This window comes from Dicentrarchus labrax, unplaced genomic scaffold (assembly GCF_905237075.1).
Source record: "Dicentrarchus labrax unplaced genomic scaffold, dlabrax2021, whole genome shotgun sequence".
Taxonomy (NCBI): domain Eukaryota; kingdom Metazoa; phylum Chordata; class Actinopteri; family Moronidae; genus Dicentrarchus; species Dicentrarchus labrax.
The window spans coordinates 14010457-14082545 of NW_026136706.1; the positions used below are offsets into that span (position 1 = coordinate 14010457).

Sequence of the window (72089 nt, forward strand, 5' to 3'; positions counted from 1 at the left end):
GGGAGGGAGAGGGGGATAATCAACCCCCTGGATGTGCCTTTTCTTCTCGCTCGAGACCAGAGTAAAAATCCAGCACTTAATTGTTGAGAGGACCTGAAGTTCCAGAGCGCTGGCATTGAAAAGCAGCTTTAATTAGACATGGTTTGAGGCCAGCATCTCAGTGGGGGTCAGATCTACTGCCACAGGAGGCACACACCCACACACACACATACACAGAATAATGTACAGTACCTGTCTTCAAATGTGTAGAGCCAGCCTAGGGATTCAACTGAGACATTTCTGATGTATGCTTGCAATCTCTTGAGTAATTTTTATTGATTTGCAGGGAGGAAGTGGCTCTAACAAGCTTCTCCTATGTGATAATCTCCTTTTAGCGACGCAAGCAGTGATTAGAAGGAGGGGCCCTGCTGCTTTCAGCAGTAATTGTATAGTAATCAATCATCAATCTCCAGGAGCTGTTCCAAAACACACTCCTGTTCGGTTGCTATTTTTGACCACAGTGACAACTAATAAGGTCTCGCTTCAGCTGGGGAAAGAAAAACCAACAAACACCAGAACAATATTTCCATTTGCTTTTTAAGTGTACCTATTATGTAAACCTATGATAACCCACTGAGCGTTCAGTTTGTGATTAAATGCTGCTGCTTCTTTTACAGTTATTCATAAACAGCTGTAATGTCCGTTGATTACCACAAGATGATGACAATCTCATATGTCCCTTGGAGGCTCCATATTTTGACCCAGTTGCTGTACCCCATGGAATCACTGGTTTAAAGATGTTGCTCATCCACCACATGGTTTCACATTGCATGCCAAGCATGAAGGGAGCCTGTTAGTTCTTCAACATCCAGTGAGCATGCCTCAGATCATGTTAAAACCTAATCGTTGCAGGGAAAAAAATCACAGTCTCATGTCTTTCATGCGAAGAGGATTGTTTGTTTGAAATTCAAAAATCAATATTGTTGCAGGAAAATAAGATTAAAGAGACTTTTTAAGCGAGGATGTCGTACATTTGTGGCGGGAAATAGAAGAACAAATCCATCAAAGTCAACATCAAAGCGGAGGTGCTTTTCCCTGCTCTGTCCCTGATTGTAGAGATTATAAAGGAAGATGGAAAATTAGGGAAGATTGTCTGAAGTGATTGGCTGATCTTCTTGGAGAATGACCTCAAGTGCTATCCTGGCTGATTCAGAGAGGAGGACAAATGCATCTTGTGTCCTACATTGGTCTGATTAGATTAATAAATCAATCCCATCCCCACTCGCCCATCAGGTTTTGCCAGGGCTATTTTTACAAAATGGGTTACAGAAGATCAGAAAATAATTTCTTATCATTGACTCACAGCACTTTGACATGAGCATATAGAGCACGCTGATCAATGATGGTAATGGAAGAAGGTGTTTCATTGTGAATAAGCAGTCGTTTGTTTTCTAAGGGTTGTCGCTGAAAAACCTTTTTACTTTGTAGAAGCAAAATGTGCAGCTTTTCCAAATCCGGTCAGGGTTAGATAAGAACTCATCTGCATATGTCCCAATTTAGTGCACTGTGTTACACATCAGCTGCCTCCTGGTGTGTGACAAGAACAAGCCCGGACCGTAACCTCTTTCTTGTATTTAACTGTCAGTGACAAAGCCTATGTGTTGAGCAGAATTAAAAACATGTTTCTATGGGGTGGAAATCTTTGAATGATGGCTCAGATACGGGTTTCCATGGACATCACAATTACCTTTACATCACATGCTATTTTGTATTTGTCTCTGTGATTGTTACTGATCCTGAAATTAAGTTTGTTGAGACTGTTTGATACACATGAAAAATACCAAGATTTGAAAATGGAAATAAAGTGCATGTGACAATAATCAATTTCTGTCACTAGGTTTCTAACAAACATTTTCCCACTGTATCACTTAATACCCTCATAAATGTTTTTTATAGTTCCTCCACTCCAGTGTTTTTCTTCTCGTTCCTATAGAGGGATGTTTGAGCTTCACTCTGCAGGATGATATATGTGCAGAGTTTGACAGTAGGAGGATGTTTTCACATTCATTTGCTGAAAGTGGAAAGTTTATCTGTGCTCATTAAAAATCTGATTTTAAGGGGCGGGGCCTACCAGCATGATTTGTGACATCACAAATAGTTTAGAAGTCAGTCCTGGTCCAGTTTGTAAGTGTGATATAGAAACCTGAAGCCACCAGTGCACAAACACTGATAATGGACTTTACAGTGACGTAGGAGACATCTTGTGTCCAGCAGGAACATTTTAGAAATAAACAAAATTTGCATATTTAGCTGCTGGGGTTTTAAATGAGGTAGAGGGAGTAGATGACTTTTTAACGATTTTAATGTGGAAATTATACTTTTTTTGTGGAAAATCAGACACATTATTGTTCCAAGCAGACTATTGTATATATGTCTTAATACATGTGGGGATCGTTAATCAACTTACATTTTTGGTTATTTCCCATGAGAGATTTCTGTTTCTCTTTTCTTTCTCTGTGCTCTTCTTGAAGTGGACGTGACTTAGTCAGGAAGCGGTGTCGTCACTTACTTACTGTGCACCAATCAGGATTCATCAACGTTTGAATGAGAATCTGATGCAGCTGCAGGATTGTTTGGTCCCTGTCAATCAAATGTAATCAAACCAGTCCTAATGAAGCAAATAAGCTGATATTTTGACTCTTAAACTCTTGATAAATAACAGCTAAAGGTGTTTTTGTTTTTCAACTCTGATTGTTACATATTCAGTCATGAATATTTAATGATTTAGAGAAGAACTTTGATTTGAAGTTACTTTAAAACTCAAGAACACCAGATAGGATTGCAAACAGACTGTGTCATCAAGCAACCCACTGCATCCTGAACTTAATTGCTTTTTCTACATACAGGACAGACACTTTGACAAGAGTTGTGGGAAAAAACTTGTTTCAATGTATATCTGTGAAATACAGCAATTAAAAATGTCTAGCTCATGGTGCTGGTTGGCTGTTGGCCAGTCCAAACTAATAGCCTTATTTTTGCTCTGCAAATATGTGAATAGCCTTCTCCTCCTAATGAGGGCCAGAATACATGGTGGATGACCCGTGTCCCCCTGCACTCATTATAAAAGCATAGAGTCCTGCAGAGGCTGTAGCTAATGTTCACCTGGCAATTATGACTGCCTGGTGACTGATGGGGAAATCTTTTCCTGTCTGTCCCCCCTCAGGAGGACTGGATCAAAGAGCCTCACAGACAACACTTGGAGGCACATCAACATTGCACTGAGTTGCCACGCAATTGTTCATTTGGAAACAGTTATGTCAGGCCATAGTGCTGTTTTTAGAAGCTACAGTAGGGCATGCTGGGCTCAGACTGGACATGGAATATGATGCGGTAAACCACAGGGAGCTACAGGATAATAGGAGGTAGATTTCGCCTGGAACCAGACTGACTCGACAACATATTGATCCATGTAAGCGCAGACAATGGATCCAAAAATGGTTTAAAACAGCTACCTATTTACAGTGTATTTTGGCACATAATAGATCAACAGATGCTGCATGACACGACTGCAGAGTGTACAAAAAAGATCTGTTTCATATTCAGATGAGATTGTGTGTGATGCTATACACTATGCAAGTCTTGTGGGTGACTTGATTCAGAAGTAAGGAGGTTCAATTTGAGGGCTTGTTCGTGTATTTATCTACTTATATTTACTCTTTCTGGGATGAAAATGATGAAAATTGAATTGATCCATAAACTGCTTGTTGCTGATACACCAATGCCTCCAGCTAAAACTGGTTGCCCTGTGAATTTCAAAGCTGCATTCATCAGTGGTTTCTTGATTAAGTATTAATTGTTCTTTTAGCGGGGAGAAATATTGCCAGAACACGCTGATTTAGTACAACATGGTGATACTGAGTGAAGCGAGAGGGGGCGCAGAGAGGTAAATTATATGTGAGAGAGGTGGTGGTATGTTGTTCATCCTGCCTGCCTCATGTGTGTTTGAGAGACGACGTGTGAGCCTGGGTAACTATGGTGTGGGTGTATTCCTCTGTGGCCATGATCTCGGTAATAATATGATGAGTGAATTCTGAGTAGCGCATCCTGGTTGCAGCTCTTTGTCCCCCTGAGATCTAATACAGTTTACTGTGAGTGTCAGCAGCTTTCCTGCAGAACTTGTTACTCTGTTGAGGTCTCTTGTGTGAAGCATTCGCGGAATAAAGTGGGTGCAGTCACCCATGGGATGGAAGTGGGGTCATCAGTGGCTGTTATCACAGGTGACCCAGAAAAACAAACAGCAAACAAGGTGCATTTGTAAAAGTCCACCACAGATGGGAGGACATTTCCTTGAATTGTAGATATATTATAGAGAAAATTAGGTGGACAATGGAAATATATTTGTTCAACATTAACACAGAGATAAATGTACAAAATACTGTTGTTTTCTGTTCCTGTTTTTATCATAGCTAGAATGTATCATTATATCAACCAATTTGGCAATATTACAGAGCCAGGGGCCTGTTGTTAGAGGCTAAAATGTGGCGTACAGTGTTGATTATTTGAAAGTCATCATGACATCTTGGCTGCAGCTTCACATATTTGATCACTTGAAAAAAAAAAAAAAAAACTGTCAAATCAGGCAAACCCTCTTCCCTCCTCCTCCAAATTGTCTGTCTTTGTAGTACCACTAGGCAACAGTCAGTGCATCACTGGAAACGTGGAAGTGCGCAGGAGCCGCGCAGGGAAATCGAAGGCAAAGAAGGATCTAAGCAGCCAAAAGAGCATCTGGTGAATCTCTGTCGCTGAACCATGAGAATCCAGTCGACATTTGTCTGAGAGAGTGGAATAGGTGCCCGAAAAGAGCCTGGTAATCAGCGTCGATGCGCGCAGCCAAAAATGACGACAGTGGGACAGTGATTCTCTTCTTCCAGCTCGTCATTTTTTACAGTCATATGCTTGGATGCAATTCATCTCCTATGTATACAGATCACAAAGGAAGGACTGGAAGCCGAATAATCTCCAACACAGCCGCAAGTGCGCACAGAGACGTTTCCTGGAAACCGTTTCCAGCGACTAATTACGCAGAGATATTGGTGTTTTATGGGCCGTTAAAGGATTTTGAACTTTCGCATGAAAACTTACTCTGCGAGTACATTTTTGAACAGGTCGATATAGCCCCAACCTTCACGGGCGATGAGTAATCCACGACGCAGCAACTGATAAACCTGTAAAACCTGGAGTGCGGCTGGCGCGTTTGGATACCTTATCCTGTGCGTCTCTTATTTTTTATTTTTTCATGTGGCTTCTATCTTCGGGGTTTGTAAACTACTCGTACATCATTGATATTTCATGGCTGTAGAGTGTAGCAACAGTGGTGTGTGGCGAAAGAGGACGGTACAAGACTAACCGGGGCGAAGACAGCGCACTTTTATCGCCTTATTTCCAAACAGGAGACATTGCGCACAGGCATTGACGACTGCAGCAACTACAACCCAGACTTTTTTTTTTTTTTCAATCATTGAATCCTTTGTTATTTCTTTCGCTGCTGTCATCGTAGTATGTCTGCACTTCGAAAGAAATTTGGGGACGATTATCAGGTAGTGACCACCTCATCTAGCGGGTCTGGATTCAATCAGCCTCCCCCAGAGAAAAAGAAGAAGAGGCAGCGGTTCGTGGACAAGAACGGGCGATGTAACGTCCAGCATGGGAACCTGGGTGGTGAAACCAGCAGATACCTCTCAGACTTATTCACAACACTCGTAGATTTGAAATGGCGCTGGAATCTATTTATTTTCATCCTCACCTACACAGTCGCTTGGCTCTTCATGGCCTCTATGTGGTGGTGCATCGCATACATCAGAGGGGACCTCAACAGAGCCCACAATGACAAGTACACTCCATGTGTGGCCAATGTCTATAACTTTCCCTCAGCCTTTCTCTTCTTCATAGAGACCGAGGCCACTATAGGATATGGTTACAGATACATCACAGACAAATGCCCCGAGGGGATCATTCTCTTTCTTTTCCAGTCGATCCTCGGATCGATCGTCGATGCCTTTTTGATCGGCTGCATGTTCATCAAGATGTCTCAGCCCAAGAAAAGGGCAGAGACTTTGATGTTCAGTGAACATGCGGTTATTTCTATGCGAGATGGGAAACTAACTCTCATGTTCAGGGTCGGCAACCTGCGTAACAGCCATATGGTCTCTGCACAGATCCGCTGCAAATTGCTGAAAGTAAGTGATGCTACTTTAAAAAAAAAAAAAAGGAGGCGTCCAGTATATTTATCCCATTGTTTATCATGGCTCAGTCCTTGTTTTTAATCTTTTTTAGGAAACTGATACTGAAAGGCCTACACACTGACATTTAAGCCTACTCCTAACTGTGCATGAAGCCACGATGCCTTTAATAGACAAAGCTTCATTCTCACTTCCAAACCTGCCACTACACTGATGCAAATAAAGAAATTAGGCCAATAAGTAACCACATTAGTAATCAGCAGAAAACTACATATTTTGCACAATTGATGGAGGAGTTTGTCAAGAGGCCTTCAGCACAACATCACACCTTGACTAGAACTTCTTGTTTTTAGTGAGACAAAGTGACAAAGTGGTAGTGTGCTTCAACTTGGCATAAGTGTGCTGCTGTTCCTAATTAACTCAACATTATCTATGGATGTTGTCTAGTAAACCTAAAAAAAAACTTCTGATAATACACAGTACAGCAATATAGTGATAGTACAGGCAATTAAAAGTATAAACTCAGTACATTTTACCAAAGCCGCAATGCAACTATATCTATCTTAGTGAATTATTTAAACTGTTTTAAGCATTGTACTTGCTTCTAGTTTCCATGTCCTAACACAGCAGACAAAGGCAACAATATGGAGACTTTTCAAACATGTGATTTTATTCAGTTGAATTGCAATAAATTAAATGCTGAGTTGGATATTCTTGCTGTACAGATGGATCTTTAGATATCATGAAAAAAATATATAGTAATTGTTCTGATAGACAGATGACGTGTTGCTTTGATTGCATGTAAAATCTGAAAACAAAAGTCTCTTGATGAGCGATAGATAAGTCTGCCTTACCCCTTCCTTTCCCCACCAAACAATGTCTCTGTCTCTTCCTGTACACTTCCTTAGTCTCGCCAGACACCCGAAGGCGAGTTTCTTCCGCTGGATCAGTTGGAGTTGGACGTGGGTTTCAGCACCGGGGCAGACCAACTCTTTCTCGTCTCACCACTCACGATCTGCCATGTGATTGACACCAAAAGCCCCTTCTACGAACTCTCCCAGAGGTCCATGCAAACAGAGCAGTTTGAAATTGTGGTGATACTAGAAGGAATAGTGGAGACCACAGGTGAGTAACCACAAACATGTTTACAGGCCTACAGCTGAAAACGAGAGCCTGGAGCTCGTGTCAATGCATGTTGTGGCCGTAGGCTGAATGTACAGTAGCTGAGGACGTTGTATTGTTTTTCTGTAACAAATCTTATGAATAATATTGAGCTCTTTCATAGGTGTTGACAGCTGGTATCCAAATAGACTCACTATTGAGCTCTTGATTGCATTTTATTGATTTTTGTTTCTGTGGCAAACATGCAGAGAAGCTAGTAATAGCAGTGGTTAGTATTTAAACATCATAGATGATTGATTTTGTGTTGCAGGCATTAAGCGAACCATTTATTAATCTATGCATTAAAACACCTTCTGGGTTAAGGGAAGCAGAGCCAAGTTTCAAGCTAAATATGAACGTTGAACACTCTCAAACTCCGGCGGGTCAACGTTAGGCTTTATACATTTTCTTTTTCTCATCTGAAACAAATTGCATTCCTCCGCCTTTGTGCCCGTACAGCACCTACCTTGTGGCTGCTGTTCTCAGAGGGGATAATAACTTGCTTTCTAAGGTCCCTTTGGAATTAGGGAATTCCATTTCCACAAGATGAGTAATGCCCCAAGTAAAATTCTTCCACTGTGGTCATTTTAAATTCAACCGTTTATTTGACACAGCTGATATAGTGTGGGGAGAGCTCCTTCAGTGCTATAGAGGGAACAGTTGTAATGGGTTATTTCAGAGAAAACAGCATATGGAGATGTGACAGAGAGGCTTGCAGGCTGACACTGCAGACAGCAATTAGGAGAGATATTCAGTTCCTAGTAGATCGTTTTAATAGTTATTTAATTCAGTTGCATTAAAGTCTTTTTGCAGTTGAGCTCTACCTGATTCTTCAGTTTATGACATGGTTTACATGGATGTTAGTGTATGGAGTATCGGTACAGTCTGGGTACAGCGTTAGATATGTCTCACAACATTTGGTCTGCTCTGTGTTTGAACGGCTGATTCTCTCAGTTACAGCTGCTTGTTTTGTTTCTTCTTCCTTTCAGTTAATTATGTATTAATTTAGTTTAAAACACATTAAACACGGTGTTGGTGTAAAAATCTAAATCTCAAGTTTTTTTATGAGAGTAATTGTAATGTGCAAGTAATTAACCTGACACGTGAAAAAGGATTACTTTGATTTTATATGAAAATATTCAATGTCGCGATGTGATTGAATTATCATTAGCAAGCATTTATAGTATTACAGCAACTGTCACAGAAGCATGTGTCATCACATTGTCTTCACTTATAATAGTCACAATCTCAGTTTTAATTAAACTGGCCTGGCTTGTTGTGCTCACGGCTTTACTTCACAGAAATCTCTGCATCGAGGAGCAGTTGTGGTTGTGTGAAGTTGGTGGAAGGGCTGATGTAGAAACAATCTATGGTTAAAAATTTATGTACAGTGAAAGTCTAAATCCTCAGACGCTTTCATTTCTGGCCAATGTAACTCTGTTTCCATGGCAACCTCTCCTTGAGTATTCAGGATTGCAGCACTGCACCTAAACTTAGGTTTTTTATTCCTATGGTATAGGAATCATAACACAATTTCAGTAATAAACCAGGCAAACATGTGATGGCGAACATGAAATGAAATTGCTTTGTTGACAACATCACTTGGTATTAAGGAGGATCTCTCCTGAAATATGAAAAAGCACACGGAGGCGTTACTGTACTATGATGGTGGTTGCCAGAACAGGTGATACAGCAGAGAGAAAGAATAAAATGAAATATTTATGAGGGTTGTTGTTTACTAGCGAGGAAGCTGCCCAACTCCCCACATCTATGTTGGTTGTTGTTTTTTTTTGTTGTTGTTATGTGTGAAAAACCACTGTCTGGAACACAAGTTAAAATACTCACCGCTGCAGATTAAAGCTACACAATGTGTCTTTGTCCTTCTTACTAGATAATAACAGACACAGCAGTGTATCCTTTTTGACATAGTAACCTCGCCAGAGATCACACAAAAATATTCTGGACTGACTGAAGTTATGCACAACAAAATAAAAAAGGAGTATATTTTGCTTTAACCTCCGACAACCTGTATTGTATAAAAAGGCATGAGCTGTCCCTCGTGCCTTTTGAAGCGGAGCCCAATGCATTTTTGATCACCAACTCAGTATGATGCATGTTCCAAATGAGACATGTAGGATGTCTGGTAGCAGCATATTTTCTTCTGGTGTAATGCCAGTTGTGGCTTTGTGGTATCGAGTTGGTTTTCTAACACGGCTGCGGAAAAATGTTGTGCTGCAGAGGATAAATTGGCATTACATCACGTTGCAATTAAACGTATTTTACATGCTGTCTGACTGCTTGCCCTGAAAAACTAGCTAACCGTGGGGGAGACAAACAAGGAGCCTTTAGAAATGAGGAGAACAACAGGAATATTGTCTGACACAATAACAATCCCCCCAACAAGTATCTTCAGAGTTACTACAGTGTCATTGGCTACAGAGCTAATATGCATGGCAGGCTCTGTGTGAGCGCTTTAGCCCCCTGTTACTTTGTTAATGTGAATCTCACAGCACAGTCACACCAAGTGGAGTTACTTCTGCATTATTTGTCCATTGCAGGTGTTTAAAAAACAGAAGAGGATTTTAATTCAGCTCGAGTTAATAACAAGTAATGACTGCAGGCAGCTGATATAGGATGTCTGTATATAGTGCTAATACTAATTAATCATAAATACCATGTAAACAAGTTATTGAAATGTTGTTATTATGTTGAGCGATAAGTGCAGAGTCCGCAGTGCAGTAACATCTGCTCAGCTGTGACATGGTCTGCTGGACAAACAGCTCACAGTTTCTGTTCTGTTATCTCAGTGTTGTTTCTTTGAATTGTTATATGATATCCATATATATGCAGTTATGCTTTATGTGCTACTTATTTGCAACAGCCATAATGTTTTATGAGAAATATAATACTGCCCAAACTATGTATTTTATCAACATAATGAAAAGTTGGGGTTAAACAAACTCACAGGATGTTAATTGAGACCATATTTCATTTGTGTATTCTATAGTGTTTGCTCTTGCAATACAATATCAGTTTTTAGCAACTAAAACATCATTAAACTTTTTATGGTTATGTATGTATCACTGTGAAAATATGCGATATATATATACCAAAGTGCTTTTGTTGCCTAAACATGACCACGGACTACGAGTACCATATGGTAAAAATCTCGCACCCTTAGAAAAACATGTTTCCAACTCAGAATATACTGTACACAGTAAATGTACATTTTAGGACACAGAGCGGATGTGTATTAAGCCAATATCAGCTAAAACTATTGCACATCACACTGATGTTTTCACTTATGTTGCCTAATTAAACCTCTCATCAGAACTGTGCATGCGTGTATAAATTTGTTCGTTCTGTAGAGCCGTTCGGGGTGGGACAACTTATCCTATCATTCTTATTGGTCCCTAGAGTTTGGTGACATGATTTGATTTCCATCATAGTTCCACCCAACTTCAACTGTCTAGTGGACATATCGGAATGAAAACACCTGTGTGGGTGCATTTTGACTCGTCATAGTTGGAAAAGCACAGGTGTTAATAATGTCCTTAACAAACTCCCACTGTCCCAGTAACGAATGCATGAATGTTGTGCAAAATTTAACCAATTCAAAAAATTGGCAAAATGAAATAAAAACTAGAGACCATTTTGTGATGGGATCACACCAGCCATGATGCCGGTCAACATGTTTTTGCTCTGGTCCATGAGTACTCAGTAGCCATTACTACATTATTATGAGTACTCATGGATGGGACCACAGTCATCTTTGAACTCTGTCTTCATTTTATTTCAGCTACACACCTTATCTTACAATGAATGTTATGATGCTACTGCATTTAAAAAATCTGTCCACAGACATATAAACACCTGGCAAAGCACTCAAAACCACTTCTGTAGCAGTTCCTGCTACATTAGCTATCTCCAGAATGACACACACACACACACACACACAAGAGAGACTCAAAAGGTGAAAACAATACTAGCCCTGCTGTCGCAGATGGTAATAAATGTGTGTTTCCATCCACTACTGTTTTGTGAATGTTCATTGGGATAAACAGCCTGGTGGCGCTAATTTTCTAGTCCGGTGCCATCAAACCATTGTAGAAGAAATGGGTGCAACGAGATGACATAATTAAGTAACAGTCAAAGTTAAAGTGGTGGAAAACACGGTGGTAGCTTCAGTGGACGTTTAATGCTTGCACATGCACATCCTGTTTGTCATTTATTTGCTTCGTTTTTTTGTTTCCATCACACACATTTTTTTTTTATTGATACACCAGCTTTTCCACCTCAGAGAAAGAGAGAAAAGCGTTTTTGCTTTATTTTTGAATTGAAAATGCACATAAAAAACAGGTGGATGATAACATACTTAATGTCACAGCAAGCCAAAAAGCACAATACCAGGACCCTGAACCTGAAGCAGCTAAACTGAATTCAGCCATCATCAGTTTTAATTATTTACACCTGTGCGTTCATTACTGTGACATCTCAAAATGTCTTCTGTCAAATAAGGCCTTCTCTCAAATGTATCATGAACTTGTGATTAAAAAAGGTGAAATAACATTCTATTAATAGCACTGCAGGAACATTTTCACTGTAACACTACAGAGCAGATGATGACCTGAGTTATTGAGAACTACTACATCAGTCTTAAAATATATCAGAACTTTAGATAAGTGTCCCATTAACACCAGTGATGCTGTTCAACACTTTAAAGGCTTAAATACAAAGCCAGAGGCAATCTGTTCATTAGCTGATTCTTGAGGACCTAAAATAAACTGTAGCTGCCAGTAAGAGACGTTTAGGTTCCCCCAACCATGAAACTAATCAGTGTATTGCAACTAAATTCATTTAATGATTTTCAGTGTTTGGTTTATACAGGATGCAGTTACACCCCAACACTCCTGTCTGAATGCTGCAGCTCCTGTATGCTGAAGATTGAATGTGTATTTCTGTAATTTAAGACCAGGCAGTTTTCAGATTAGAGAAATAATAACTGACAAAGATAAACAAGCTGATGATTTACTGCATGTGGAAACTCATTTTCATTACAGAACACAAAGAGGTCTGTCAGCGCATTAGTTTATCCCTGACATTTTGTATAGTGTGTTTGGGGTCTAACATGGTGGCAAAACAGTGTTTAGATCTTCACAAGCTCTGCAAAGTGTTTTTAAATTCACTCATCTGCTATGAAAAGCAATGATTCATAAACTGTATCATCAGCATAAACCTTCTTTTCCTTTTCAGACTGATGTGACTTTCATGCAAATGTGTGGTGTGTGATCATTACACTTGCCGTGAAATTCATAAAATGCTGCAAATAAGTCATATTTAGAAATGTTTTTTTTAGAAAAACTGCCACGGCTTTTTTGGGTTCATATGCATAAAATTTACTTCATGTTAAACTCAGTTATTTTAGTGTTTATGTGAATGCTTGTAGTTGTTTGCTCAGAGAGTTCTCAGTTAGACTTTATTTCACTCTTCTGGTGACGCAGCACATTGGTACTGCAGGCAAACGCTGAACTACCCCATAATCTGCAAGTTTTTAAATGATTTTACACTGAATGTGTGTGTTGTACATGAAACGCAGCATCACATTGTGTCTCTTGATTTGGTTATGAGGCAAGTAATGGCAAAAAGAGCGCTCTCTCTTGTCTTCGAAAAAGTCGTGCGTTGATTTTGATTGTTTTCAACGATTTCTGTCAGCCCCCTCATACTGCTACAAGGCTTTCCTATGATTCACTGCTATAGAATAAAAAATAGAATATCCCAGCTATCTGCTCGTTTTAAAATGTGTGTGGGTGGCAGGGGGTTAGTTGAGTATAGACTGGACCAACTGGTAATGTTTATTCATGTGTGTTTGTTTGCATAAATGCAGTATGTGACTGAAGAAGCTTTGAATAATGAATCGCATACCTGTATGCTCAATATTTGATTGTACAAATCATCTCTGTATTACTCTCTATAACTCTATTTTTTAAATGTTTACATAGATTAATCTTTAAGATTTATGATCCGATATATTAATTCTTAATAAAAAGGCATTAAAAAGACTCTCAACTCATTAGATAAATAAAAAATCAATTACCTGACCTTTGTTGTGGATAAAATTATTTTGTTATATAATAGTATCATCATGGCTTCAATTAAGTTATTGCTGTTGTGCGACAAATATACATAAAGTGTATACTTAGAAAATGAAATTAAGAGCAATAATTGCTGTGATGCAGACTCCGTCTAGTAGTAAAGCCAGGCAGCATAATTAATTGGAAACATCTATTGCCACTGATTAGCTGAGCAGCCAATGTCATGGCCCGATCTGTGTTTTATCATCAGCAGCAGTAATTGAAATGAAAATGGAGAGCTTTCTCTTGCACCGGAGGCCTAATAGTTTCAATCATATGAGTAAGAGGCTGTAGCCCCGGAGGTCCGAGGTCGCCTGGCGTCAGGAGCTCCAGAACTGAGGTAAACACTGGCAACCCCAGATATGAGCCAGCTGTGAAAGACTGTGCCATCCTCTGGATAAACTGACCATAATTCATTCTAAATCATTACACTGAGAGTGCGTCCTCTCCTCCTGGTGTCATGCTCCCTGCCACATCCCTGCGGGGTCAAAGGGTTAAAGTGGCTTCTGTGGGGACGTTAAAGCTGCACATCAGGTGAGAGCAGGAGTTTCCAATTAAAACTAATGTGCTCAGGGTGAGAACTCAGGAGAGAAGTGGCTGTCCCTGCTGAGTTCCACCTGCGATAAGCCACGTGTTGGATACCTTACAGCTCTCTTGTTAAAAAGTATTCCATGCTTTTGGTTCATTTGACTTTATTAACAATGCATTTTCCATCTACCTGGCTTAAATATTTCAGCAGATTTGCAGTGTCACAAAGAGATGTAGTGATACATAAAGTCTGGATCTGAATACAATAATATACTGATACACCCTCTAATCTTTATTTAAAAAGCATAGACATTATGTTATTACTATTTATCATGTTCATCAAAATTACAAAGATTTTACCAGTGCTGGAATTTAAACTTTACTAAAAGGTCTAGTGTGTAGGATTTAGTGGCATCTAGCAGTGTAGTTACAGATCGCAACTCCCTCGCTTCACCCTGCCCTTCCAGGTACGAAGGAGAAACTACGGTAGCTGCGAAATGCATGAAAAACACGAAGGGCTGCATCTAGAGCCAGTGTTTCTGTCTGTCAGTGTTTTTTCATTATAAAGTAACAACAAAACAACAATTCCTATTATCAGGTGTTTATACACAAAAACATACCTATGAATATTGTATTCCATTTCTACCAATAAATCTGGTCTGTCTTTGTATTACCATAAACAGATATATAGGTAGTGCCGTCACTACAATCTCAGTGTCTTTTCCCTGAGAAACGTTAAATCTAATTGGATTTTTTATTAAATCTGTATTTCTTAGTGTTTCATGTGTAAAATAAATGAACAATTAAGAATGTAAGTATTATTTTGTGAGCTTTAACGTGTGACACATTTAGTTTAATTAGCCCAGTAATAGTTTGTCCTGTCTAGCTAGCACTAGCACAGTAATATCCAAACTATTATTACTATCTACTACAATCGGCTTAGCTAATAATACACAGATGAAGTAAGTAAGAGTTCCCAGTTGAGAGCATAAAGATTCCCATAGTTTCAATTCCATAGTTTGACCTGAAATTTGCTAGATTATGGGATTTACAGACACTGAAGCTGCAGTAACTGCAGACAAAGCTCTGAGAAACTGAGGGAGAGTGCAGTGACTGCATTTATTGCTGTTTGCTTTGGTTCTTGGTTGGAGTTTTTTTAAGATATTCTTATAAATATTATATCATGGTACTTTTATTTGAATAAAGAATCTGAATACATCTTCCACCATTAGGTTTTACACGTCAGGATTGTATTTTTTCTAAAAGTAGCATGAGAAAAAAACTTTTTACAGGATGTGGTACATACGTATGCAAGGATGGACGAAATACCATGAAGATCTATACAATCTAACGCAACCTATTACAACAGCCCTATAATGTTCATGAGACAGAATTTTAGAGAGATGTTGGTTCATCATCTGAGTGTTGATTGTCTTGATGATGTTGGACTGCAGGGGTGGCTGTGGCTCAGAGGAAGAGTGGGTCATTTTCTAATTAGAAGGTTGTTGGTTCGATCCGCGGCTCCTGCTGCCACATGTCGAAGTATCCTTTAGCAAGATACTGAACGATGCGGAGCATCGGTGTGTGAATGTGTATGAATCCATTATTTTTTGTTCGATGGACTCTGCCATCGCTGAGTGGTGAAAGGGTGAATGTGGCATGTAGTGTAAAAGCGCTTTGAGTGGTCGAAGACTAGAACATATATACGCTATACAAGTACAGGTCCATTTACCATTTGCCATTGTGTTGCACGGCATTGTGAGTCTGCACTATATACTATGGGCAGGGGTTATATTTACAATTTAATTCAGTTCATTACAACAACAACACACTCTCAAAATCACCATAAAGATTAGTCAATGCCTCACACAATCTAAATATTAGCCCAGAGATTTGTCGCCATGTTTGATTACATTGTAAAGGTGTTCATGATATTTTGTCCACCCCCTGTATATTGCTACTCATTCTGCTCTGCACGAATGCAGCCTGCTTTAGCTTGCATGTTGTATTGAATCACACTGAAATTAGCATTACTAATTTTAGATAAACAAACAAGTGTATTCTTGGAACACATCTATGAGATTTACCTCTTATGGTTGTACATACAATAATTGCACTGGGGATGAACTCCACATAATGGGCATTGCAGCGAACCAGCTATGACATCCTAGATTCATTATCCCTTTTAGATGAACTGTGCTGGCTTCCCGAGGGGGAGCACGGTAATTGTGTCTTTAGGGATTTGTCAAGTCCCTGCTGGATGGCAATAAATCACTGGTAGAGGAGGTGTGGCGGCAGGCCTGGGATGAACTCGTGTGAAGAAAGCACGAGAAATGTATTCCCCAACAATGCCTCTGCCTGCTCGTCATGCCGTGAACAGTTTGAAGATAATTGACCAGGTCTCAGTTGCCTTTGTCTCAAAGGAGGCACATGCCATGCAGTTGTGAGAAGGACACTTTTTTTCATAATTAACAACACAAACTGTAGACCTCAATATTAACCCCTGTCCAGATGGAGGATGGACACCCAGGGCAAAGTGTCACATGTCCATAATTGAGATACTATTGTGGCTCCACTTGTTTAAGAGGTTAGGAGGAAGGTGGCGATGCACTTGCAGTGCTGGTCACTGGCAGCATTGATTGCCGGAGGTACAACCGTCCCTAAAGTGCAGGTGAATCAATCCTGTGGCCTAAATGTAGTGCACATGTACATGTTGTCTTCTAGCAAGACACTCCTCTGGGATGCACCTTAATGTTTTTGTCACCCAGACATACTCGGGTTTACTGGGATAATCTGCTCTCGAGCTCAAGTGACAAACTTGAAAAAAACAATGAGGACGCCGTCTTAGCAGCATGTTACTTCTCTTTAGCACATCTAAGTCTGAGATCTCTTAAGGCTTAAAAACTCTCTTTTGTCTCCCCCCTTTCAGCTGTAACTCCTCTTCATGACTTAAGTAGATTTAATAGCCGAGATCAATATAAGATTACGGCTCTCACTTAGTCTGTTTTATGGAAGGAAAATGGTTTCCTGATCATTTCTGCACTCAATATATAATGAAGAAAAAATTGTTTATCCTGGTTGGTGTTAACACATGCCCAGTGTGACCAATATTGGTTGTTTGGCCTAAAGGAAATCCATCGATTTTGCTTAACTAGTTCCCTTTACAGCAGTATTCAGAATTGCCTTCAGTTGGTAATATGTGCTCTCCTGGCTGTGTTAATGGCCTACAGCCATATGTTCCTGTAGCCTGCCTGACACCCCACCTTGTGTGGAGATGGTTGGCAGCCCCTGGTCCTATTGCCTTCCCTTCCTTCCCTTTCCAAAAGCCTCCACACTCAAGCAATTGCCTCAGCATCCAGCAGGCTCTCCCCTCCCCCACAGCAGTGCAATTCTCCTGCCTTTTCCCTCCATCAGCTTCCTCCTTGTTCTCATTGCTCAGCCGATGCTGTATGGGTGGAATAAACCTCAGAGCTGCAAACAACTGGAAGCCACCCTCACAAATGGATCACACACTAAAACAGTATTTAACAGAGGGAGGGGACTTATTTCCCTCTTTGAAAAGTCAAACTGTGAAAAACAGGTCACTGAATGCTTGTGCATTTTTCTAGACTTTACCACTCAATGGTGGTCACCATAGAAACAGATGATCAGACGGGCCCCAATTGCTGTGTCTGTATCAAAAAGATAGTTTTTATTCTTTTATAGGTACAATTTGTTCTATCCTTTGTAACATTTCATTGAAAATAATACATCCTTGTGAAAAGCCTACCAAGAACCATATTATTCAGACCTGAGAATTGAACTTTCCACTCTTCAATAAACACACTGCCCAGCTCCTCTTCTTCAGCTCCCATTACCATATTTAGCTCAGCAGCTTAATATGACGTAACACACATCCTAAAAGAAGACAAAGGGGAATTCTGCTTGCTGTTTTGCAAATAAATGAGGAACAGGATAATTGCCTGGAGTTAATTGTTGTCCCTCACAATCCAGCGATGTAGCAAAGGCATTTTGTGGATAGCCTTGGCCGGAGCAAGTGCCCAACAATGACATCAGGATGAATCTTGGACGGTGTTGTGTGGTGGTGCTCTGTGTGTGCGCTGTCCAGGGTCTCGTGCTTGTTTTTGCTAGCATTTTTCTCATACATAACACTTGAGCTGTTTCCACAGCCGTGATAGACTGTCAGGGGACTTTGCTGACAGCACTGCACTGCTGAGTGCGTTTGACTGTGCGTGCGTGTGTGTGTGTGTGTGTGTGTGTGTGTGTGTGTGTGTGTGTGTGTGTGTGTGTGTGGCCATTTGAGTGACTGAGTGAAAGAGAGAGCCAGACAGAAAGAGAGAGAGAGAGAGAGAGGTTATTTGTGATTTTGTCACAAAATAGGAGGTTGCGGAGAACTCTTCCACACCCACCTTCCCTTTTTCAGTGACTTGCATTGTGAGAGTTCATCTAGAGAAGTCATTTGAATAAACCTTCATTTTCACATAGCAGTCAATTTTGAGTGTCATTTGCTTGGTGCCTGTGGGTTGTTGAATCATATAATAGCTCAAATTTTTTTTTCCCCCCCTCAAAAATCCAGATTGAGACTCTGCCCAAATGGTTTGACAGGGCTGCAATAAATAGATCTCTGCTCTCAGGTCTGCTCCTTGACTTTACTCTGTCCTCAGTGTGTCAAGTGCGGATTTGCAGCTGAGAATGTGACTGAGCCAGGCACCAAACGGATATGATCCTCTGGCTTCTACAACCTGGATGAGCTTCTTTGAGACGGCCGAGTCTGTGAATACCACTTAGGTTGTTTTTTTTTCCTCGACTACTATCAAGAAACACTGGCAGGCTGCCTCTGAGTTTACAGTGCTTTTCTATTCCAGCCCCCAAAGAACCCATTTTATCTTTGCTGTCACTCTGCTGAGTCTGCAGCTGCTTCACTTTGTTAGACCAGAGAAGCAGCCAGCTCTGTGTTATCAAGGAAAAGTGCATTTATTTAGAGTCTCAAGCTGAGATGGCTTTTGGGCATCTAAATCTCAAAGTTTATTCTCAACACTTCCTCTTTTCTTTTTTTCAGCCCATAATAGAATCAGGTGAGAGCCTGTGAAATATTGCATATACTATACAGTGCAGATCGAGCACCTGTAATCTCCAGACAGACATCCCATCTCAGTGCTGTATAGTCATTGCCAAAATACTTAATTTTTTGAAATTCCATTTGATTTTCTTATTTGGATTATGCCTGGAGATTCAAAAACATGGTTATTGCTGAGATGGCAGAAAAACATGTAAAACAAATGCAAACATTGATGCAGAAAATGTTTGCACTTGGATTTTCTATATTCTTTCACCTCTGAAATTTACTTTAATGAGATGCATTTTTTTCATATCTGTCTTGAATTTGTGGATTCAGCAAAGGATTATTCTAATGCCGCTCATGCTGTCACATGGATATTGCATACAGTATGAGAGCAGTAAATTGCCTGGTGAACTTAAGCAATGAGGGACTTCTGAAGGGATTTCACACTTGTGTAAGATTGGCCAGTCAGAAAAGATCATATATCTCAAAACCTGTGTACAGTAGGCAGAGTTGGAGATGTCATAGAACAGAGTTGGTATGTAACAATATTTGAAATGTCTAAGATCATTTTTCATATCAAGTTTGGTATAATTTTCTTTTTTGCCCTTTATAAAAAACTGTGTCAAAACAGTATGCAAAAAGTCAAGACATTTTTTTGTTCATAATTTGATTGTAATTGTTACTTCCACCTTTAGATTTCAATTAATTTGTATACAATCAAAAACAAATGTGATAATAATGAAATGTTGATATTCAGGTGAAATAAGGAACCCTAATCCAGAGACAAAAAGACAAGGCTTTTACCTGAGGAGCAAAAATATGATACAGCAGAAAGAACACAATGTAATAATTGGTGTTTTTTGCTATTTGGTGCTCCCTGTTTCAGAGTGCAGTTCACTTATATACTACTGTCATAAATACAACTTTTCTAACACAGCCAAACATCAAGCAAGTGCAACAACACAAGGCATCAATACTAGCCAGCTAATACCTACTAGTCCAACAACAAGAAGGTCAGCAGCCTTTTCTTTCTCAAATCTCTCGCCAAAGACTAAAAGCCAGTCCTAGATTTACTCTTGGCCGCCGTCCTCTTGCTTGACCATTGTCTTTTTTCTCTTTTTTAGTTCCGTCAACGTCCTCTTCAGGTCTCTTTGCCCAGTTATAGTACATTTCCTACTCGCCTGGATACAGTTTAGTTTATTAGGATCCCAATTAGCTACAGCACTGCAGCAGCTATTCTTCCTGGGGTCCGGTCTGCTGTAATGATGCTTTAATCTTAAATGAAAAAGTAACAACTACAGTATGTGACAGCTGGACACGAACAAAGTGGCTGAGATTGAAGCAAGCCACACAGCACAACAGTTGGTGTTTGTGCTCCCAGGTCTTCAAATACTGATGCTTTGGGTTGCCAAAGTGTTGTCAAAGTGTTGGTATTTGACAACCTGGGAATGCGACTGTCTGTTATTTATTGTAGTATTAATTTATGTTTTTGACCATTTGGCAGCAAGCTGTAAACACAACAGTAACGTATTTATACCTCATAAAGTTGTTATAGCGAATGTGTTAGTTGGCTAATTATATCTCCAGCAGACATGGAGCAACATTAATGCTCATTCAAAGTCGTGTTTCTGGCCACCTGGGGAATACAGGTCCACTATTAACACTCTTTTTAGCTCTGTTAAGGTCTAAAGGCCTCCACTTAAAGAATTATCTTTAGCCGTTTAATATTTCCACTATGTTCACCAGCTAGTCACTAACTTTGTCTCTCTGCTGATTGGTGATGGGCAGGCTGGGTTATCAGAACTTTTTTGTTCCTGCTGCTGCTGTAAGTGACGCTAAGAGCAGTGAGAGTGAATCAGACCAGTGAAGTTGTGGGACGTAAAAAAAAAAAAAAAAAGCAATGACCCAAAAGACGCTCAAACGCTCTATAGAGCTGAGTGGAAGTTGAGAGTCAGTAATTTTGTGTGGGTTTCTCACAACAAGCGACCTCTTAACCATTAGAAATAGTCATTTTGTTAATTTGGAATATAAATTTATTGATAAGTTCAGCGTTGAGTATTTTTTTTAATGCAGGACCGAAGTAATCATCCATCCATTGTGAAATATCTACTTTTAATTAAATTAAATTCAATTGTATTTGTGTATATTGCCAAATCATAACAAACCTTATCTCAAGACACTTTTCAAATAGAGCATCCTTGTAAAATTATTTACAGAAACGCAACAGTTCCCACCATGAGCGAGCACTTGGCGACAGTGGCAAGGAAAAACGTCCTTTTTAGAAGCAGAAACCTTGAGCAGACCTCGAGCTGGTCTCTGGCACTTCTTCCACAACTTCTGTTGAATGATTAGTTTAAAACATAGGGTAATTTGCAGAATTATTCTTAGATTGTTTTTTTTTCTGTTGTCAAATATACTTAAATACTAAAGCACAACGATTTATCAGATTTTTCTTTTTTAAATATATATTTGTTGGGGCTTTTTTATCGCCTTTAATGGATAGTGACAGATGTACAGTGACAGGAAAGAAGGGAGTGAGAGAGAGGGGACACCAGACAGCAAAGGGCCGCAGGTCAGAGTTGAACCCCTGGCCACTGCAGCAAGGACGCAGCCGTGGTACACTGGGCGGCAGCTCCACCAGGTTAGCTACTAGGGCGCCCCTCGATCTATCAGATCTGACCACGAAACATATGTAACGCCTCTGGTAAAACAACCAGATGGTACAGAGTCTCTGACTGTGCTGTGCTTTATTTAGAAGGGCCACTCCATTGAGGATTTTAAATGTATTGGTATTGGCTTATACTGAGTCACAGAAGGAGAACAGATAACCATTTACTGAAATTAGTAGTGTAATGGATCCACAGAGTTACAAATTTCTCTCCTAACGGGTTGAATGAGGAATTGTTTCTTCATCGATCCCAAAGAGGTTTTTTTCCTACTGGTTCCTTCTGCCCCCATCTTTCCCCCAGTGGAGATAATGTGGTTTAACTGTATTTACTTTTGTTCATGAATCTGATCATGTGTTGATTTGCTTTTATTGTTTTCAGTCTAGTTAGGGCTGCAACAGAAGATTATTTAATCATCAATCAATCGGACTCTCTGTGAACCAATTTTTATAATGTCAGAAAAAGCTAAAAACATCCCGAGCCCGGGGTAAAGCATTCAAATCAATTTTTCTCTTCTACAACAAAGAGTCCATAATCCAAAAATGTTTAACTTACTATCATATAAAAAAAAGAGAAGCATACATTTTGACACATTTGAAAAACTTTCTAGTGATTAGTCAATCATCAAAGTTGTTGTACATCTCAAGTTTTGATTAATTGACTAATACTTTTGGGTCTTATTCCTGTGTGTCATATTTTAAGTTTGTAAATACCATTGTTATGTTTTTGAACTTTTGGTATGTGTGTGTATCATGGCTGAGAGCCAGTAATTTTGTAAGGCAAGGGAAAACAAAGATTTCAAGATATTTTTAAGTTTTCAGATAAACTAAAGGATTAATTGTTGAATATATTGTGCTATGTCTAAGGCCAATACAGCCATTGATTTAAGCTCAGAAACAAAGTTTTAAAGTTATAATAATATTTCCACATTACAGTACTTATTATCGCAAATGTTTCCAACAATGTTCAAACAGAGAACACTGGATTTTTTTTGTTCAGTTAATGGTACGTTTCAATGGTAGCCTGTCAATAGATTCATATCCCCTTTGCACATGTGTCATAAAGCTGTCATAAATAGACATTTTATCAAGTTTTAAGCCACATTTTTAAGCAAAACTTTTGAGATCCTAGTCATTTTTAGCTATATATATATCTTGAATGAAGGATTTTAGTCATCAGACTGGGCTGACGTTAGCAGCAGCTCAACCCACAGCCACTCCAGGACGTCCTTTCTACGATGAACAGTATCAGAGAAAGTAGAATAATTAACCTAAATGATTTTTAATGTAAAACCTTGTCCATGTCCATTTGTTTTGGAGAGGAGAAGACCTCGGCACCTGGTAAAAACCTCCAGAATGTCTGGATCTTAAGTTATCAGAGAAACAAGCTGAACTAATGTTAGTCGCTCATGGAAGAGAGAAATACTGTCTGACTGCCACCAGCTTATACTCTTGCCACCAGATCAGGTGAGCTGAATCTCCCTGATGACCCAGAGGCCAGCTAAGAGTGTTGCCACACCTGAAAAACATCTTAGGGCTTCGGTCATATATACACAAAATCACAACATTTGTAAATATTCACCTCCCCTCTATTCTATGCGAGCAAAGGAGCAAAACAAACTCCTTAGCTTATGATGGCAAAGCAGATTCGCATCTTAGCTTCATGTGGAGTTCAACATTGGTGAACTTTGAAGCGAAGTCGCAGCCTCAATCAGTAGCAATTATGTGTGTGTGGTTGACCTCTTAAATGGACTACAAATCAGCAAACTGAAGCACATCCTCCACTGCCCACATTTTGCCTCAGCAGGATAGAGATATACGATATACACAGAACAGCAATGATATACACTGTATTGAAAGAACCAGGTGTCAGGCATCTTGGTGGTCATGTGGTTAAAGATGCACACAGTGTAACCACAACAATCCTGGTATGAGTTGGCGACCTTTGCTACATGTCACCACCCCCTTTCTCTTCCTGTCTCTCTTTATATTATGTTGAATAAAGGAAAAAACATACAACATCAATAAAAAAGCCAGGTGTACCTAGTTGCAGTGCAAAAAAACATACCCAAAATTATTTAATCGAATCGAATCGAATCTAATAAACAAGCTAATAAATAAATTAAGTTGATGTTAACTAATTAGCCTAACTGGTATTCTGAGGTGTTTCTTACTAATGTGATGTCCTACTGTTGCATGTTCCCCGCAGAAAACAACAGCAGAGATAGGACAAGATTTTTGTTTTGTTTTCTTCCCTGCAGCATGTGTTTATGACACACGTTTGTATGATAAAGAATGTAATGTCATGAAGATGACACGGACATAAACCACTACAATATACTAAGAGTGATAGATGAAAGGGGAAGAGAAAATGGCTCTATGCTTTAATGAAGATGACATTTGTAATATGTGTTCCAGCCTTCACTGATGAGAAGTCACCAAAATATATGATTTACCCAAACCACCAAAACAAAGGCACTTTGAGCTGGGGTTTAGTGTTGCAAAAGGTCATGTTTCAGTGACAGTAAAACCATTTTGGTCTGACTCTGGAGTCATATGGATGATTTGACCCTCTCCACAATGGAAAATCCATTTTCAGCAGATGGAGTGTTTGTTATTTTTGTCGTGATCTAAGAGAGAGACTTTAGTGTTGTGTTGTCACTGTTACTTTTGACAAAACTCAGCAATGAAAAGGTTTATGACTGTCGCATGCACACATTCCTACAGTTTTGTTTCCATAGAAACACTGAGTCCCGGGCAGGCGTATATTTTAGAGTTACATAAGCTTTTACCAGTAATACGAAATACACACCGACATGGGTACGTGACTGGATTGCTATTTTTAGGAATTATATTGAATAATTGCAGCAAATTTCAAAATCAGGTTTTAGTTTTTCACATTAGTGCTATTTTTAGCTGTTTAACTGTACTCTGCTATCATCTTGAGGTCTCTGTCTAACATATTCTTCCACATAGCGTGTGTATTTCCATCACAAATCGGACTATGTCGTGGCCTCAGTGAAAGTCGAGGCACACAGTTCATTACCGTTGCAGTGTCTGTTAATGCCATGCGCCATATGAGTGTGGGTGTTTCAGAACAGCTGGTCTTTAGCAACACAATTGTACATACTATGTGATGCAACCCTATCTATAATTATACATGGCACAGGCACCAAGCCTTGAATAATGTATGGAAATTAAATGTATATTAATGATCATGATTAAGTCTAGTGCCATTGTTTTGTTTTGAAGAAGGGTAGCTGATTAGACCATCCACGTTCGTGAGACTTTTTTTTTTTGTGGGTTGAGTGGCTTTAGAGGAAGGGAATCAGGTTCAGTCCCCGTCCTGCAGGGTTTAGGGGTTTCCAGAGAGGTCTTACAGTAACTCATACACCATCTGCAGGGACAATCGAGCATTATTAATAGATGTAACATGAAGCTATTTGTGTCTTGTGTATTACTGTAACAACCTTTTGCTTTAGGCGCAACCTTCTTTTCTTATCACGCACCAGCAAAGTCGCTATTGATGTTGCAGCCCTGTATTTACTGTATGGATGTCCAGTTAACGTCGCCGCATCGACTGTACTATTCAATAAAGCAGGCACGACTGACTTCTGGTGGTGATTAGCTGTTCAAAAACCAAAAGCAACAGCAGCAAAAAACGTTTTACACCTCAGTTTTTCTCAGAATCAGTATATATAAGCCTGCGGATGATCAAATGGTGACTATGTTTTGACTGGAGGCAGCTTAAAAGGCTCACAATGCAATAAGACTTCCATTCACACTTAACTCTCAATCGCTTTGGCCCCAAAGTTCTCATTAGCTTTGCCTACTTTATTCACTGCAGCTCACTTCCATATGCCTAAAGGCTCCGGGACTCTGAAGCAATAGTGCAGAAGTAATGCTTTGAATACCCCAAACGCATTTGATGTTCAGTCTCTTGCACATCTGCGATTGTGTACAGAGCTGTTATCAGTGAATTATTTTATGACCTTGGGAATCGTGTGGAATCACAGATGTCTCTAGTTTCGGTGAGGACATCCTCACAATCAGCAGCAGTGTCTCACTGTGAATGAGTGCTTCGTCTTAGTTTGGACCCAACTGCTGCTAGAGCAATATTAAGCTGGTAATTAAAACATGTGATAATAACCTACTGCAGTTGCTGATTTCCTAATGGATTTCAACAAGCCTTAACATGTGTGCCCCCAGCCATTCCTCTATGCTTAAATAAGGGATTTTTGGGCTGATATAACCAATCTTGTGTTTTGTTTAAGTTGTAAACCTAATTATAGATTTTCTATACTCACTTTCAGTGAGAAATTAAAGTTGTTTTTTAGGATAATGCTAACCATAATAAGAGGGATAGGGCTTTCCTGTAAGCAGTGTGGTTTGATACACGCACAGGCAGCTATGATAGCAGCTGCTGAATAATGGTGATGAGTAATCACTAATAAGCATCCAATAATTTTGCATGGAAAAAAGTTGTTGATCATTAATTCAAACCACATGATTTTGCTAATTGCATTAATTTGTTTCTGAGGATGTGAGGGGAGATTTTAAGCAGGGATTTAATTCACAGTCCCCTTTGAGGGAAAATGTATTCAAAGTGTATCATAATCTTCTATCTTGTGCTGAATTTGCAGAGCGTAGTTACGCGTACACACACAAGCGCAGAACATGCGAAATAGGATATTTTCTTTTAATTTGTAATCTCCAAATGACAGAATTTAATGCTTTTAACTAAGTTGTCACACTCATTTAGGCTTTTCTCAAGCTGAACAATGTTATGTAACAGATTCTTCATGTTACGTTTTGTCTTTTGGATTAAATTGGATTCCCTTTAAAAGCTCCAAAGAATTTTTTAGTGTGAGCTAGACCTCCTGAAGCCTTTGCCTGCAGCCTATAGTCCTGTGGGTTTGCCTCTCCAGCAATTTGATTATCTTAATCCTCTATCTTTTGTAGCTACTAGCTAAGCTTAGAGTGTGGACTGAACTGTTAAGTAGCACAAGAGGTGATGTGGGGAAGACCTGAGCTGTTTTTTCTACTAACCAAAACAAGTATCCTGCCTCTCAAAGCCTTACCTTTTCCCATATATAATGTTATGCATTGTCTTATTCTTAATATGATATGAACATTATATTCATATCAAGTTTACTTTGTGAATTAAAATTGCATTGCCCCTTTCTAATTAACAGTAATTTCAGAATGAATTGTATTTTATATTTGTATTTATTTTGTAGTTGGTAACACACATCAAATCTCTTCACACAGTCAGCACAATGGAAGTTAATGTGGACAATGTTTGACACAAAATGACCACGTGTTTTAAACTCAACCACCACCAAAACTATGTGTATTTACAGTCCATTTTGCACATGTTTACATACTATTATAAAAACTGTTATGCTCAGCGCCTAAGATAACACACCATTACTGTAAATTAAGCTACAATTTCTTACATTCTGTTACAACTACATACTAGATACTACTATATACTCACAATATAAAAAGAAATATGAAAAATAAAAATTCATTAACTCCTAATTAGAACATACTTAAGTAAGCATCTGTGTTCATTCCTTGATGATCTCTATGAACGACTTGAGGTGTGGCAGAATCCATAACATTATGTAATTGTATGGGACAATATGGCATTCCACCGTTCTCTTCCAGTCACAGAGTGGTTTACAGCCTATCCCAGTGTCACTTTTCCTTCCACCTTACTCTCCATTCCTTAACCCCATATAGAGGAATTCTTTTCTTCATGAAGATGGAAAATATATGACCACCAATCACATGATCAGATGTCCCTCTTGGATTCAATGAGTGCTGGATGTCTGGGCGATTGTGAGGAATCAGACTAGATTATTTGCCAGTTGTATTGCAGAGGATTTAAGGTGTGATGTGGATGAGGAATTGTGGCCAAATTCAGAAGACAGGGTTAGCACTGTTGTATTTATATACCTGTAGCTATCCTATACAAGTATGTATAGTTTTGTATTGCATTACCGTAGTTTTCTGTAAATTGTATTATTCTATGGCAGAAAAAAGGCCTACTTAAGTGTACTGCAGCATTTCTGATTAATTTCTGCTCATATACTGTAAGGTAGCACAATCCCATCTAGACAGATAAATGGATAGATAGATAGTTGGATGTTGTGCTGACAAAAATGAACTCAGTATGGAGAATTGTGTGTTGTATAAAACTGTAAATAATTAGCCACTATAAAACACACACACACACACACACACACACACACACACACACACACACACACACACACACAGCAAATAACTCAGCTGTGCTTTTAATTATTTTTCATGTTAGACTGGAAATTGCTCATAAACATCGCATTTGAAAACCAAAAAATCAATTAAGCTTTTATTTAGGCAGCTGGCTCTGTAATACAGTAAGTGCTTATTTATTGAGGCACTTTTATTTGTTTGCTTTGTGATCTGAAAATGGCAAGAGTCCTCGTGAATACCGTATTGTTGATTCTTATGGAACGGTGCCAAACATATAATTAAATCAGGACTCTGTTGTTTAATACTAGTCTTGAAACATTTCATCCTAAAATGTTGTGTGGAGCTGTAGCAGGACAATGACACATAATATGTCATAGTTTTTTAAGACTCAACATTAATTTGTACAAACAAACCTGTCAATTCATCCAGTCTTTTTCTGTATGTTTATTTTCTCTTTGACAGGGATGACCTGCCAAGCGAGGACGTCATACACTGAGGATGAGGTTCTTTGGGGACACCGCTTCTTCCCGGTAATCTCCTTGGAGGAAGGCTTCTTCAAGGTGGACTACTCTCAGTTCCACGCCACATTCGAGGTGCCCACCACTCCATACAGCGTGAAGGAGCAGGAAGAGGCTCTGCTTCTCTCCTCACCCCTCATGGCTCCGTCCCTGTGCAACAGCGGGGAGAAGAACAGCTCTTTGGACTGCCTGGAGAGCCTGGAGGACAATGACAGCACCACCAAGCTGCCCACCAAGCTCCAGAAGATCACAGGGCGGGAAGGCCTGCCCAAGAAGCTACTAAGGATGAGCTCCACTACTTCAGAGATGACTTACAGCTTTGGAGACCTGCCCATGAAGCTGCAGCGAATCAGCTCTGTTCCCGGTGTCTCTGATGATAAACAGGCTGGTAAGGCCTCCAAGATCAACACAGAGCCCATGAGTAAGTCAGTGGCGGACTTACCTCCCAAGCTGCAGCGACTGGCTGGGGGAGGAGGGGGCAGGATGGACGGACACCTGCCACCTAAACTCAGAAAGATGAATTCAGATCGCTTTACATAAAGCAGGCAACATATTTTATCTTATGCCATCCACCTTTATTTCCCTACCTGAAGTCCTGGTACTATTCCTAATTTATTAATGGACAATATTCTTATATTAAAAGAAATGTAGAATATGTGCACAAATACCTTATATAAAGTAGGGTGATGGAATTGAGCACATTTGTCCCTGGATGTAAGTGTACATGCTATGACGAAAGACCTCTGATATTTTTTTTAGGATGATGTACAATTAGCACAATCTGGCATGTAAGAAACAGCGCATGTAGAACAGAATCTCAATAATTTCTGGCATGACATTTATTGATATATTATTTTACAAAAACAATTTCATTAGTGAATTTACTGACAGTGAAAAATTGCACAAAGCCATATGATTTACCACGTGGAAAACCTACATTACATGGTTCTAATTTGTGGTGACAAAAGGCACATACATTTGTTTTGAGTTGGTTGCTTTTGTTGTTTAATGTAAAATTGTGGCAATGTTATGTTGATTGCATGCTCCTCTTATTGACTTAGCTATACAAAGGTAATAGACAAAGATGTTTAGCCTTAACTATATTACCTTGTTTCCATTTTCATATTTGTTCACAGCTGGATTTTTGGTATTTCATATATAGACTATTTTACCATGTGCGATTTTATGAATTTATTAGTTGATCAAACTCAAAGTATGTTGCTAGATGATGCATATTTCACATTTGAAAATGCATTATTGGCATCAATGACCCATCTGAACTGGGCACAATGCTACGCAATTTTCACTCGCTTATTAAAGTAACACTTAAGTTGAAAGAGTCAATACTTGTACTTGATAAGCACAAAGCAATCATTATATAATCCCCAGTGATTTTAGAGAGCATTTATGGGCATTTTTGTCATTAATTAACTGCTTAGAGCAGTAGTTCAGTACTGTGCAATCACTTTGTTCCATTATATAACAATTATCAACTTAATCTACTGTAGGCCTGTGTGGTCATACAAAACACTCCATTAGAATTTCAACTTAGGTGTTACTGGTTAGATTTAGATGTGGGCCTATAAGGAAATCATAACCTTTGTCTTAAGGGCCCATAATCTCCCTCCTCTGTGATGAAAGCAATAATATTATAATGACTATAATCTTTATATAGCCACAGGGTCTACCACAGCCCCATATTCATTCTGTTTACTGAATCCATGCCATGAAATCTGGTTTTCTCTAAATGCATCAAAGACATTGTATGATACCCAATCTCTTCAGGAATAAAGATCTAACATAACTGTTTAACATCTTGTTACTTTGACTAGATGTAATGCATGCTTTACCTGTTCAAATCAATTCAATTTTTATTACATACTTCTTACAGGGGGTGGTCAAAATGATGGAAGGCCAACAACACACTTACCTCACTGTAAAGAGCTGTGATGGGCCTGTGTGGATGCATCTACCATTGAATAATAAGTCTCATCATCGCCTAAAGCTAAGCATATTCAAATCACTGTGCACATATCAATTTTGACTGTTCAGCTTAAAAGAATTGATTGGCATGTGAGAAACACACTTTCTTGCAGAGAGTTTGGTGAGGAGTTTGATACCGCTCTCATGTATGGTAAAAATATGTTGCTATGGCCAATAGCTGGTTAGCTTAGCCTAAAAGACTGGAGCCAGCTAGCCTGGCTCTGCCCATAAGTGAAAAAAAGTCCACCTACCAGCAACTCTAAAGCTCACTAATTAATACTTTATATTGTGTGTACATTTTTACTCTTTGTTTTTTTTAGATGTAATGTGTTAGTAAGGCTAGCTGTACCCCCCTCTTTTCAGTGTTTATGCTAAGCTAAGCTAACCAGCTACTGGCTGTAGCCTCATGTTAGCCGTACTTATATGAGATTAGTATCAATCTCCTCCTATTTCAAAATATATACAATTCTTTCTTGAAGAGCAACAATGCCAAGTAATTCTAATTAATTACTACATAGCAATTATTGTTTTTAAGGAAATTCTTTCTTTGTAAATGTTCCAGAGCACATGTGAGCATTTAATGAGCAAACCCCAGTAAAACTGATATATACTTGGATGATCACTCCAAATTCCTGTGCTGACTGATACTGAACATGTGCTCTAGTAGATAACTGAACCAAAACCCTGTCAAAAATCTCAGGGGGCAAACATGCAGATTGTATCTTTTTAGAGTTCAGTGGTACAGTCTGCAGACCGTTTTAAAAAAACAAAACACAAAAGATATAACATTCACAATGGATTAGCTGTGCTATTTTTGTACGTTTATCTCACTTTATTGACAACACATGCAGAGCTTCAAATTGATGTGATCTATTTCTAAATCTGGACCAAAACTGTGCCAGATAAAAAATCCCACATCGACACGGAGCCAGTGTCACTGTCAGAAGTCTTTTCTTCTGGCGCTTTCATTGTTTTGATCATACCCTGTGTAATCACTGCTTCTGTCCATATTTCACAGTACACTCTTTGTTGCTGTCAAATACGCTGTGTAAATAATAACTGTATTTCAAGAGAAACCTTAAAGGACTTGTGGAGATAAAGTCAGTGCTATGACTGCAGGTATTACAGGCACTTGGGTTAATTCTGTCTTTATCCTGAGATAGACTTTTCTTCTGAATCTCTTAAATAAATAAGGATCACAATATCAAAACTGTTGATGGCATTATCCTCTGACTCCTTGGAAAGGGGGTGCAAATCCCTTTGGACCACCTTAAAACAACACTTGCTCTGCCAGAAAACAGTCACCCTTTATCCCCAAGGAGATATTTTCTTTGGTTTTTTTGTCCTTTGTCATGTGAGGTCTCTCCAGCAGAGCCATTACTGCCACTCCACAGAAATAGCATTTCAATACTAAAATAATTGACTCAAGTGTATTTGGAAAATGTGGGAGGATTGTAGTAGGAGGCAAAAAAAGGGTTATTCAGAGTTTAAAATCTTGTTAGCATTCCAGAAAAATATCAGTCTTTGAGCGATGTTTTGATAATTTCCATTTTCAGGTTTCTTGACAAATAATATCTGACACAGACTCAGCCAGTGGCAAAGAAAACCGCGGGCCTTGCTTGCTGATTACAGAACAAATGAAACACAATTTTGCACTGAAATGGCAGCATTTTCTATTCCCCTTCACAGCTTCCATTGAACTCAAATGTTTTCCCCTCAATACCCCACATTAAAATCTATTTACCTCCAGAGAAACCCTTTCTTAAAGTTAGACATTTACCAATATAACTCTACTGTGTTGTTAAGAAAGTAAATGAGGGTGAAACTTCGTTGGACATTCCAAATTAAATATGGCACGCTGACTGGCCGTCTGAACTGGCATCTCTCACTTCTCACGCCAGGGTGGAATGACAGATCACAAATGAAGAATGGTGCAACATAAGACTGAACTGTTGGTGCCTTTGCACTGCATGAAACACTGCGAAACAAAACAAATGTCCTCCCACCACTACAATGGTTTGCTGTGTTTCCCCTTTAATGTAACAGGCTTGGTCTACAGTTTCAGATGCAATATAGATGTGTCTCATCATGTAAGTTCAAAAAGGAAAAAAGACATGCCTTCTTCCATAGGTAGAGTGTGGTATGAACAATCCAATTGTTGTTGATGGTTTTAAATAAAAAGACGAATATTGGCTTTTATGGGCTATTACACACTGACGTATATTCATAATGTATTAGTCCATATTTAATAAAGTCTGTTTAATTTTAACCATCCAGTTGACCCCTCCTCCGAACAGTGATTGTCAAAACATAGCTTAGCAACCATACGTACGCACAACAGGCCTGTGGATTTCTCCACATGTTCAAGCATGTGTTCATGATTCATGGCAGTAGTAAGAGCGGTGTCCGGCTCAGTTGGATTTGGGGAATTTGCTTGTCAAGCAATACAGTGTGTAATTTACAGTAGCATGAAATAATCATATAATACTGCTATAGGAATAACTCTACTGCGATATAAGAGCTATCATATGTTTCTTTATTTGCATGTCTTCTACATGGATCATTAAGTTGTAAGGTTGGTTTATGTAAAAAAAATAAAAAAAATAAAATCTGTACAATGTGTCTGCCAACCACATTGGAGGGCAGAATGAAAAGCCAGCTGTTGGATAGAGGGACAAGACACAATAATTATTGGATGATTATGAGGATAACCACGCACACTTTTAAACAGTCTGTCTTGGAAAGCGTTACATAATGTTGGTGTTTTTTTTACACATAAAAAGTAAAAACAAAAAGAAAAAGACTGAAAACCTTTTTTTCTCTTCCCTACCTTCATGAAGCGTGCATGTCGACATGTTGGTCTTGGAAATTAGCCCCGATTAGAAAGGGGTGGGGGGGGGGGTTTAAAAACCCTTTTTTTTTTTTTGTAGTAAAGTGGTGCCTTTATAGCCTCAGTCTTAGCATAATATCATGTAAGTACCCATCAAGATAATATTTAAGCCCCCATTACAAGGTTCTCATTTTACAGGCAACATTAAAAAGTTATCTAAAGACAACGTTTAAAACGAATAATCTTAATTAGCCAGCTAGCCACGACTGATTGTTTCTGCATGAAAAATTAAGCAGCACTAAAAATGAGAACCTTATTCTACCTGTGCGAAAATCAAACAAAAAAAAGACTAAAATAGCGAGTAAACACCCCTCACATTATATATATATATGTGTGAGACAGAAATCTTAACAGGCTAACAATAGCTAAGGGAGAGTCGGAATTGTAGTAGTAGTCAGTAGACTGCCTAAAATTGTGTTCGTTTTTTAATGCTACAACCTACACATGTTTTATCATATTGTTGTTATGTAGCTACCTGAATATACCCAGCTGTTGGGAATAATGCAACTATGCTGGACTGACAGTCTCATTTTATTTTCCTTCAAGTCGTCAGATTGGTCTTTAGTCCATCTGACTAGAGAGTGAATCAACTTTTCAAGGCCTCTGTAGTGATTTCCAATTCATTTTTATTGCAGTGGCTCCTGACTCATGAGCTCTGGGTGTGATTTACTGAGGTGCAGGTGGGGCTTGGAAGCTTAGTGCTCTCTCCAGCTCAAGGCGATCATGATGGTGGTTAGACAATATCTGCACCGTGAAACAAATACGAGGGCAGTATTACTGTTTGTTGTTCAACATGCCTTCTGACACTAAATATAAACTGAAGCCGCATTACTAGAGAGGGGCGCTACTTGTAGGAATGAAATGAATATGTACATGTACAAATTTGCTAAATTAAGTATTTAACAGTTATATGCAATTGATGTGTTCTTTAAAGCCAATGCATTTCCATATAATATTATAGATTATGATTGTATTATATATCTATATTCTTTCTAAAGTACTTAAAATGTGTGAATCTGTGATATTTTGTCTTTAAACTTTGCAGTCCATTACAGATCCCCAAAGATCAGTGCCGTCCTACGACAGAGCAAACTGAACAAAAGACAAAACTGACAGGGAGATGAGAGAAGTGCATTACAGGCAGCAGAGGAGACCCAAATTGGTGTGTGGGATGAATAATGCATTTGTCTCAATCCTTCCAATCCTGTAAGTTTGCAAAATGACAGTGATCAAAGTTGAGTCTGGAAGGGATGGTATTAAGGGGGAGATTAAAATGGTTGAGAGAGTGTAAAGGAGAACACCAGAGGGGGAGAGAGGATATTTCTGTCTCTTGTCAGATTCTGTCATGACTTGTTTTACATTTACACTTTCCCTCTTTATCCCTTAGCTCCTATCCTGGCAATACAAATAGGTTTGATAATTCAGTGTGGAAACAGCTGCTACAGTGTAATGCAACCGCTATCATAACGGCACACTGCTGTGTTACATACCCTGACGTTTACACAGTGATCAATCCCTCCCTTTGTTTTTGTTTTTTTCCACAATGTATTGTCAGACGTTTGCATTATGGTAACAGAGAGGTGGAGAGGACAAGTGATGCTAAAAAAAAACATCATCTGTTTGTCTTCCATCGTTTTCAGCATCCACATACCCACAAACACACAAACACACCCCTGCATACTTTTACATCCTCACGCCCCCACACACACACACACACACACACACACACACACACACACACACACACACACATACACACACATGCACACACAGCCACAACAGATGCCTTGTCTCTGGTGTATTGTATTTGTAAGATAACGGGCTGGTGTGGGCGTCTGCAAAACAGCTCAGTTTGCACCTGAGTCAAAATCTATCTCTGCTTTAGTCGCCAACAGCGCAGGGAAAAAGGAGCTGAGGAGGACACATCACACTGAGCCCACTCTCTCTGTAGAATACTGAGCCTGTTTGCCTGATGCTCGCTTTATCTGCTCCCATCCATTTCATGTTTGCTTTAAGATCAGTAAGCAACTGTCGCCCTCCTTTGCCAAAAATATTGAGAGCACAGGGAGCGTGGAGGATCTTTTTCTTTTTTTCCCAGCCACTGCATATTATCCAGTTGTTCCTCCTCCTCAGCAGAAAATTATTTGAAACTCATTAGTATTGAAATTTTGCACTGAAAAATGATTTATGGTTTTCTTGTTTGAGTGTGGTGTGTAATAATTTCACAATAATTTGGTTTGTTTATTTGTGCATTTAAAAAAAACAGAATTCAAAAAAGATTTTGATGTTTGTATACATGTGAAATAGTTCAATTATGACAAATTACCCCATCATTAGCTCACTCAAGTGACATTGCAGAATGAGCAAAACCAGGCTTATCCATGGCCACGAGGAATGTGTCTGTGAGCTGCAGCGAACCTTCATAAATCCTACCACCTTTTGTTCATCCATGTGGCGGATGTGTGCTTGAGGAAAATGACTCTGCATACTCGAAGGGCACCAAATAATTGTGGTACTTCAGGCAGAGCCAGTAGGACTGAAATAAAACAAGTGCTCTCTCACAATCCATGCCTGCTAAAAATAAGCCTGTTCAGACGAGGGTGGTGGATTCTCGGCTGCATCCTCAGCACTGGCTGTGGAGGCAACTGTTTGATAAGTGTGGAGCTATGAGAAAGGCATTGTACGTAACTGTGTGCCTCTGTTCCTCTGAAAGCGTGACATACAGAACATGAAGGCTTTTTATCTAGCTACAGTACAATGCAGAATCCCATCCAGCCATTCATACACATCCTACGTCGGGGGAAAAAAATCAAATGTTCACTCAGGTAATGCTTCTGTTGAAAAAGATTCAAACTATGTGAAGAAATCAAGTTAAATGCTAGCAAGCTCTTACTGATGTGGGTAATAGTATTTAAGATAAGTATTCAAATACTTCTATCTGCAAATTAGCAATTAATGACGCGTTAAAAATACTTCATAATGAGGGTTTCCCCCTGAAGCACTTGTTACCTAGCAACTGCAACCAGAATACAGTGTGTCTGTATGTTGCCAGGACTCGACATGTTTTAATTTAGGTGTAGATTTATTTTTTAGTCGTTCACTTCGTCATTGTCTTTTCACAGCTGTTTCAGTGTCTGCTGTGGTAGTGGGATGAATTTTTCAGGAGTCTCCATTTGTTTCTGTACCTTGGTTGTAAACAGTGTTTTGGACGCTTCCCCAGGTAGTCAGGTGTTTACACGCTGCCAAAATACTCTGTTCACTGTACACAAACGCTTGGCTGTTAGCTAATATGCAATTACGATGTAATTTTGGCATCTCTAACCCTTTCTTTCACCTATACTCTGCAGTAATTACAAACAACAATGTAAAATCACTGTTGAACAATCTGTGCTGCAAGTGCAGAAATTGTTGTCAAGCAACCAAACATTGAATTTTTAAAAAAATAGACTCTTCAGACTATTAATAATGCACGCTGGATGCCTCATGATAAAGATGCCAGTCACTCAAACTGCGATGCTGAACAGCCATGTACTTACAGGTTATATGGATTTATAAGACGTAGCTCTGCATGTAATTCATAATGCACTTCACCCGCATGCATTTTTGATGCTATAGAAAAATAGAGCACGCTCACAGCCTCCACTTTCCTTCACCACAGGAGCCAAGCCTCCCATCGGCGTTCAGCCTCAGGGAGCTGATTGGACTAAATGTTGCAGAATGAAGCACTGTTTTCTTTCCCCTCTCTGTCTTACTTTTTTGTCGGGGTCATGTAAGCACAAAGGAGCTTAATGTTCTTCCCCTGCTGTTATTCTGAAGGACCGGTGAGATCAATAGGTGACAGGCACTAGGACAATCAAGATAAAGATAAGCTGATGAAGGTAAGGTCACTTTTGCCACAAGGTTCCTGTACGTGTGAGGTATATCAAAAGGAAACATGCACCAGATAGTGAAGTGTTTTAAATCCACTTAAACACATCATTACAGATTTAATAGGCTAAATGTTTCCACGGTCAGAGTGATAGATACAGAAGTGGAGCAAACACTTCATCGTCCAGACAGCTGAATGACTGGCCTGCCCATCTATTAAAACCAAAAACTCTTACTAGAAGTGTTGCTGTATAAAAACACAGCTTAATTGGTTTGCGCAAACTTACATTTGACCCTTCTTTCCTCTTCCCATCTTCCCCCGTATTTCATTATTAGAGATTTATACTGAAAGTAATAACACAGAGAAACAATCTTAATTGGGGTAGAATAGGGAGAAGGCTTCCTGGAGGCAATGAAGTCGAACGTGGGTGAGTGTGATAGCTTTCACAGCATTGCGTTTGAAGGCTACATTCAATTATGGGCTACTTGTCAGACAGAATAAATCATTCAGCAACTGTAATGCATAATGCAGTCAAACAAAACTTTACTGCAAAAAATATTCCCACGTTGGAGAACTAATGACCATGGTGCTTTGGTTCCGTTGCCTTATCATCAAATGTCAAAGCCCATCATCATTGAGAAAGAGACAGAAAAAAAGTAAACAATAACAAAGTAAGACTTTAACAATGAGCTGTTAGAAGGAGTTAATGTTGATGCTCGCCGGTGCCGTGAACTGAATTGTGATTTAGGGACAGTGGTGAGCTTTTTAAAGCAAATGGTTGACAGCACAAGGTCACACTCGGATTTGTTAGTGACCAGTGGAGTGACAAAAAACAGGGCCTTTCCCGACCATGTGAGCTAGCTAGCTGATGTGGAAAAAATCTGACCCACCACGTAATGTGCTTGGCCATGTCACTGACTCCATGAAGAAGTCATTCGTCATAGCATTTATTTAAAAATATCTGAGGGTTTTACGTGAAAATTGCAGGAAAACGTTAACCTCACTTTGCAGGGAAAATTATATTAAGCCATATTACTTTTTTGAAATGGATTATACCCTGAGTACTTCCAGGAAATGTACCGCAAAATGCTCTGCCACCTCTTATTTAAACTGACAGGTAGGTCTGAGGGCAACTGTCCCCTCAAGGACAAACATCCAGCATCTGAACCTGGAAAGCTAAGCTGCTGTAAAAGCAGAATGTCACACACGGCTTGTTTACAAAGGTAAACCAAAGATCATCACAGTGAGGGGAGCGCAAACTAAAGAGATTAAATTTAAAAACAAGCTTGTGGGCGTTGTGAATTTTACTGTGTTTTTCTTTTTTTTTTCCGCTTTCACACTTTGACATGTTTTTGCATTTTAGATCTGTCAAAAAACATCTATTAAAAAGTGTTATTCCAAGGTTTGTGACATAGAGACAAAAAAAGACAACTTGAATATACAAACTAAAACTTTGCTCACAACAAGTTTTTCATAGCTGTTGCTGGCGTTGCTGTGTCATCAGTTGGGGGAATTATTCATTCTGGCTCAGCTCAAAATATGCTTACCATCTGTTCCATTTTATTCCAGTGCCTGGCTCATGGCTCATGTTTAATGTATCTGTGCTAATGGCATCATCTACGTACAGTACAATGGCCATCTCTACATCAGGAAATCAGTGAAAGCAATGAGGGATGGAGACCTTGGCTGTATGAATGCCTTCAAAACAACCTTTTATCTGAATCATTTGCTCCATCGCCCAAACTTCACAATGACCACGAATAATTGTCCTTCTAAAATCTATCACATAAATTAAAGGCCATTACAATTTCGCCACTCTGGCAAATAGCACATTATCAAACATTCATGTTACTAACAGATCAGTAATTTGACCACACTGCAGCAGCATTTATGATCTATTTAAAACCTCTGCAAGGGAGGTCAAGTGTGACTCACTCTAACATGATTATCCCCTAGAGAAATATATGAGGGACATATGGAAGTGGAATATGTAATGGCCCTTTCAGCTCGTACATACACTCATACAACATAAAACAGGCAAATCAACACATACACCTACGCACGTACTGCACTGTACACATAAAGTATATGTTCACATACACATTTTATGACCACAAATCAAACACTGCACAGAATTTCACAAACAAACCGTCTCAAGAAGTTGCTTGTGTAGCTTTCTGAGCAGGCTCTAACCTTCCTCTGATATGGTACAAATTATCACCATATAGGGAAAAGGCTTTCAACGGAAGGATTATGAATTTTAAGTCCTCAAGGCCTGTCACCCTGGGAACTGTGTGTATTCAAGATAAACCAAGAAAAGTCAAGAGAAAAGAGCCAAAGGCTTAAACAAAGTTTGTGGGGTCAGCATTATTTTTGCATTATACCTGCCATCTTATTCAAATTATTTTCATCATTCATTATTGCTTTTTCAATTAATTATAATTCATCTTGACAATAAAATGCCAGAAAATGATAAAACAAAAATGCCAAGCACAATTCCCAGAGCTAAGAGAAACATCTTCAAATTGCTTGTTTTGTAAATATTCAATTTACTATATAAGACAGAAAAACACTGGGGTGTCTTGTTGGCCAAATGGTTAAGAGGCGTGCCATGTAATTACTAATTGCTGTACCCCTGGTTTGATCCCTAATTAACCCTCTGCTTTTTAACTTCCTTTGTTTACAGTCACTACATGTCTCATTTAGGCATATTGTTCTCTTCACTTTTTTTCTTTCAATAACTTGGGATACTATACTATACAACATTAGTTGTATTACACATGTTCTAGGACAGTTTAACATTGTTTTTGCTTATATATCCACAGGCCAATCATATAAATGGATAGAGGTGCCAATGTTCCAGTGATCTAGGAATCACTTTGATGAGACATTCTGAACCTTATTAATGCTTCATTTTAAAACTATTGAAAGAGGCTAAAATGCATCTTTAAAACAGAAGAAAAACAGCAAATCCTCTCATTTAAAAGGCTGGAATATTTGTCATTGATCATTGATTATCAAAATTCTTAGCAATCAATTTTTTGTTTATATTCCAATAAATTAGACCTAAAATAATCATACCTTTTCTGCCTTCACTGTTAATGTAACAATAAATGCACATAGTATATAGATGTCTGATACACCAGTGTCAGAAGAGCTATGGTACTTTATGTATTTGCAAATGTTTGGCTCCCGAAACAAAATCTTCTCTGTCGCCAGATCCTCAGCAGGAGGAATTTCAAATGCACTCTGTGATCTGCCAAGCCAATCTTTCAATTTATCGTCTAATGATAGCCACTCTCATCAAAACATATTTGAATATGTGTATTTTCATTTGTGATCTGCTGCCGAGAAAAACTGGCTCTGGACGAGCAGCCTGTAGGGGCCACATCAAATGGCTCTGGCTTTGAGGAAGATGAGAGAGTATAGCATCGTCTTAATCTTTTGCTCCCAGAAAGGGCCTTCACTACTACCTTTAATCACCTCACTGCAAATTCTCACTGCTGACTCACGCTTCCTCATTTCATTTTATCCTCGCCCAAAGAGAACCACACGGCCTTGAAAGTAACCACAGTGGACAGCTGAGGTGGCTCATTAACACCAGACATGTCCAGGTCTGGGAAATGTGCCTCCTAATGGCTTTATCAAGACATACTGCTGGGTTTGCGTGGCAAGGTATTATGCTGCACATCTACTGTAACAGTTTGATCGGAAATTGTTTATATATATAAGAAACACAACAAAAGATATCTAATTTTTACAATTCTCTTAATCGGATCATGGCAATAACACAACAAATAACGCCCTGTTGTTGTATTATAAACATGAATTAGAAGAAAATGTGTTTTGAGAATATTTGAGGGAGAACATTTACTAATGCTGGAAGCCATATGCTCAGCCATTAGTCACAGGATTTCAGAAACCCTTGTAAAACTGTGGCTCCAAATGTGGTGTCGAGGGGGGCTAAACAAATTAAATATAGGCACAGATTTGAAGAGAATCTTATCACAGTGGGGTAATATCAGTGTCACATTTCTTCCCTGCAGTCACTGACGCTAAAGAGCGATTAAGCATGCAAGATGACTGTCGATTCAAAGGGGGAAAAAAACTGCACTGCACACTCAGTTAAAATCTTTTATTATCCCAGACACTTAATAAAATTGGCCATTCAGATACAGACAGCAAGTAATATGCTGTGTGTTACCTATACTAGGATAAAGAAGGAAAGAGAATCTTTCCAGATTATACCAGGTGTCTGTCTGTGGTTGCATTAAAAGAAATATGCCTGGATTAATTCAGTGGGCTTCTGGCGGTGGGCTGAACACTGTGCAGCAGGGAGTCACAAGAGGACTGCAACAGACTGTCAGTCTGCTGTGAAGTCAGCCAGATGGGAGACAACATCTTCTTCACCTCAGGGAAAAGCACTGGACAGAAACAGGTGAAGAGAAAGAGAGAGGGAGAATGAGAAAAATAACTGAAACTGAATTAGAGGAGCTAACTTCGGGTCTGACACAAGGATGTTGGATGCTGCAGTCAAGCGGCAATCACCGGTCTAGGTTAGCTCTGGATGATGGGAGATGAACTTCAATATGAGACATGAATAAAACAAAACAATGTGAAGAGGTGAACACGATACAGGGAAACATGTTGCACTCCTGAGAGGCTTCCTGTTGCATGCTGGGAAGTTGCAGAGCCTAATATTTATACATATCAAGTAAGGGACTGTAGAAGCTGATTTGACAAAACCCTGAAGAATATTTTCCCGTGGAGGGTTGGGTCAGGGCATTTTGAATAAATGTGGTCGAATTCTAAATGTACCAACTAGGATTATGGTAGGGTGATGTATGTGAGTGGTTGGAAAATCACAAGGGCATACATATTGCAATTCCATGCCAAGACCAAAGCTTTGAGGTCTACATAACAACCCACATGCAGACAGAATCCCTGCATGGTGATTCAGAGAGAGATCTCAGTCGCAATTTCACAAGCCATCAGGAGTCATGATCTCCTGTCCTGGAGAATATATACTGTCTGTCAGCCACATGATGAGGAGTCTTTATATTGGCCATAAATTTCACAGCCAGACTCAGGCAACAACAATACACGTTACTCCAGGATTCATCACCTGCAAACAGATAACCTCTCTCAATTCTTACTGCCCTCAACTCACAGCTTTTGAATGCACTCTTGCCTTTTTATAGACTGCAACTGCGGATCGTGATCCCAGACTATTGCATTTAGTTATTAGTTGAGATTTGCAGCCTTTTTCTACTGGAATATACCTGATTGAGGCCAAAGCGCAGCTGTATTGTGTAACACCATGATGTATGCATTCAGCCAGCTTTGTCATGACAATGAGGTCCTTCACTGAAATTATCTCCACTTATTAAAACTGTCTATCAGGAGTACGGCACAGTTAATGAAATTGCCCAGGTCAAAGCCATTCTTCAGCAGAACACTGCTATCATTCTGCGGCAATTCATTCAAAGCTATGAATGCTAGTCAGCATTTTTCCCCTCATTGTATAAACTTGAGTCCTTACATTCTTGCATCATGTTAATTATTTTGTAATAGACAGGCATGCATGGAAAAGCCCTCCTGTAAACTACATTTTATCCCATGAATGTACACGGTTTACTGCAATAGACACTAAAAGAACAGCAGCAAAATAGCACAGTTTCAAATGCACCATAAATCTTTTAACAAAGCTTACATGGAAATAGCAAAGCAGATTATTAAAGGCGCCCATGAGATGGGGAAGTACTGTACAGTACATTCAAGAGGCGTTGCTAGGAAACGCTACTGCTGGGTGAGTCAATGAGCAATCCACGGGCTCTAAGAGGAGCTACAATAGAACAGACAGCCTAGCAGCCACACAATAATCTCAGTCCACATGGTCATTGCAATTATGCTAATTAATATCATCCTTACAGCCACTCCAATGAAAAACGTGGTATTTTGCTCACATACCCACGCCACCCATTCGAATCAGTAAAACAGGGGGCTCTGAACAGGTTTCTCCAGTGAGGCAAAGCCACAGCAAGAGAGAGCTGACAGAGTTAGACGCCTGTGAACATAAAGAAGAGTAAAGTTCAAGAGAAGAGAAAAAAAATAGAGAGGTCATCACATTTCTAGAGAAAATGTCAGGATGTGTGTGAGCAACAACAATGACCATGCAGTAAAGGTCAGAGAATTGTCACGTTTAGTAAAACGCTGACTTCAATTCTCCCTGTTGTCACTTTATGGGCAATGTACAAAACTTGCCTTCCCTTTGATGGTCACATAGTGTGTTTAGATAACATGTAATGCCTTTGTAATTGCCATGTATGCTCAAAGGGAAAATGTCATATCACACATGCTAATGCACAGGTAAACACACACACACACACACACACACACACACACACACACACACACACACACACACACACACACACACACACAGCAAGTAGATCAGATAATGAGTCACCTGTAATGAGACACAGCTCTCCTGTCAGACAAGCTCTGTCAGGTGTAGAAGATTTTTTCATTTTGATGTGGAGCTCAGGCCACCTTGCTCTGTAGGGGTTGTGAGAAAGCGTTTTTCTCTCTCCTGCACAATACCCCCTGCTGTTCATACTGTACACCTGGAACTGATCTCAGATTCATGGAGAAATAATTCAGAATACAATGTCCCAAGAGGACTTCAATCTTATAGCAAGATTTGTGAATTTCCCTACCTTTGTACAGGATGCTTGACAGAAGCAGGCATTGCAATTCTACAGTCTGTATTAGCAACATATGTTTTTGTCATTTTGGACATGCTGCATACATCTAATGTAATGTGTTCAGGAGAGACTTCATAGGGCAGTAGGTCAAAAACCCTTACCTATTACATGAAAAATAAAAGAACATACGTTGCAAGTCTAAAAGCAACCAAGCAAGTGTGCTCAATTATTTTGCAATAACTCTAAATTCTCTGTACAAATGCACTGCCCATCTAACCGTCTTCCTATTAAATGAAATACTACAAACGTTTGTTGTAATCCTTCGGGACGTCAAAGAGAGTTATATATATTTCTATGCTTCTTCTGTTGTGTGCACAGCATATTTATATGTTTTGTACAACGTATTCCTATGGCACTCTGCACAAAAATAAATTTCCTGCTTTCTGAATCATTTATAATGAGGCCGTCTTGACACTTTCATTTACCTTCACGGATATTTCTATTATATATATCCTATTTCCAAGCAAATAGGATTACCACGATCCTTCTTTTCAAAGTCTATTCCTCTTTGATCAAATAATATCAAATAATACATGTGGACAATCAAGACACTATTCATAAAACTAGGGGCCTATAGCATGTATAATAAGACAGAGAATGCAAGGTAATCCTTCAGTACACCAAGAACGCATGAAGGCAAAGTGGCTGCAGGATGTAAGCCTTTTAGCACCATGCATCTTCATTTAAAATGACAACGTTAGGCTTGTGTGATATTAACTCCAGGTACATGAAGCAAACCAACCAACCTTTACAGAATGTGGAGCTATCATGAGAAAAGAGGCTATTTAAGACACGTCAGATTCTATACATCATCAGAATTATGCAGGTGCATCTTAGGTTCCTCTGACTAAATTAGAAACACGAACAACATAATCTACTCATATTGGTTTTATAATGTCCACAGGAGGTTTTGTTGTTTTAATTATTGCAGTAATCATATGCTAATTTGATGCAACAATCTGTGACAACCATGTTCCACACCAGTTGTATTCACTGGTTCTTTACGGTGTTGACAACATTTCTCTCTTGCTCTGCAGCCGAGTATATGAACATGTCACCCATCGCTACTGAAATTTGCATGACTGACACCATACCACAATACAGAGCATGCAGCAGGATTTGGATGAAAATAGAAACCATCTCCAACTTGTTGATCAGTTATGCTGGTTGCTTGTTATTGCTGACTTGAGAAGATTCAGATTTGACTGTAGGTTTAACCACCACATTTTAAGAGCAATAGTGCCACCTAATGCACAGAAGATGAACTGTCAACATCTTTGCGCAGTTCAAACTCAAGAGCTGTGCTGAAGTATAATTCTTTTCAGTTTCTTCTCGGAAGGATAGAAATAGCAGCACTTCATCTTAGGCGGTCTGTCGTCATCAAGAAAAGCCTACAGCGTGGTACAATCAATGGGTGAAAGTAAGCTGGTGGTGTCTATACCTGGTAATACCTGCAGTCTGGAAAATTTCCACATACTGTAATATTAGTGGAGGCCAGTCAACAGACACACCTGTTTTTGCATCTCTCTTTCTTTTCTCATCTCCCTCAGGGCTTGAGGCATTTCAGCTGGAGATGCTCAGCTGGTGACCTCAGCGTGATGTTCCCTGCGGTCCTCCAGAGTTCTCCCTGCAGCCATTCCCAGACATTTTATGTTGAACATGAAGCAGGCGTAGTCGACTGAATGCAGTCCGTTTTAGCTTCAGACCACATATCACTGTTCATTATTTGCCTCCATCAATCCAGACAGTGAGTGAGTGAGTGACAGCACTCCCCTGTCCTCATAAAGGTTGTCAGGTTCTCTATATAGGCTATAGCAGAATAGAACCTTATAATGGACTTCACTTTACTACTTTAGTATAAGTTAAAGAGAAAGGCTACATGAATAATATTGCTCATTCATTAACTTAAATATTTAGGAAAGTTTCTCTGACAACTCATCAGACATATTAGAGAAGCCTACACAGCACATATCAACATTTAGGTCCTCCTTAAACAATTTTATAACCCAATAGGTGGTATGTGTCACTTACCATCTTAGAAATAATCCTCTTAATGTACAGCTTGTTTTACTCTGGACTGATATCTCCTGTACTCCGAGCTCTTTTGTTTGCTAGGCCTCTGTCCTGGTTTGTGGAGGAGGCCCATTGATACTGTATGTATCAGCTGTCTCCCCTGCTGTAGCAACATCCTTATACTGTAGTGTCTGATACAATACCTTATCCAGATGGTTTCGGCACAGACACTGGTGTGTTACCATGGGAGTCGGTGTGCTAGCATTGTGTCGTCCCTACAGTATTTATAACTGTGTGATTTTTTTGTAAGACAAATGGAGCCTAGCAATTACTGTACTGTAATACAGACACAGGCACATATTAAAAAAGTTCTTGTATGACTCAGACCTCAGCCTGTGGGGAGAAAGAGATCGTGAGAGATATTTTACCACTTGACTTGCTCTGCATTGTGGTAATTATAACAAGACATACAAGTTTACTTTACAAGTGAGATTATGGTGGGGAGGCTTTAGTGTTCACATCATGCAAACCTATCCCATAGTTAAAATATCAAAATGTATAGATATTTTTTAAATAATATTTGGTATGGACAATATTTTCAGAGGTTGAATATAAATACCCTGATTGTTCCTCTAGTGACACCATGTGGTCACACATGATGCCTCCTGATAAGATAACAGAAGATAACGAATAAACACACGACTTCCTTAAAATATCTGTGGATTATCAGTCAATACGATGAATCTTAATGCTTTTGATGATCTCACACAAGTTATATCAATAGAATTGATTGAACAAAATCATGCCGCTCAGGGATGAACCCTTTTGATCTAGGTGACAGCCATTTCCTTTTATTTAGCGGAACCAATGAGCTGAAATTTGCATTTGTATACTGTATGTATTGATTGAACATAGGTTCCAAATGGTAGATTTAGCTTCAGCACCAATTACTTTTTACTTTGATGCTTCCCCTAACCTATACTACTGCAAAGGTTACTAAAAAGCATTCTTTGGTCCAAATATGACCCTGAAAATATTTTTTCCTCTCAATAATCAGTGCTTCAATGTGAGCTATGAGTACAAACCAGTTGTGCAAGGCCATTTGTAACTCATTGAAAATAGATCCTAACTAGAAAAAGTTTTGTAAGAAAACTTTAGTGTCTTTGCATATAATGAACATGTCATGTATAAACACTGCCAAAAAAAAGATCTTAAAATGTTAATTATTTGCGTGTGAAATATTGTATGGTAGTTGCACTACTGTTATAATTGAGGCACTGAAAGAGCAAGTGTAAGAGGAAATAGAGGTTGACATCAATTGAAGTATAATCACAGAAAGCATCTGGAATTTCATTTTCAAGTTTCATTTTCAAGCCCCGTAGGGTTTTAATTGTCAGTTTGTAAGTGCTGTAAGTAGCTGAACTAACAGTTGGAGTAAGTATAAACTGTAGAGTAAGAGATAAAAGCAGCTAAAGTGTCAGTCTCTGTCTTAGCCATGAAAGCGACTATAATGTCAGTTGATGTGAAAGCACTGAGAGCAGCTGAATTGTTGGTTAAAACGTCGTTTAAATAGATGCAAGCAATTAAATTGTAATTTTAAGAGTAAGATGAAAGTAGTTGAAATATCTGTTTGGCAGAAGGATGATATAGCGATTGAAATTTAAGGTGAAGTCTGAGAGAAGTGGTAGGGGTTGTTGAAGAAGGAAAAATGCACAAACGTATGATGGTGATACATTTGTATTTGTCTAAAATAAAGACAGTATGCAGAAGTTTACATACCGGATCTTTGACAGATTTTATTTCTATATGATTCAATTCAATTCAATTCAATTCAATTTTATTTGTATAGCCCCAATTCATAACAGAAGTTATCTCAGGGCACTTTTCAAATAGAGCAGGTCTAGACCGAACTCTTTAAAACATTAATTACAGAGACCCAACAGTACCACCATGAGCAAGCACTTGGTGACAAGGGCAAGGAAAAACTGCCTGTTAACCATATATATATATGATATAATATTGATTTGAATTAAGATTGATATGATATACAGATCTGGATACAGATGCATAAACTTGTAGACCACTGTCTGGATCTGTTCGGATGCAGGTCCTGATTGTTGAAGCTTAAGTGAAACAACATGTGACAGCAGTTGCACTGTCAGTTAGTTAAACTGTAAGTTAAAGAGAAAAAATTAGATTAAGTGTAAGTTAACAAAGCAGTTGAACACTCAGTTGAAGAGTAAGAAATGAAAGTAAAGGTGGCAAGTCGGTTATCAGTTCAAGTGTAAGCAATGACAGCAGTGTCTGTCAGTGTCTGATGAAAGCTGTTGAAGCTGGGTTGGGTGTAACGCATTGCAACGTAACACATTACATTAGTCTTTAACTCACTGTTCTTAATTCAGTAATCAAATTACAGTTACTAATTAAACAATTATGCTTTTACTTGCATTACACAAGTTCTTTGCATAATAGATGCAAAGAAAAAAAATCCAACATGCCTTTTCATGCATGTCTGGGCAACAGTCGACTGAGTCAGTGGTTACCAACTTGGGGGTCGTGACCCTCACTAGGGGTTGTGAAAGATTCAAGGAGGGGTCGTGAGGCCTTCTTGATTTTCAGGGGTGTATGAAAACTTTTAAAATATACACATTAGGCCTATGTCTCAGCATTTTGTTTGTTTCTGTGAAGAACACTAAATGCGTTTGTTGAAAAGTTAAGATTATTAGTTGCTATAAGCTATATTCAGAGAGCATTCACCTCACCTACAATCATTCTCATCCTGCATTAGAAAAAACATACAAAGAGCTTATAGAACAAATAGAAGAAAATAGTGAATTTGTCAAAAAAGAAGCCTACTAAGTATGTATGATTGTTTAAAAATAAAAGAACACATAATAAAGACAAACAATTGTAGAAAAGTATCAGGAAACCTCATTCACAGGAAATAATCTGCTCAAAATTCTTCCAAATCGCTCATGTTTATTTTATAGTTTGGTGAGCGAGCGACTCCAGTGACTTTGTTTCAGTGAGTCTGGTCCATTAAATGCAGTTCATATCATGTCTTTTTATAGTGAGTAATTAAGTAAAGTAAGTAGTAGAAAAGTAATGAGTAATGTGTAATACATTACTTTTTTTGAGTAATGACCCCAGCACAGGTCAGGTGTCAGTTTTCGAGACAGTTGAATGAGTCTCTTGTTGCTTTAAAGGGCAAAACGTACTATAATGTGATGTACCATCACTTAAATAGTGACACTGTGTCAGCGAAAACAAGCTTGTTAGCATTTTAATGAATACAATTTGTAGGAACAGTGATTGTGTAAGTACTGTAGAGCAAAAACTACAAAGGTATGAAAAGGTTGAAACAGAGCGAAGCGCAGACACACAAGAAAGTCAAGAAAATAATGGAGAAAAATAAATAAAAAGTAAATCACAGAAAATGCAGACGACTATATAAGCTCCTTCACCTGGTGAGGAAATGAGGTGTGATGTATTTCACTTTAAGAACTATTTAAAGATCCCCACCAGACATCTATTACGACATATACAAATAGTCTGTTGGAACAATAACGTGTGTGTTTTCTTTCATTTCCAGATTAAAATCCCCAAAAAGGTATTTATACTTTCTGTCTCATTAAAAATTACAATATATATTAATATGCAAATTGTGTTCATTTCTGAAGTTTTCCTGCTGGACAGAAGATGTCTCCTACTTCACTGTAAAGTCCATTCAAGTTTCTATCACAGTACATTGTCATAGTAAACCTTAGCAAAAAGCCGCAGGAACATAATATTACCATTGCTTTCACATAAAAATATGAACTTGTTATCATATGTTATATAATAATAAAAAAAAAGATTGCAATATAGATAGATAAATAGACTTTATTAATCCCCGAAGGGAAATTGGGTCGTCATAGCAGCCAGGTACATTAAATACAATAAAATACAATAGAATAAAATACAACAATAGAATAAAATACTTAGATAGAAAAGATAAAAAAAGATAAAATGTAGGTAAGGTGCAAAGAAGTTGTAGTTGCAACATGGTGGTAATAGTACTGATGATATGATGGTAGCCTTATTGTTAATAATAATGTATAATAATAATAATAATAATATAATATGTATATATAATATGATGACTGAACAGATATATATGTGTACACATAGATATTATACATTAATATTGATATAATATGAAAAGGTAAATTAACCTGATAATGCAATTTTTTATTTTGGTGACTATTTTACAAGAATAGCGAGGTTGTATGTCACTTCCGGTTATCATATTGATTGTCAGGGTCGCAACGGGTCCAAACAATCAATGATGGGAATATTTGTTTTTCCCACCTGGATGAGTTCCTGACAGAGGAGTTCACTGAGGAACCTGTAGATGTTTTAAAAAGTAAGTGTTGTGAACGACCTGCTTTTTGTTTTTCCAAGTTTGTGTTGAATTAAGAAGAATCTGAAGAAGGACTAACATTAATGTTATCATCACGTAGTTATAGTTAGTTTACATGTGAGCTCGGTTAGATATGTGAGGCTGACATCAGGAAGCTAGCTTTGTGCTTTTAGCGGCAGTAGTTTTCCATTCCAGGTAATTTGGGAATACATTTAGAAGTGGTCAAACAATGTTGATGCTGTGGTACAAATGCAGTGGCTTTTTAAAAGTGTTGTGATACTTTTGTGGCTTTGATTTATGATGATGTGTGTTGGGTTAACTTATCATTGGCAGTGTGCAGTAGTTCACATTAATGAACGCCTATAAATAAAGGCTTGTTCTATAATTGATTTGACTTCTGATTCATTAAAAAAGGTTTTGGAGAATGGAAGTGTGTTGAGTTTAGGCTGCAACCACTATTTTCTTTGTCAATTTATTGTTAAGTATCTTAATTGTTAAAGAATACTGACAAAAAGCTCAAAGTCCACTTTAATTTGGTTGTCCAGATCCTGAAGATACTCTCACAGATACTGTGAAATATGACAAAAAACTGCAAGTCCTCTGAAACAATAAATCAATTGATAAAAAAAAAAAGCCAGTTAATTTTCTGTTAATCGAATAATCAATTCATTGTTGCAGCCCTAGTTGAATGTGGTGTTATGAATGCCAAGATGCTCCACAGATACATTTACAATTGTTCCTTTTTAAGGTTTGATTTCATATTTATTGCAGTTCTTTGCATCGTTTATGGTAAGCCTTTTATTTATTAACTGATTGAATTGAAATGTCCCACATTGTCCTACACAAACATGCATAGATAACCTGCACTATATCCAAGACCTTAACCTGCTGCCTTGATACTGTGCCTTTTGAGCTTTTAAAAAATATGTTTTTAATTGCTTAGCAGCCAGCAGCTCTGCTCCTTTTTTTTCTCAGGTAATTTTCCAAAGGCTATGAAAATGACATTTAGCCCATAACCTGGATGTCTCAGTAATTAACAATTATTGGCCCATAATGTATAAACCTACCTCTATTTAGCAACATCTTGGCCTCAATTACTTTTACAATTTCCAATCTTAAATTTGGCCCCACAAAACTGAGGCTCGGACAAACTTTCCTTTCTAGGTCTGCCAGACTTTGCTTTAGTGTTGATGGACAGATTGGAAAACAGTTTGGACTTTCTGGCACCATCCTAATTAGTTTATGTCTCCCTAAGGTGTTTATGTCAGCAACATCTGTGCAATATAAATTTAATCTCAAATGTCATTGTTTAGAGATTTGTCCAACATAATGGTAGTGTTTTAGGGACTTGTTTGTGTCGGTATTAGTTCAGTTTGGTTTAGTTTAGTTTATTGGGCATTATGGGAAGGGGGGCCCAACTCACACGCAAACAAGTACAAAATCTCAAGGAGGACACAATAAAGACTTAAGTCCTGTGATTTTTGATGTTAACATAGCAAAGATGCAGACATACGGGATTCAAGGAGGGGCTGAGAGGCCCTGTTTGACATCATAATACCAATAAACCAACTAACTAACTGGTTAGTTGGTAACTGGTAACTTTGGTACCACAGAACCTCAACAGACTCTGCAAGCATAAATTAGCAACACTGGCTCTAGTCCGGTGGCAGAGTTCCCCTTACCCTGCAAAAGATCTGTATTGTTATTTATTTACTTTTTTCTACAAATAATACACTATGAAGGTATGATGATATGTATGCAAATAAGGCACACTTGGTTATTTAAAGCAGAGCAATGTTCTGTTGTTGAAGACTGCTGGCCCAGAAATGAATTCGTAAACCCATAATTAAATAAGTAAACAAATGGTACTTTATTGATACAATAGGCCATTGTCCAATATATAAGTTAATCCAATCTACACAAAACACACTTCAGAACTTACCGTAAGTCGCTGTGTTGTATGCCGGTAGTCTTTAGGAATGTTTGAGCCATACATGTACTGTAAATGCAAAATTTATAGGGCCATTTAAACTTCTGACTTGCAGTGCAGCTGGCCTGTGCTTCTCTGGAAACAGTCTAGATTTTCTCCACTAGATGTCAGGGAGCTACCAGATTTGAGAACGAATTTAGCAGCATCCAGCTCTCAGAAGGAATCATACATATAACTTTAGTTTAACCAAATGTTATCAAACTAAAACTATGATGATATCGCATCATGTGTTAAATTAAAAGGCCTGCATGTCCTGTTGATTTTAAGTAACAATAGAATATTTAAATTAAATTTCACTGCATGCACTTTAAATAAAACATAAAAACACTTCTGAGAATTACATAAACTCTGAACAGTTTTCAGTGAAAATACAATTAAAGGGCTACTATGATCAAAATCTTCTTATCTAGGTGAAGATGATCGTTACTTGTCACCAGGACTTGCTATTTCCTCCTTTCCTTCAACAGCAGCCACCAAAAGAGGGAGACATTACATTAAAAATAAAGAAACATTCGCTCCACATATGAAACCTCCACATGCTGTATGTGTCTTATTCAGCTCCATATACCATTAGGTTTTAATAATATAATAATCAGTCAGCAGATGATTCGTTACACTGTATGTTCATATGTTTATATGTTTTTTTTAAAGTACACGTGACCAAGGCCCTTGTAGCACTCACAAATTTTACCTTTGCTTTGTGTTTTTGTCAATCTCGAAATGCAATGCATTCTAACTTAGTATGAAGTTCATGAGTATGAAGCCGACACAAAGAGTCATGTGTGACTGTAGTCAGAAGATGGCAATGGTGTCAGGTTATTGCTTGGCTGTCAGCGTTGGTGGGCTGGACAGGCAGCAGCTCTGCAGTGAGCAGGGCTCCTTTCTGCCTGCTGGAGATCTTGTACTGGCTGCTTGAGTCAGCCCTAAGCCGCTCTCCCCACGCAGGGCTCCCTTCACCAGCGTTCACCTAAATCTGTCACACAGATTTGACACCGCGTCACTTGGAGTGCACTCTGAAATGACATGTATATAATGTGGAATATTGTGCACATTTACAGCCTGGACTTCCCTTAGAGCATTAACAGTTTTCTTGTTTTTTATTATAATTTTTTCTTGTGGGGAAAATAAGACGCAAGTTAAACACATTATTGAATACAACTATAATTAATACAAATATATTTTTTCATGCCTAACATCTTCAAATGCAGTTTACTGCCGTGACTGTTTAAATAATTTTGAGATCAGAGATTTTAATTGTCACATAAAAACATTTAAATGATAAAAACAACTCCTTTTTTTATTGGTGAGGGGGAGGGAGTAAGAGGTTAATTGTTTAATCAGATTCGAAGACTAGTTCACAGTGTTTCCATATGTGGGCTTTTACCAACTGAACTGTGTCTTTACATTTCTGTGGCCAGTCAAAAATTTCCCGTCAAACATTCGGCACATTTAGGCCATAAACCTAACAACCCAAATCAGCACAAATTAGGCTCATAGCTATTTATGCGTGAGGAATTACCCTAAATGCTGTCTTGTATCTTTTTCCCTGTGAGAAAACAATTTACACTGATCCTGATTTTAGAATAAATTAATTTCAGCTTCCTATTTCAGATTAGTACTGTATTGAAATGTGAAATATGGAACAGAAATGTTAAGGGAACAAAATGAATAATGAAAATGCATTAATATTGAGAATTTTCTTAAATTATGTTTACATGTTAAATTGTGTTAATGTTTAAAACACATTTACAGAACACAAGTGTGTATTATCTCTTTTTGTTGAATTACATATTTTCACAGTTAACATACAGATGTAATATTAATTATACTTGGTTTTATTATCTGATGACATCAGTCCCTCAGGAACATGTATTTACACACTGCTCCCCCCCCACCATCGAGAGCTTAGTATTTTGAAGATATTTGCAGTAATGATTTCCTAATATGTTTCCAATACATAAAAAGCTCTGTGCTTTTTCAGGCTTATGTATTCAACCATCTGCCTCTGTCTGTCATTGTGTGTTTCCTCGATAAGAAAGCTCCTGCCTGGAAAAAGTTCTGCATTAGGAACAGAGACCAGACAGTGGACTGAGTGCCCATCACCCTGGGTTCACTTCTTCCCCTCATACGGCTTTCACTCTGTCGCTTTCTTCTGCAGTATTTACTGGATAAAGTGGTAGCGACTGGCCTTGGTGGCCAGTAAGAAGGATTTTCTCTCCCCAGCTGGTGTGGCTTTGCCTGTTTGTACTGAAAGTGGCTTGAAACTGGGTTGTGGTTTAGGGGTTCTCGAGGCATAAAGACTCAGGTTTTAAGTAATGCACATTTGACCGAGCTCTGTATGACGTTATGATGTTTGTTTAGATACACAGTATATGAGTTATCTGTACGCAGTTTTTGTTTCTGTTTTTTAAAAACTGTGATGTTTGTGACTCCAGAGGCAGGTCAAAGACAATCATTATGATTCACTTATCCATTCGTAAATGAGAAGTCCTGGATGTCTCCTCCTTTGGGAATCTCCACCCCTTATAAAAGAGAATAGAGGTTAAAAATCTGCTAAACGAGTTAGCAGCAACCAGGATCCTTCTCCTCCACAGGTAATGAGTTTGATTAATTTTTGACCTTTGGAAACTTTTCACTCCTTTTTAAGCCCCCTTTTATATTTTCCCACCCTGGGATAATAAGGAGCTGTGTTCTACAGGGTTTTACACTGAGGACTTAAAAGGATCACATTGTTTGCACATGAAATACAGAGGTACACAGAGGCCATAGTGAAACTGGCATTTCTACTGTATATCATCATCATCATATTTTCAATATTTTTTTAGATTTTAAGGCATTCATCAAACACATTTGCACTGGATAAAAATCTAAATACACTGAAAATATATGTACAATGTTTTAGATACTTTCTTAACTTAAAGGAAAACTTTTTGGCCTATAAATAATAATGCAGGGGATGCTTATTTTCTCACACAGGTGTTTAGAAATCCTCTCTCTGATAAATCATGATTTGTAAACTTACCCATAGACAGCAGTGACAGGTTTCCTCTGATAATGTAGAAAAATGGGGAAAGAGAGGGCTGGGCTTAAGTAGAGCTGTGATTTAGAGCAGAGAGATGCAGCATCTCTTCTTTCCAGTGGAGGCCCTCCTGGGTTTGATTTAATTCTCTCCTTGCACTATTAAAAAGGCCTTCTACTCTCTTCACTGCATGCACCTTGCTGTCATAACTGGCACAAAATCATTTATCAATGCCGCATGTAGGCAGTGCGACTAAGGCCTTTCGCAGTGTATATTTTTCCATTATTGATTGTGTATGTAATGCATGAAGAAGTACAAAGATGGGTCTCCTCCTGTGTTGGAATGACCATATTAGGCCAGTAGATGAGGGAACTTTTTCTGCTTCATCTACAAATCCATAACGCAATCATCATTCCTTCTGGGAAGGAAACTTTGTTCTTTTCTTCTTTTTCATTTCATTGTTGTCTTACTGGCAGCTGAACTCAACAATGATCCTGGGCTGGACGTACAACTAGCAGTTATTTGGTGTAATAAACTGAAAGGCTGTGAATGTCAGTGTCCCCCTTTGTTGTTTAATTTATTTTATTTTCAAAGTGAAGGGAGGTGTCCTTGCTGTGAGAGTTAGTCATTGATGTGGCTATAGTTAGTCCATCCCCTGCTGAGACTGTCTGTAGGAGATGCTACTTCCTCTCTCAGGCTCGTTCGTGGCTTCCTTTGCCTGGGACCATTGCCTCGCTCCGTCTGTTTGACTGCATTTTGTATGTGGGTGGGTGCACTTGATCAAGAACAAAAGATATAAGTGTGAAGTACAGCGGAGCCATAATTCCAAGAGTCACACTGCTCTGGGGTCAAACAAAGTCCCGTAACCTTCTCAACAAAGCCGGCACTCTTGAGACTCATACTGTGGGGAGATAGCTGAGATCAGTGTGTCTGCATCTTTTTAAAAGTGTCGAATTAAATAAGTGTTGTATACCATAGCAAGTTGCTTACACACCCACTTTTATTATGGATTTTGTTGCATAAATGCTAAAAGCTTTCTGATGGTAGGCTGCAGGAATTACACTAAAGTTTATCTGAAAGGGAAGTTTACTGTGTAATAATAATTGGCAGTGTAATTGCTGGATGGTGATCTTATCTGTTGAACAACCTCTATTTGTAATATTTAGAGTTATAATGATACTAAATTGTTTTATCAACAACTAACTAATGGTCTTATCAGCGGTTGACAAACCCTCTGCTCGATAAGCTTAAGGTAAATGGAAAGAATCTATTACAGGCTGAAAGCCCTTTATCTCAGCTGTCTGAAATATTGACACTTACAGTAATTTGTCCCCATTTTCTATTGATTTCTTGTTTTGCTTTCAGGTTACGCTGTAAACAGGGTAAATAATGATAGATTTGATCAGAGCTTCTTTCAGAGATGATCTGCACCTAGTTGGCTGCGCCGCTGACATAGTTCACTCAGCAGCTGTATAACTAATGAAGGTTCTGTAGAGTGGCAATCACAGTCATTTTGGCTTTTCAATGGAGGCTAGGTCAGCGGTGACATCTCTCAGAAACAGACCAGGCATGTTGTCGATGCTACAGAGAGTCTGGTGGAAACCTGAAGATGCTGATCAGAGCTGGCAGGGGATGTGTTAGTTTGCTAATTGTAATTCATAAGTCAGATGAAAGGAGGTGTGGCTTTTGCAGCAGTTTGTTGAATTCAGTGAAACAAGCCCTGGCAGAAACAGGAAATCATGAGTTAGAAATGCAGAAAAATGTTTCATTAAGAAGCTAAGCAGGCTTACAATTATGAGAGCAACTTCCTGTTATTATCCTCTTAAAACTACAAATCCAGAATATTTATTGATTGATTGACATGCATATTCTTACACCATAAAAGCAATGCTCTTCTAGAATAAAAATGAAAAGTTTCCAACTCCCCTATTTATTTTGAAGATCTGTGCCCAAAACTATGATGTCTTTCCTGGGTTTTTATCAGTTCTATATCGCCGTCTGGAATGCATTGGTAAGCCTGGCCTCCAAGGGCTAGTATATAGCTCTCTCTGTAGGCTTTGTACAGGATGAAGAAGTCATAATCCTCAAACAGACTTAAATTCCTCCAGAAAGGCTCTTGATCCTGAATCCACTCATTTTCTTCAAACAACCAGGCCCAAAAGAGAAGAGATATTTGGGCATGGCTGAAATCCTTGATTGAAATCTGCTACAAGTGGGCACATCCACACATGTGCACGGGTACACACACACACTCAGACACACACACACACACAAATAACCCCCATGTGCACATAAATACATGCACATGCACCTCCCCAGCCGTCGCCCGCTGTCGGAGAGAGCCTGGACCGGATTGTTGAGAGGGCCTCTCTGAGCTCTTATTAAAAGGTAAACTTCGCTAAGGCCAGGGAATCATGTCAATCACAGGTTGTGTTTTCGCACCGAGCCCAAAGCCTGCTCTCTCCACCCTGTCAGACGCTGTTATCACCCTCAAAGCCATATCAGAATGCTGTTTGTTCTGCGCTTTAGTTTCACCCACACAGTGGATTCAAAAAGGTACAGGTCTATTTGATAGTGTATATTTCATTGCCGGAGAGAGGCTGTGTTTGTCTTGCTGTGTTTGTCAGCTCATATTTGAGCTGAGGGTTCCTATTAAAACTAAACACCATATCAGAGGAATATTGCCACCGCCAGGCTCTTTTAAATCGCATATTGAGCCCATGGAGTGTGGAAGCAATTTAGTTGTAGCAGAGTTTATAAGTGTGTCTGTGCTTGTGATGTTTCTATTTACTCTTGATTCTCATTTATTTACACACAGTAGCCTCCCTCCACATATTTCATATACTGTAATAATTACTTTAGTTATATTGTCGTTTCTAATTTCCTAAAAATATTACCTTGTTTGCACTTTGACTTATTTAATAAAACCCTGTGAGAATATGGCTATTTTCATTGAGCAGCAGTCCTCAGTCCTCAAGTCAGCTAAGACTTTGAAACTTCATGTGCCTTTACAATTATACTTTATGTTTGAGATGACTGATTAAGTTTGTGTTGTACTAGTCAGACAAGATGCAGAAAAGGATAGCAGCACCGCTAGAAGTGTCATCAGGTAGTGTATTGTGTCTTTCAAAAATGCAAAAATTCAGTATTCTATATTATATAGTCTTTCTGATGGTGTTATCATATAATGTTACGATTCTGTTGTGCAGACTGATGCCAGAAATTGGAGATAAAAACATAACAAAAGGAGTTCTTGTTTCACGTTTTGTCTGATGTAATGCATAGTAGTGGGACAAACGTCATTAAACACTGCTTTGATTAATTTACATGATTTTAAAATCGATCTCTAATGTTTTTATTTAAGGTCCAATGTGTAACATTTAGGAGGATCTACTGGCAGAAATGGAGTGTGATATTCATAGGTATGTTTTCATTATATACTGTGTATAATGAAATGAATGTGCCATGTTGAACTGCCATGTTTCTACAGTAGCCCTAGAACGGACAAACCAAACACTGGCTATAGATAGGCCCTTTTGTGAGTTTTGTTGGAGGAGTGGGAGGGTGAGGTGATTGGTTTGCAGTCTGCAATCTGACCACTTGATGCCACTAAATCCTACACACTAGACCTTTAATATCATGATATACTGTTTTACCATATTACCATACCCAGCTGTAATTAGTCCAATATAAATATGTGGATGTAGATTCATAACAGTGTTTGCTGCTAATTAATATTCACTGTACAGATTTGAATTTAAAGAAATTAAAGTTGGTTATGAAATAAGGAGAATTTATTTGTAGATATTGTCATATAAAATGCTTTATTAAGGACAAGAACAGTCAGGTTTTTCAAATGTTATCTTATGAATATACTGCAAACGTATAGTGTTTGGGAGAAAAAAACCCATTAATTCTGTAAATTTGATTTTTTTAAAAAAGACCTGGAATAGGGAAATGTCACTGCTTTTAAGATTCTTTAAACCTAAATATTGATTTTTTTTTATCTAAATCCCTTTTATCTAGATAAGAGGCTACATATTGTGTGTGTATTCTAATATCAGTGTCAGTTACTGGAAATACCTGCTAGATCCTCCTTATTCACCCATCTATGGATAAGGACAACAATAGTGAAGCAGTCAGGCTATTCCAGTCATTAGTTAGTTTGCTGGACAAACTGCAGGATCTAACACTGTGGGTGGCTGGGGAAATAAAAAGGTACTTACGCTAGTATTGACCTTGTTGCTGGACCTACTGCTGTTTGCTCTGTGGCCAACCTTCCACAACAGAAACACACAGACCCACACATACATTATATAATTTTGCATGTGTGTCAGAGAGAAATACAGTGAGTGATGAGGGATGAAAACAATATTGGGTTTCCAATATTGTCATGCAGTCTTGGTAGCAGTTGTCTTACATAGATGTGTAACAAAAACAGGCAGGCAGATTTAAACAAAGTAATTATAAACGCATGAACAAACTCCGTAAATGTTTCATTGAAGACACATTTTATTTCATAAATGGATTTTTAGTTGTTTCTATGCTGCTGGAAAAAAACATTATAAAAAGAATAAAAAAAAAAAAAAAACTTAAATCTGTTCATTAGTATTGCAAACAGTACTGTTCTCCTGTTTGTTTAAGAGTTTGTATCTGTACATGAAAAAACAGTCCAAGAAGGTTTGTGATGGAACGCCGTGTAAACAACCCATTACTGCAACTCCGGATGATTAACATATGATTGTAATTCATCATATCATGTGCAGCTGGTGACATCTTGCAGTAGCATTTATTCCATGTTGATACATGCCTTTGGTTCCTTTTTGACAACTCAAAACAAACAGATTGCAAGCTGTCGCTACATTTGCTCAAGATGAATAGAGAAAATGAATCGGGAAATCAGGTGTGTCAGGTGATTAGCACAATCATGCCCGAGATCCTTGTGGAATCATAGTAACTTGGTATATTTGGATAAACACTGACAGTAAAAAGAGCACTGTTTCTGAATGTTTGGCAGCCATATCTTGTTACTTGGCCCACATATACTGTAGGCACGCGTATAAGCGTATTATCCTTCACCAAATATACACAGACCTATATTTTCAGGTATGATAAACTGATTCATACCAAAAAAAGCTTTAGATCTTCAAAAGTCAAACAATAACAGTTATATAATTATGACAATTAACAAAATTCACTTAACCTGTAATTTGGGTTAAAAAAACTGACTTGACATTTAGTCGACAAGCACATTGTGGAATTATAGCTGAAATGAAAGTTAACGGGTTTGGTGACTTTTTCATTAAAATTGTGAGGGTGCTTTGTACCCAATAATTTGCATCATTAAAGAATTGAAAGACTTCTAATTGAATCAACATTTTAATGTTAAGTCTGGGACAAGTGTTGAACCTGGCTGCTGAAAATAATAAGCCAGACTTTCAAGTAGTCAGTCACTTGTGGTGCAAACATATCTCCATTACACGTGAAGACACTCAACTGCTGGCTACCAAATCCTGTTTGCCTTGCACACTGCTTGTCTTGGCAATGTGGGAATCTGAGTGGTTCATTGGGGACATTGGCGGTGCAGCTCTGTTGTGCAGCAGTCTCAGGATAGTAATGGGACGCAGTCACCAGGGAACCCCTTGAGTGTGTGTACTGAGGGAAAACTGACAGGAGCGAAAGAGAGAGGAAAGAGATTCAAACGAGTGAGCAATAGTGAGGGAAATAGAGGAGCACTTGTATGGTCTTCTCTGCCACTGAAGTTGTAAAATGGAAACATATTTCTCCTCTGACAGCTACAGTAGATCTAACCCCCTGAGTTGAGCTGCTTATGATGTTGTGCGGCGTAGAGGTGGACCGCAGGGGTGTCCCAAAGGCTTGTTGTTTCTTGTCAGAGATTAGATTGAACCAAGCGGCTCTGGTTCATACGCATGCCTGAGAGAAGCCAGGACTCCCTGTCACTGACCACAACCTCTGAGCTTTGCTCTGTATTACTGCATCCAGATTTATTTCCCATTGTAGAATAAAATGTATGTTATTTTCAAATAGGCTCAACCTTCCTTGGGGGGTTTCCATACTGTTGAATATTTGTTAACTGTGTTAACACTGTACACCGGTGCATTTCTGCACAAGGCTATACATACATGTGTCTCAGTTTCTTTTTTGATGTCAATGTTAATTTCCCACTTATACCAAATCCTTCAGATTATTTCTTATTTCATGGATGTCCAAGTAGTCAGCTTGGTGATTTTCAACCATTATTCCAAAAAGCATTGAAAAGATCAGATGTATGTATTTTTGGCAAGGGACTAAATGGAAGTCCCACTGTATGTATTCACCAAAATAATTGGAGAAAGTGATGACAAACTTAAGCGGAAGCGAATGTAAATTTTGTTTTGCCTCATGTATTAGAGATTGTGTGAAGAAGTAAGTCGGGGTGTTATGTGGGTGTTCAAACGTCCGTTCAGATGTCTCCACACAAGTAGATTTCTGTATATGTGAACTTCTCACAGTCTAGATGGATAGATGAGGCACAGAGGAAGCACTTATTTGTCATGTCAATTCCAGCCACAACAATGTGACAGGAACACTGTGATTTGACAAAAGTAATGGATTTTCCTTCATCAGCTGGGGGAGGTGTTTTAACGACTATTAGAGGTGTGATGAAAAAGGGCCGTGGACTTGATGTTTGTTAACATCAAAACCTCCACAAAATTAAGTTGTTATAATGTATACTGTAGTATGTGGACATGGCCCTGTATTATTTCTTCCAACAGTCAAATTTACAGTAATCTTCCCCAAAAATCCTCATCATAACTTCTATATTTTTTAAAGTTTTACATTTCCCTGTGTAGTATCACTCTTTAGGGTTTTGGGGAATTCAATTTCATGATTGCCTTTAGACTGTACTTAAGCGAATTGCACTGTAATTGTCTAGTAATAGAGATTTTTAGAAATCACCCCCTTTGCTGTAATAATCAATTTGATGCATGCTTGTCTGCTCTGTGAGGGAAGAGGTTAGCTGTCCCCCTTAGTTTTAGACAGAATGTTTAAGAAGGAATCCACTGAAGGCATCTGTCAGTGAGGTAAAGAGCGCTGACAGCCATACGTCATCTCTGCCTGGTGCAGGCCCCTGTATTTAAAAGAGTACGGCAGTCAAAAGCCCATAAAAGTGAGTGACTCCTCGGGAGCATCTGCCACTGCATGCAGGGAGGAGATTCAATGTGAAAAAGGGGAGATAATGTGCTCACTCACTAATGGGCACCCGACTAGACACAGGCTCATTTTTCACATCATGTCATCTGTAAGGTTTGAATAAAAGTAATGGCCACAATGAGCCTGGATCTCTCCCAGCCATTATGGCTTTTGCTTCCTCACTTTTATTTGTGTTGACTTGTACAGTCGGAGGAGATGACAGTCTCTGGGTCTGTGGATCAGTCAGAGTGATGATCTGCACTGCTCTCCTCTCTTGCTGACAGGTCCCTTCTCTCTGGCAGGCATGTGAAGCCAGAATGCCGCACTACGTCATATCAAATGCTGTAATCTGACAGAATAAAGGGATTTGCACACTGGGGACATCACAAACTCTGTCTTTTGTAATTTTCTGACAGAGACAGAAGGGGGAAATGAAGGGGTTTCTACAGTTTCATGTAGTAAGAATTAGTGTCAGTCAAAGTTAAGTGGCTATTTTAAGATAAATAGGAGAGGATTTCCGTGCCATGTTTTGGGGCATTGGGCTTTAAAAGACTATGCTAATGTGAGGAGATACTGATTGGTCGTTGGATGTTTTCATTTCCGGAACATTCAGAGTCACAGGACACAGCGTGTCTAAATATCCATTCTGAAAAGGTTAGTGCGTAATTAACGCTTAAATTCACTGCCACTGTCAGCCACGTTCAGTTCAGAATAACAATAGATGCTCAGATGTTCATCTGTTCATCTTTAGGATACTAAGACACTAACCTAGAAGAAGAAAAAATAATAATAATAATATGAATAATAATATATTTTTGTGTGTTTCTGTTATTTTCGAGCTTCAGGACTCTTGCATGACACAATCATTTAATGTATCTAGAAAAGGTGAGGGAAAGCCTTAATATTATACAACATATATTTTATGCTTCATCAATTACTTTTAAAATAAAGGACTGTTTTGAATCAGCTCCTATAAAATGGGAAGACGGATGAGAAAACAAGTGATTTCCTTATTAGGTTCAGGAGTCAAAGGCCTTCTTCCAGAGCTGTGAGCTTCAAGAGCCTAGAAGATTAAGACATATATTGGATTCATGATGGAGGCCACAAAGTTCATTTTCAAAATAAAACAGAATATTATTCACAGTCCTTTTAAAATTCAGATTGCCAGCTGACCTGTGACTTGGAAGTAGTGTATTACATTTTCAATGAGCTGCCGCTATGTCACTAGAAGGAAAAATCCCATTTCTTGCTCCTCTGCCAGGGGAATTATGGGATTAGACCAACCACAGTTTAAGGAACTGTGAGAGAAACAAAGATATTGTAAAATTCCATTTTGACAGATTTAGCTTTGTTTCTCTCTCACGTGTATCCTTTTTACTGCAAGCTGTGTCACAACTCTAATTCTTGAAAGCAATGGAACTGAGACAGATATCTTTATTGTGAGTTGTACTGAGACAACACTGTAGTGAGGGGAAACGAAAACAGTCCTGCTTTGTAAGGCAGTGAAAATCTCCCACCGGTGATATTATAAGAGACACATGCACACAGCTCTGGCTGATTTTCATATATATTAAAATCACTACCTACTGTGGCATATGAAATTGTGCAAACCGCTAAGGCCTAAGCTTACCATTGGAACTTGTGCTTCTCTTTGATTCAGATTTTCCTCTCGATTCTCTGACCCTAAAAAAAGGTGGCCAATAATCTCATTCACACACTGCTTCGATCATAGACCCCCACGTACCCTAAGACCATAGAAGTAATATTGACATTGTTCAGCTGCATAAAAAGTTGCATGTCATACACAAATATTATGAAAGTTAACGCTTTCCTCCAAGCTATACACACTCATAGCTGCCAGTACAATATAAATCTCTATTTAAACCTTCCCCCAGGACAATGGAAAGCTCTTTGCACTACAGTACTTGCACAGAAAATATCAATATAATATTCAGTCCAAATTCTAATTTTACTGTTACAATGCTGATGGCTTTGAGATATTGAGGAAGTATGCTGAGCATAATCAGTCAATAGACCTGGTGGAGGGCTGCACCACACATGGTAATAAAGCCACAACTTCAGCATGGTGAGCTCATTCCCATAGTACCCCCCATCCAACCCCCATCTCCCTGCACCAATGCCTGCCTCATCACTCCACACAAAATATCCCACCCTTAATTGGTCTGTGCTCCTCCAACATGTTTGTAATGAAAAAGCAGCACATAATTCTTAGTTTGTTGGCTGGCAGAGCCCAATTTACAAAAGTGGAGGTTGGTGATAAGCAGAGACAGTACGGCTGTGGAGTGCTCAGAACAATGAATCACCCCGCTGCCAGGGTTGAGCAGAATATAATTGAGTCCAACATCTCTGAGCACTTTCACCATAATTAATGATAATCTGTAACAGAGGAATCTGAGATTCCAGTTCACAGAACTGTTTAATTAGGCCCAGTAATGAAAGCACAGGCACTACAAGAATATGGCCGGCCTCATGATTAATGATTTGTGCTACTGAACACAAAAGTGCTGCACCGTTAACTCCAACGGATGCTGCTGTGTCTCCCTGGCATTTACAGAACACCAAAATACATATGGAGCTGTTTGCATCCCCTATATAAAACAGGATAAATACTATGTTGTTTTTTTCCCCCTTACGTGCATATGCTCTTGTTTTTATTATTTAATGCTCTGGATTAGCCAAAAAATTTTTCACCTCTAGTGGAATTAGTACATTTCAGAATGAACTGATTAAATATATTTTTTTCATCATAATGAAGACAGTTATGTATGTCCATGTATATTAATCTATTGCTCTGAGCAGTGTTGCCTATTTTATTTAGTACAAAATAAATGTTTCATCATGTTTGAATGGTGTCAGTGATTGTGTTGTTGTTGAGAAACACCCTTTCAAACTGAACATAGTGACTTCGTATTTTCTTGCAGGTAAAACCACTACACTTATTTATACAGTTGTGATAAGGCTCTCTGTAAAAAGATTGGCATGTGACAGAAAAATAATGTGTGGTTCCATTCACTCAAGTAATAAAAAAAGACATAAGAATTGTGGTCTTTTACTTAAAAGTATGGATTACATTATTGAATGAAATGCTCCAGCTCCTGTTTGTGCCTCGCAGGCATCTTTGTGGTTATTTCCTGGTAGTATAGCCAGAGTTCTGCGACTTCATAACACAGCAGCAGGCAGGGCTTTGCAGTGGCTATGTGCTAGACTGGCTCCACCTTTTAAATGGAACTCATGAAATGCACAGTTATACAGTCATACCATTATAGAAACAAAATAAGATTTCTGTTTGGCATGAATTGGATTTCTACCCAGAAAAAAAGCTATTAGTCACTCCCTGTCAGTTTGTTGACTGCTTCGTGTTTGACGTTTTTGTGTGCTAGACCTCTGAAGTTGAATTTCACACTTACTTGCATATTTTAAACTTAATGCTTCCTTTGGTGAAAATGTGGTTTGGCAAATCAAGAGTCATTCTAAGACACTTAATAGAAAGATCAGACTGGTTTAAAATAATTGGAACAATATGCTGTGCAGAGACCTGCTATTCATTTTATTCATCATACCTTTCAGTAAAATGTTGAAGTCTCCATCAAGCAGACACAAGCCTTAGGAAATGACAGTGTGAAAGGCAATAAGCGCAGAAAACCAGACACAGAATCTCAGCCCTCATAAATCTATGACAAAACTTTCCAAAAATGAGAAAGAGGACACACAAAAAAAGAGAAAAATAGATGTATTCCTGTGAAAGAAATGACTGTAACCGCCCACCCCCTTGCCCTCCCATTCCCCATGTCTAAATCTTGTTTAGTTCTTTAATTCTACAGTTTCTGACCTGGATCTGGCCATCGCTGCACATGAAAGAAATTACAAAAGCCTCTCAGTCACAGCAGCCCAGCTTCCTCCTGCACCACAGCATTTGTCATTGCCAAAACAGCAGAGTTTAATTAAGTGTTGTGAGCAGCCTAGTGAGAAACACACTTTAAATTAAACCTCTGAACATGCTGCTATTGGTTCTTTACCTTCTCAACAATCAGCGGGGTATACGGCATAAATTTCTATCTCTCAAGGGGGAAGGCAGCTGCTGCACCTCTAGCGATTCATAAACGGCTTGCCTCCCCAAGAGCAATCTCTATTACAGCACGTTTCATTATAGCCCAGTTTGGAAACAGCAAGCAGATGAATGTGATAATTAATGTCCCTTCCCAACTAAACATTTTATTTACTCTTGAGGAATTAACGGTCGTTATCAGGGTTGAGTGGAAAAAAAGGCATGTACTGTATGTCGGTGCATCTGTGTAGGTGAAAAGAATTACATGGCAAATTATCTTCTGAGGCATCAAGCAATTCTTGGTGCAAGAGATGGAATTAATGCAATCCCCTCTGTAATAATGGATTGTTTCAAGTTGGTAAGCATTTTGATCTGGCAATGCATTTGTAAAAATGTCTTTTACAATATCATGAGAAACATCAGTTGAGTCCATGGGAATGAGCTATGGAAGAAGATATAATAGGCCACTGGCTGTTACTTGCGTATCAAAGAAAGTGCTTTTGTTAAGTGGCATTTGAATGGGCCCTGGAGATTTTAAGAGTCCACCTTAACAAAAAGGATCATTTAGACACATCAATGCCTAAAATTAAAATGAATCGGCACATGGAACTGTGTGTGGAATGTGACATTATTAACAAGTACATGATATTATGGCACAAAAGATGTATACTAACCACAGACTAACCTTATGGACATTTAAGAGATTAATCTGGTGATAGCGACAGACAAATGCAAGACCTGGTTAGACCTGTTTAATGCTTACTAAAAAGTACCCGGCCCAGCTATTTTGGAAAATTATGTAACCTTTTTTCATAAAGTACATATTTGTAATACAATTTTGAAGATTTACATCTTCAGTAGGAGGGAATGGGCTTTGGTCTGAGAGGCACAGACAAGATAGATGGTCTGAAAGTATTGAGAGATGGAGTACTGCAATACTGGTTTTTGGGCTTTCCATTTATTCAATTTATTGCTTAACAGCAGTGGATTTAAATGTTCTTTCAGGCTATTGAGTTATTATGATGAGTTCTATGCAACTCCATGTACTGTTCCTCCTTTCAGCTCAGGTCCAGTGCTGTTCCTTAAGGTTTAGTATACCTTCATTCATAAACTCAATCTATATTGGACAGCCAGGTTCCTAAGCAGGCTGGGTGGTTTAAAAAAAAGAAAAACAGTCAAGTCTTGTGCCCACATAACCTGTAACAAGCCAATCCCTGGCACAAACACAGAAACCAATCAAACTCAGCCCGCATGAACCTTAAACAAAGGTGGAGGTACATTTTCTATCCATGTTGGATGACATTTCCTTGTCCTTCCGTTGCTGCTGCTCCTACGTTTGAGTGATCAGACAGCCATTACAAGGTCCAGGTTTATTAGCGAGACCATATAGGCCCAAAGCTCACTGTGGTAGAGGTGTAATTCTCTACAAAGTGTGTCACGTTAACTCTGTTGACTGATCCACACAACAGCTGGTTGAGAGGACCTTTCACACCTGCAGCAGCCCTGTAAGAGAGCAGCGATGTCTGTAGCTCTCTGCACTGCAACCAGAAAGAAGCCTTGACATGCTTTTCATAGCCGGCTTGTTCATACTGGAGCAGGCTGTCACTTATACAAGGCGGTTTCCGAGTGCTAAATTGGACGGAAGTAAAAGTGTTTCCTATTCACTTACAGTATACTTAACATATATATGGAAAAAACAAGTTCAACCTACAGTATAATGTAGTATATAGGAAAACTGGTTATGAATTAAGTTTCTATCAAATGGGCTTTGATCTATATTTACAATCAAATACAATAATTATCTGAACTAGGTCCCACCCATCTTGCAGTAAAGTAGTTGCATGTGACAGAAGTCATTTGCAAAGGCTTTGTTGTCATAGTTCACACCACTCCCACATTTCAGCAGCTAATTGTAACTTATTTGATAGGAACACTGTAATCAGTCCTATATAATAAATCTGAGATTAAAGGAAGCATGGCTTACATTGAATCCTGGTGGTAGATAACTTACCCTCCTTTCACAGTACCAACATCATGCAAAATGTATTGGGACCTATTAAGGTCAGAGTTGGATCTCTTTCATCGTTGATCATTTAAGGATGCTCCTCTGCTCTTCCTCTTTGGAATACCAAATGATATATGATCACTTCTACAGCGCTAGTTAATGTACACTATTAGCTCTGTATTTAAACATGATAATGTAATTGATTCACAAATTGATTTATTGATGTTAATTCAAGTGTTTCATGTATTAATCACAGTAAAGAAATTAATTTAGTATATTTTATGAGCTGTTGTGCGATCAACTAATGATATGAATTAATCAACTTTAATAAGAATTCAAACACTATTGTTCAGCTAATTTGTCACTTTGTTAGAGGGAGACTGAACAAGGGCCTCTTGATTTACAACACATAACTCTACTGGACTATTTTAGGGAATTACATTGCATATTTTGTGGATTATACACTAAGTTATCAGTTTATTAGGTACACCTTTATACTTTAATCCAATCCACCACAATGTAAGAATGGAGGGTCCATTGTTTTTATTTGGATTTCTGCTCACATGTTGAATCCAAAGGGAACTGCCCCCAACACCTGCCCCCTACCTGTTTGTGTCTTTTTCTTTACAGTGTAAAGTAGAACTTTACAATGCAGTGTAATAAACCTGTTTCCACTCTTTGCTTTGAGTAAACACTGCAATTGTTTTTGCACTCCAGAGAGCCATTTAAGTAGTTCATTAGTGGCTATGTCATGTCTTTAAAGTATTGATCTCTCCAGTCAATGGAAAAATAACAACCCGGTTATAAACTACTTGTCCATAGCGATGGGCAACATAAATTATTTAAAAAGGGCAGATTCACTGCGGCCATGGAGCCATCAATCATAAGATATGGCAATGACAAAAAAGCTGTGCTTCACAGGTCCCTCCTATCTCCCCCCAGAACAATTCTATCAGCCAGGTGACTGTGAGGAGGCAGGATGACCTGATGTCACTCACATTGTTGCCTCTGCCTTTGAAGGGCCCAGCTCTCCTCTCAGCCCTGGAATGGGATGGCTAAATAGATTCTCTGTGTTTACCGCTGGCCTCACTCCCAGTGCACACTTCAATTTGTCTAACAATAAAAGGTGGACAGAAGAGTTGGAGTTTCCCAAACAATGGATGAATTTTTTATCAAATGGTTGAATTGAGTTGCAAGTGGCACGATATTTATTCATAGGTCGTTATTCAGAGATATTGCATTGGAAAGTGAACGGTACAACAAGTGTAGAGGTTTATGTGAGCTAGATGTTTTCTTATCATGTGCTAGCAAAGGGTAAGCAGGATTAATGAATCATGATTTACATGTATGATTTCTGCAGAAGATACACTTGGTGTGAATCTTTACGCTTGGGGCATTAAAAGATAGAAGCACGAAAACGTAACTATATAAAGATGTGTTCATCCTGTTATAATCTTTGTAAAGACACGATGTTAAGGCCAACAAGGTACAGTACACACTCAAAGGTGGCAGCTATACATCAATTAGATATATTATCATGTTATTGATGTAGCAGATAGTCTAGCCCTTGCTTGGCTGAGTCTTTTTTTCATAATCCATCATCTGATTTTTCTTGTAACTATGCTGATATATGATCTCTAATATCTGTGATATTTTTTCATGTTCCAACATGAAATTTGCCATTTTAATTTAGCAGTTTTAAAGCAGTGCTAGACTACCTTTAAAAAAACAACAACAAACATTGTATGGATGCTCCTACTCTATTTGCATTTGTATACTCTGACAGCAAACATCCCATTATTTTTTCTTAATTGTTGTAAAATGGAACCAAACTAGTGCAGTGAGGGGTACATCAAGTATTGAGTTGAAATAGAAACTTGACTGTATGTTTCACTTTTTATTTGCAGAGGTAAATATTTACGTCCAAATAGGCACCTATGTAATGTAACATACAACATGCAGATATGGCTTTATTAATACACATAACAACCCTTCATTTTAAGTCCTATAATCGGATTGGATGTTCTATACAGACTCATTTAAACTGTAGTAATTCATGGTCATAATATGTGCCCTTTTCTTGAGTATAAATCAGCCCCCCAAAAATGAGCCCACCACTGCATGAAGATGTACCTTAATAGCAACTCATCAAAAACAAATTCTGCAAGAGCATCATGAATAAAGCCATGAAAAGACAGACAAGCAAATAAAAAACACAGGGAGATACTTAAGTGTGGCAGGCGTGTCTTTGAGTTTGAGTTTCAAAACGGGACTTTGATTAATAATTGATTATATAAACCCATGCTACATGAAAGGCAGGAAGAGGTGCCACTCTTGTGAACGGCCAGCCAGTCAAACGGCACTTTGTTGTTTCAAATGCTCCCCTGCACATCGGTACCATGGTCAGTCTTCTAACCAACCCAGAGCTGTTCAACAAAGACAGCCTGACAAAATGCCGGCGCTGCCCTGATGGAACGAGACATGCAGGGATATGAATGACTACATCTAAGGGGTAATTGCTGCCGAGCAGGAGCCTCCTACCTCGTTTCATTTAGTCTATTAGCAATTTATGGCTGGTCTCACTCAGCTCTACGCAGGAGGGGTTTGATCTAAATTCTCAAGAGCTTTTAGGTGAGGCTGGGACCCAGTAGAGAGCCTTGGGGGGAAGAAAAGGGTTTCACTTACCACTGTTTTAATTCTCTTTGGCTTATCATTAATTTGTTGTCACAGAAGAAAGGTGAGCATCACATAAATCTAATTAAAGTTAATGGGATTATGATCCCATTCTCTGAGTCTCTGAAGTCCTGTTTTATAGTTGTTTAGGCAACTAAAGGATTGTTCTTCTTAGTGCCTCATCACTATGATTTGCATCTACGCTGGATTATGTTTATGGCTGACTGAATGACAGTATTTATACATGTAAAATGAAGTAGAAAATAAAGTACCGGTAGACGTAATACCAGTAAAGTCAGTGTTTAAACAATAGCAAACTGGTCAAATTTGATAAATAAGCATTGAAAGGTAAAATTTAGATTAAAAAAAAAAAAAAAAAACCTAGAACGTGTGATCTTGACACTGCAGCTGAAATAAAGCTCATATCAAGAAACAGAGTTTAGCAGTGTGTAAAGATTTTGGTCGCCCCAGTCGTAGTGCTTCTCTGTCTGGTGGTGGAGGCTCGTGGTAGGGGTTCAGGGCGAAGGTGAAGGTGTTGGTGCTATCAGAGGCCCTGCAAGCTAATGCCTGGTGTCAGCCCCCCACTGACAAGGATGCAGATCTGGATATTGGGGTGGGGGTTCTGACTGGTCCAACAACAACATGCAGACAGAGCAGGCAGGCTAACTCTGTGTGATGGCTTCATGCTGT

General features: G+C 38.7%; 1 protein-coding gene across 1 annotated transcript; it reads left to right on the forward strand.

The window, feature by feature from the left end:
• The first annotated feature begins 4646 nt into the window (after positions 1 to 4646).
• On the forward strand, positions 4647 to 30341 carry kcnj3a (potassium inwardly rectifying channel subfamily J member 3a). Its single transcript, XM_051404534.1, has 3 exons — positions 4647 to 6215; positions 7127 to 7343; positions 28474 to 30341. Exons 1-3 carry the CDS (start codon positions 5538 to 5540, stop codon positions 29067 to 29069), a joined length of 1491 nt encoding a protein of 496 aa, XP_051260494.1. The 5' UTR covers positions 4647 to 5537; the 3' UTR covers positions 29070 to 30341.
• Positions 30342 to 72089: the final 41748 nt, after the last annotated feature.

Excerpts from the sequence above, each read along its gene's own strand:
- kcnj3a (XM_051404534.1), top strand. The coding sequence starts at position 5,538 with ATGTCTGCACTTCGAAAGAAATTTGGGGACGATTATCAGGTAGTGACC. Across the intron at positions 6,216-7,126 it reads TCCGCTGCAAATTGCTGAAA|TCTCGCCAGACACCCGAAGG; the intron begins GTAAGTGATGCT and ends ACACTTCCTTAG. Across the intron at positions 7,344-28,473 it reads AGGAATAGTGGAGACCACAG|GGATGACCTGCCAAGCGAGG; the intron begins GTGAGTAACCAC and ends TCTCTTTGACAG.